Raw genomic sequence first — 72,089 nt, 5'->3', positions numbered from 1 at the left:
GTTTATCTTAAACGTTTTTATACCGTAAAATACGTATGGTTATAATGGTTATTATACGTATCTTATACTGGTCTGTGGTTATTGGGAAAGATACAAAAGATAAGAAAAAGAATAACATGAGAATGAGAAAAAGTGGCGGTACATTATTCTTTCTTTATAGATTTTTCATATTTGCCTTATAACCAGATTGTGATTATAGGATCCCTATCCAGACAGCACACAATATTTATGATAAATATTTATAAATATTTATTACTACTTACTTTCTATATATTATATAAATATTTTATAGATATTTTATACATATACACAAAAAAAATTACAAAATTTTTATTCAAAATGTTATTAAAATATTTTATACAATACAGAGAAGAGGGGGGTAAGATGACGATCTTAATGTTTGTCGATTTTTGTTAATTTTTATGAAGTAATGTAAAAATAACAATCTATTTTTTTTAGATTCACTAAAACCTTGTTTATCATCAGTAAAAATTAGAAATTGTTAAATAAACTAAAATTCTTTTTAATTTAATTTATTTTAGAACAGATGTCAATTTTGCCATCATGCTTCCATATGCGGGTAAAATGACTTTTAATACGGAATAAGATGAAAAACAGTCAAATAAAGTTAAAATGTACTTTGATGAGTAACAAAGATTTATTACAACATAATAATTTTACACTATTTTGATTACAACATAGTTAAAGAAAAACGTAAATGAAACAAAAACTATTTATATAATCTGTAAAAATAAAATTATTAAAAAGCGGGATTACATGCGGCGGAGCCAGTTTTTTGGTGAACTCGTTTGGAACACCGCTGTTACATAAACGCATGGCCAGTCGGCCAAACGCGGCGTACGCGCGATCACGTATATCCTCGTCAGTAGTAGCTGCGGCAAGCTGCACTTGCATCGATAACGCCACCTCTCTCGTATGCGTGTCTTCGAGGTGAAACGTTATTTATCGCCGGTTCTACACTGCCTCCTCGTCGTCATGAGGAGAATTTCATAAATCTTCCTGCACGCAGATACCGTCGTGCCTCCGTGGCCCTTTTCATCGTGCTGTACCTACACGCTTCTTCCTGTTGTGTCACGAAACGAAATATAGACGAGATGGCGGTACACCATCATGCGGCACTATAATTCAGGAATTTCAATTCCCCGCATTTTTGACATACCGAATTCAAAGGTAACTTCCTATGTTCGCGATTAATAATCGGTAGAAATCATATTTATGATTATCCAGCAAATTTTATCGAGTAATGTAACGAAAACTGAATGGTATCGCACGTGTGATTATCAATATAATTTTTACGTAAGCAATAAAACTGAAATATTTTATATCGCTGTTTAAAAACACTAATGTTCATTAATCGTCTCACAAAAAAAAATGTCAAAAAAGTATCAAATCAACAACTTGTTTCATACAAGCAAAAATGTAAAATTTTCTTTAAAGAATTTATTAATCCTAAACAGATGCAGCTTGTTTATATGAAGAAATGTTGTATAATGAAGGAAAATATTCATTTTTATTCAACAATAAGATGAAAAGAAAGATATCGAGTAGGAAATAAAATAACTTCAAACATTTTTCAAACTTCAACAATTGGAATTTTTTATTAATACTATTATTATAAAAACAATCGTATCGTATTTTTCAGACAACAGTTATAACATTAAAGTTAAAATATAATATACAATAATAATTTGGATTACATAAAACTATAGAATTATATAAACCTAGACCTAACTAATATTTAGTGCCTAATATTATTTTATATGTATGTTTTAAGTACATTTTCAGTTTTTATAAATTGCGCGCCGAACACAGTCGATGTTAAAACGCGATCATAAACTGAAGCTAAAAATAATATCACAAATTAAATTAATGGTCAATTTAATAATGCTGTAAGCACCTTAAAATATTAAATAATTTATGACAAAAAATATTCTGGCTGAGATAATATTTTTTGCAGTAAATTATTTAGTGTTTCTAGGTGCTTATAGCATTATTAAATTGATCATTAATTTAAATTGCGATATTATTTCTAGCTTCAGTTTACGATTGCTTTTCAAAATCGGTGTGTAGTTTATAAAAAACTGAAAATATAGTTAAGTTATAAAATGTAAAATAATATTAGGCGCCAAGATCCGGTCTCGATTGTTAGTTCGTTGCTTCTTTAAAAATATAATATTTTACTGAAATTTAAGCAAATCCTATTTTATCAAACTCTTTAAAAATGATTTTAAATTCTTGCTTGTACGGGGTGAGTCCTAAATAAATATAAAAAATTGGAGGAGATATCCCTTGGCTTATTTTAACAAGAACAGATCTATATAAATATATGGCTTAAACTGTGTGCTCTACGTTTGTAAAATATAGAGATTAAAATTAGAACAAAATGCAAATTTGAAAAATCTGAAAAATGTTCAAAAATATTATATTTTATTCAATTTTGATATGCATACATATGTCTTCAGAATCATGTAGTATCGATGATAGTGTTATTATTTAAGCTCGAATTGACTGTGCAAAATGAAAAAAATATAAGCGCAATATTAATATATTAAATAGTGCATTTTTTTTATAGAATGGATAATGTTCTTAACTTTTTAATCTTTCTATCTCACTGAACTGTTTGTTATACATATAGTCCGCACATACGTTAAGTCGTGCACGATACATACACAGACACACATATTCATGTGGATACACACATATATTCATTCACACAAAAAAATAGAATGCAATCGGACGGCACCATACGGTTAAAGCGCGACACAAAGAAAGGGAAAACTTAAACAATGAAAGGGATGTGGGCACTCATTTCCTGTTGACACAGGACTTATTCAAAATACGTTATTCCGACATTGCGGCGTCGATGCTGCAATTGTTCAAATACCAAAATCATAAAAGATTATCATTAAAGAAACATCGGCGCCTCTAATCCTGAGCTCGTGGCAGCCGTCGGTCCCAACTGTCCGGCATTTATCTGCCGCGCTTGGAATCCGAAGATCCATATTGTCCAATAGAGACAAAGATCTTGAAAATCCAAACCAATCGGAACACAAGCTCAGAAAACTGAAAATTATAAATGAAGCTAAAAGCCTTCTCGCGTTTAGTTCGCTAAAACTCACAGCAGTGTCCAAACCTTATTGCATTGTCATTATATAAATCGTGACTCAGTTCGCAATCGTTCTATACATTCCCGTAGACGGTTTCTCCTAAGCAAAGTCGCGATCACATACAAAGTATAACGAGCTCGACTCAGGGTGATCACACCCCTAAGCAAAGTCGAAGCCAACGCGTCCGTGTCGACTCAAGGTAGTGCACCCCAAGGCAATGTCGAACGCCGTACCGAATGCCAGTGCCGCTTGAGACGAAAATCATATAATCACAATCAAGTTCTCATGCATATACATATCTGTAGCAATAATCACGTCTCATATACCAGGACAATTATTTTTGTACAATTATTTTTTGTGAGTGAATAATAAACAATACTATACAACGCGAAACCACCAGTGTGGATATTAACCCATCCCCATTGGACACAGCACTGTTTATAGAACATCAATATAAAATCATTGTAATTTGCTTTAACAGGTTTAACTTCAATATTGTCTATGTTTTGCAGCTAATTATATATACGTTTGTTGTAAAAATTATTGATTATTCTCACGTTTATTGAGTTTTTTTCAGTTTTGTATCGTTCTTAACCATTTCTTGCTTTTTCCATTTCCATTTCAGTATACGTTAAATCAGAATATGCATCTCCTGCAGCCGTAACAGAAGTAATTTTATACATGTATAAATCAATATAATTATTTTTTCAATGAATTATTTTTTATTGAAGATAAACGAATATAAATAAATATATATTTATTAAAGTAGTTGAGAGAGATATTTTGGCCGTTGCTGTATCAATATGCGAAAAAATTATAATTAAATAAAGAAATTTTTTAATATTTGTAATTATATGCTTTTTATGACAATATGATGTACATAAATATACATATAATAAAATTAATTTTAACAAGTGAAGAGAGTAAAATTTTTAAAATCAAAAATTTGTAAGAAGGTAATTCCACGTCTAAAGCTTTTATTTTAACTTATTAGAAAAAAAAGAAACATAATTATAAAGTATTTACTGACTGATTGACGGATTTATGACAAATTGCTTCATGAAGAATCGTTTTGCTGATATAACACAGAACATAAATAAAATATAGCTCGCGGTTCTATAAAAACAAAACGAAAGTCTTAAACTTCTACATACAAATATGACTATATTTTGTATGCTACATGTCCGTAAATTGTTATATAGAAAGCTCCATAGGTATTCTAAAAAATTTTTTAAAGTGATTTCTCACGTTAATTTAAAACTTATATTTCTCATTCTAATCAAATATTTGAAACAACTTGGTTTCAAAAATACAAGTGTCAAAGTTGAAAGAATTTTATTTCGACAAAAAATTTTGAAAATGAATTGTGTATGTGCATACTTTGTGTTCAATTATGTGTATTCAACATGACATTCTGTACCTTTAAAATTAAGTCATTTTGGACACATAAATTTATGTATAACAGAAAACATAAAGAATAATTAAAACTTATGAATGTATCTCAAAATAGACAGAATGGATAATGGTTAAAAAGATAAAATTAAATAAAAAGTTAAAATTAACGAAGGTCTTTATTCTTGACAATTTAAGTATCAGCATCGTCATTATAATGTCATCGTTATAAAGAGTTAAAAATAAACCTTTTTAATTGAAATTTAAGATTAACTTATTTTTTAAATAAATTAAATTTTGAGTTCAACTAGAATTAATTGATCTTCCTTCAAATTATTAATTTGTTTTAAGCATGTACGAACCGTTATCTTACGTAACGGCTCGTATATGCTGAAGCAAATTGATAATTTGATGGAAGATCAGTTACACGACCAAAATAACATAGAATGCATGTATTAAATCTTACGTAAACATTGTTTTACATATAGTAAATAAAACGTTTTGGCTTTATTCATCCTTTTTCAATCGTGTCAGATAATATTAATTTTAATTTCTTGTTATTGAAATATCAAATGTGACGGAAAGATATGGAGCTTGGGCTGCCGTATATACAGCTGTCATTTGTTATCGCGGATGAAATTAAATTTTTATCTGTATTTATGTAACCCGCGTATAAAGCGTTGTAATATTTCGACGTAACAATCCTTTGATAATAGTTCTATATTTTCACCTTATTTTTATTTGCTTTGTGGCCAATTTGAAGAGTGCGAATAAATTTATAGAAGCGCCATAAAATTTAACTTTAATTTAGAAATACATTTATGGATATAGATATAAAAAAATATAATAAAACAATTAATAAAATAAAATATAAATAGTAAATAAATATATATATATATATAAAATAAGTGAAAAGAACAAACTATAAAATAATATAAATAAATAGTAAATAAAATAAAACAATTAGTAATCGGGAATTAGGCTAATGAGAATCAGCGCGGGTAAAAGTGCGCAATCGTATTAATATTACACAAATTATTTATTTATCTTTGAATTACGAAAATAAACGAACGTTTTGACTCGCTTTGGAGTCATCTTCACCGTATCAAAAATATTTGAAAAATTCTAGCCGTCATGTGTCACCAAAAACGGGAAGCAGTCGAGTCACCAACGGTTTGCCAAATCCGTAGTGGCATCTTTTCCCGATAACAGTGTCGCAGGCAATGACACTTCTCTGTATCACTACCGTATGTTTTGTTTTAGATAACGAGTAACTATCTTAAATAAGTATTTTCGTGACTCACCCATTCGAACTAATGAAGCCTTGGATAAATTTAGGAAATAAATTTCGCTTGTCAAAGTACACTCAATCGTTTATTGTTTAACAACAACCGGTGCTGACTGTCTCAAGTAAGAATGCATACTGATTGTAAATCGAGTCGCTCCGGTTATAACATCTTACTTCACGCTCACAAAAAGTCAAGCGGTCTAGAATATACAAATAATAAATAAATACCTACATGTAAGCGAATGGAGAAATAGTAAGTCGTTAACTATAATTATAAAATAAATAAATAGAGTAAAATTAGCGGAGAGTCAGATATTACAATTCAAATGTCACAAATTTAATAAAATTATAAATAAATAGGTAGAAATAAAAATAATTAGGCGCGAGTCAATTGTAACAATTAAAGTAAGTCACAAATCGTCATGATAGATAAAAATATAAATAAATAAATAAATAAAATAAAAATAATTCTCGACGAGTAAACTATTACATTTAAACTGTTACAACTTATATCGCTCAAGAGCATATTGATTCTATTATAATTTATCCAATAACGAGAAATACACATGATGCAGGCATTCAGTATCTGTTTATAAATTGAGATTGTTATCTTGTAATTGAATATGTAACATTTCGGATATCAACCGCCTGCCTAAGAAACATTGGTTGTCTAAGATTTTTATATTCTTCCAATCAAAATCATGATTACAATTAAGTCTATGTTCTGTGATAACCGAGAGATTATTTGTATTTTAATTAATATGAATGCAATGTTCATTAATTCTTGTTTTTAATTTTCTACTAGTTTGCCTTATATATGACGTATTGACGTCTTTACATATAATTTTATAAACAACATATTTCTTTAAGTTGCTAGGAAGAACATTTTTCTGTACTTTAATAACCTTGTGATTCAAAAATAAACAAATAATTTGTATAATATTAATACGACTGCACAACCTTCACCCGCGCTGACTCTCATTAGCCTAATTCCCGATTACTAATTGTTTTAAACTTTGAGGGTCCTAAACTAATTTAATCAAATAAAATAAATAACAAAATAAATAAAATAGAATAAAATTAAGAAAAATTATTACAAACGTATATCATATTTCTGTGGGCAACAAGAACTTCACAGAACAATAACGATTACAACAATTTTTCTAAATTATTGTATATAATTTCGCATTTTTATGTGACTGATAACATATGTCTACAGAATTAAGGGAGGTCTTGCGTTTTGAACTTTGAATGACGTATCTATGGGATTTTGATGTGCTGAAAATGACTGTTGTCCATTTTTTCCATCACCCTCCATTTTTTAAATAATTGCAAAAACTTTCTTCAAACATGACTTCTTTATGAATTTTTTTTATTTAAAAAAAATGATAGCGAGATCAGCTTTACGGTTTTCTACGCATAAATGTTCCCACAATACATAAAATATTTTTGCGCAACTTATGAAAATGTTTTATGAGAATCGTAAACAAGAAACTTTGAAAAAATAGTAAAAATTAAAAAAAAAATTATAAATTTTGAAATATAAAATCAAATAATTAAAAAACAAAAAGTCTTAAAATATATTTGACAATTTGGGAAAATTAACTGTTTGTTTCTGTTTAAATCTTTTTTTGAAAAATTTATTTCCGACCATTTGTTAAAAGTTATTGAATTTAAACTATAAATGCATTCCGCACGCGCCGTAAACTACGGTGTTTGTTTTGCGATTATTTAAAAAAATGGAGAGTGATAGAAAAAAAACGGACAACGTTGTCGTTTTCAGCTCATCGAAATCTTATAAAACCATATCTCAACGTTCAAAACACAAAACCTCCCCTAAATGTTGTAGACCGTAGGTGACGCCGCGCGAGGAATGAATTGTGCTTTAAATTCAATAACTTTTTAACAAATGGTTGGAAATTAATTTTCCAAAAAAGATTTAAACTGCAAACATACAGTAATAAGCCTAAATAATTAAATATTTTTATAAAATTTTTTCTTTCGAATTATTTGGTTTTATATTTCAAAATTTATCATTTTTGTACGATTTTTTCAAAGTTTTGTGTTTACGGTTTAAATAAAACACTTTTACAAATAGCAAAAAAATATTTTCTGTATTGTGGGAACATTTCTACGCAAAATGCCGTAAAGCTGACCTCGCTATAATTTTTTCTTTAGCCAGAAAAAATTCATAAATAAGTTAAATTCCAAAAAGTTGTTTGCAATTATTTAAAAAATGGAGGGTGATGGAAAAAACGGACAACGTAGTCATTTTCAGCGCATCAAAATCCTATTAGATACGTCGTTCAAAGTTCAAAACACAAGACCTCTCCCTAATTTTTTAAACCTGTATAACCTGTGTTCTAACCGTAGGCGTAGGTCTAAACGTTGTAATAGTGACCAGGATAGAAATTAGGATAGGCTTTTGTGATATAAAGTATAAAAACGCCGTAGTAAGAAGAGGGACGCAAACAAAGTTTTCACAAAAACGCGGAGTACGCATTTTTTAATCAATGAGATAATTGGCAAAGAAAGGTAATGTCTTGAAATTTACGAGTACATCACCATGTTTATGTAGTTGTTGACCTTTATCATGAAGTTTAAACAAGTTTCACGAAAGATGAACATGTTTTATAAATTAATAGTAGAGAAGAGGGTAATATGGCACCCATTTTTATTTTATTGAATAACTTTGTTCATAATTAATATTTTCTGTTAAAACTTGAACGATTACATTCGTCAGAGTTGTTTGACAGATTCCAGACTCAATGTAATGAAATATTTATTATTTAAGACGTGATTTATAAAAATCTAATGCACTGCATAATTGGTGGAAGAAAAAATGTGGTTGTAATATGGCTATACACATAAAAATAATTTTTAAAAATCAGTTTAGTTTAAGAAAAACACAGTATCTTGTTACATAATTATATATTTTTAATTTTCCATTGTTTAGAATTTTCCTGATTTAGAATTTTCGTGCGTTTAGAAGCTGTTGAGTAAGAGCTTTGAACGAGCGATACGCTCCCACTCCTAGAGATGGCAGCTGCGGTGGCTCGTGTGAGTCGAGCGCCTCTCACGTCTGTGCACAAGCTACGTGTATGTGTGCGATCGGCATTCGGACGAACGTCTTGAGCGAGTCAAGAGCTTTTATATTAAAACCACGAATAAAGAGTTATATCTGTACAGAACATTTGTGTCTTTAGTGTCTCTGCGTACCAAACAGTGTCCCCGGCATCCCTACTATTTCATCAGGCCCAGTGCACGTGGTCACTGCGCGAGAAGCGAGACACACAAAAATCCGAACGGAAGGTTCATGAGACGCTGACGAAGAGATAGAGTAGAGATAAGAGAAACTTTGAAGACTAGAGGGTGAGTAAATATCTCTCGATGCTGATGAGCGAAACGAGAGAAATTCCCAGCTAATAAGAACGTTCGATATATATTGCTAGACGAGGATAGAAGAAGGTTTTACCTGTAAGAGATAGAGATAGAGCACAGTATAGAAGTAGAAATTCCCAGCTAATAAGAACGTTCGAGAAATGCTGTTAGAAGTTAGAAGGAGACAATTTTTTTTGTCCTTTTGATAGAAGTAGAGAAAGATGAAATTGAAAGAGAATATGTACAATAGAAAGAAGCCACTTGGAAACGAGTCGGCGACGTGCGCGTGCAAGTCCGAGCGTGTATGGCGAGAGCCTTTTGTTTACGCGCGAATCTTGTTGCTGGGTGCGCACTAAAACATAACCGAGTTCGATCAACAATATGACACCGGTGTTAGATGGTTAGATGGTTAAATGGCTAGATGGTTAGAAAACGATATATGTGTAAACATGATATGCGTATGTATAAAACTCGGTATGTGTAAATCGGGTCAGTGATCGAGCAGGACTTGCTGTGCGGTGTAGCTTGATTACTGTTCAGGGAGGCCGCGTAAATTCGTATGGGCCTCGTGCGCGTGCGTGATCAACCCGAGCTCCCATAGATTTTTTTCAGCAGTGCTGGGAATCGCAACGGACAGTGGTGTGCGTGTGCGGATAGCCCTGCGGAGGCGCACGGTTTTCCCGCTTTGAGATTGTTGTGAATTGCAGTGCGTTCTATATGACCTCACAAGCACAATTTTTTTGTAACATTAGAGAGTTGATGATAATACTGAAAATCAATATCTAACTGTAAATTGGCTTGTCTTACTAAAAGAAAAATGCTAATGTTTAATTGACAGTTAAATCCCGATTAGAGAAAGAGAATGGACAAAGAGCAAGAGAACATTCTTTTAGAGGAGGAAGAGAATCTAAATGCGCTGGTGGACTACGACAGCGACAGCAGCGTGGTCACAGTCATAGAGAAAGAGAGTGACAACGCAGATAGAGAAGAGAAAGAGACAGAGAAGAAGACGGAGAGAAAAGGAACAATCCCGAAGAAGAAGTTGCCCGTAGTCACAGAAAACATCGAAGTGACCAAAGCGTGGATAGAGAATCGTCCGATACTACCAATCGGAAGCAGAATCATCTACGAAAAGCAAGAGAAATTGGTCGCAAAAATGGAGAGTTCAATGCAGATGTTGGACAAAATTATGTTAAAGGCCACCGAGATGATGGAGAATATGGTAGAAGTCTCCCGAATAAATTTAGAGAAAGAGAGAGTCAAACTTAGATGCTTAGAGGTAAATAATAAGAGTATACAAAGTTCAGTAAAGAATGACAAAACAACGGGTAAAGAATTAGAAGTAGAATCCGAAAGGAGAAAATTAGATGAAATAAAAGTCTGTTCCGCCGGTAAAGATAGAAGTTTAGAGAAAATTAAAAATACAATAGAGATAGAGTTAAACAATCAAAGATTGCATATTAAAAGAGAATACAAGCTGACGCAAAAATACAACTTTGATCATTGGATGGATTATTTAAAATCTGAGTTAACAAATAATGACTTATTAGATGTGATAGATTCGAGTATTAAAAGTCCTGAAAATCTTTCCGAGTCAAAAATTGCTAAAAGAAAAAGTTTAGTTAGAGACATCATAATTAATCACTTAGATGAAAGCTATCATAAGAGAATTTTGTATGAAAAAGAGCCGATAGAAATTCTAAAGAAATTAAGAGGATATAAAAAGAGCGAAATAAACGTTACTCATACATCAGTTAGAGCTAAACTTTATCAAATTAAGATGAGAAGAGATGAAAAAGTAAGTGATTTTTGCGAACGCTTTGACTCAATAATTAGAGAATATGAGTCATGTGAGGATGCGGTGCCCCTCACAGAACAAGAGATTAGATCCGCATTTTATCAGGCCGTGTCAATTAATGTACCGGAGCTGAGAAATGTACGAGGTGTGTTCAAAAAGTATCGCGAATTTTGTGTTTTTTCAAAAATTATTTATTTATTCATGAATATCTATTTTGTCCCCTTCAAAGTAATCCCCATGAGATATTATACACTTGTGCCAACGGTTTTTCCAATCTTCGAAGCACTTCAAAAAATCATTTTTTTTTATCTTGTTCAGCTCCTCCTTCGATGCCGTCTTTATCTCGTCAAGCGTAGCGTAACGTCGTCCTTTCATGGACCTCTTCAGTTTAGGGAACAAGAAAAAGTCACAGGGGGCCAGATCTGGGGAATACGGTGGCTGCGGCATCATTAGTGTGTTGTTTTTGGCCAAAAAGTCGCGCACAAGCAACGATGTGTGAGCAGGGGCGTTATCGTGGTGCAAAAGCCAATTTTTGTTCTTCCACAAATCCGGGCGTTTCTGGCGGATTGCTTCGCGCAAATTGCGCATAACTTGCAGGTAATATTCCTTATTGACCGTTCTACCCTGTGGCAAGAACTCATGATGCACCACGCCCCTGCAATCGAAGAAAACTGTCAGCAAAACTTTCACATTCGACCGAACTTGGCGCGCTTTTTTCGGTCTTGGTTCGTGCGGCAGCTTCCATTGAGATGATTGAGCTTTGGTTTCCACGTCATAACCATAAACCCACAATTCGTCACCAGTTATGACCCTCTGGAGCAAATTTGGGTCGTCGCGGACAGAGTCCAACATCTCATTAGCAATGTTCATGCGATGCTGTTTTTGGTCGCAATTGAGCAATTTTGGTACGAATTTCGCGGCGACCCGTCTCATGCCCAAATCATTGATAAAAATCGAATGGCACGAGCCAATCGATATGTTTAGGTCCTCAGCAACTTCTCTAACGGTGGCCAATACCATTTTCTCCACTTTATTAATTTTTTCGTCTGTTGTTGAAGTGCTCGGGCGTCCGGCACGCTCTTCGTCGTTCACATCTTCTCGGCCTTCTGAGAACATTTTGTACCACCGATAAACGTTGCTTCGGTCCAAGGTAGCTTCTCCGTATGCCACAGTCAACATTCGGAATGCATCCGCGCACTTAATTTCGTTTTTCACACAAAATTTGATACAGGTTCTTTAATCCATTTTTTTGAATAGGTAAAAATCGAAGACGATCCAAAACACGTGCAAGCAAAGCAGCTGTCAACAATTAAGTGAACATTCAAAATGGCCGAGCTTGTCGGCATAAGTGAGAGACATGAGTACCAACATAACGCCACAAAAAGATCGAAATTCGAATATACGTAACCCGCGAAAATTCAAAATTCGCGATACTTTTTGAACACACCTCGTATACTTGTAACGTAACTGGTTTACTATCTTAGCACCTCTCTAGCACCGTTGTATCACTACATGATACAACGTTACATGTCGAATTCATATACGCATTACGGCATACAGTAGCCAAAATAGTAAATTTGTTTTTTTTTCGTTTTTTTAACCTTTAAACACACCGATCCGTTAACACATTTGCCGGTTTGGGAAACTTTTTCAACTTTGAGATGCTATAACTTTGGTTCCAATGAATATTTTTCAATAATCTTTTTTCAAATAATAGTTTAGAATCTCGAAAATGTGACTGCACAATCGGTATTTCTAAAAAATAATTTATTGTAGAGGAAAAACCATTAAGAGAAAATGGAAAATTGTTCAAAAATCCAATTTGTAGGTGTTCGAGATTGCACGAAAGTTTATGCATTCGAATCTGCCTGCTGGCTCCGTTTAGAGAGAGTGCGATTGAAATATTTTATATTTTATTTTTTAAGTAACTCAAACACTTTCCAATCATTTTATGTATAAAATTATAAACATTGTATACAATTCTTTCTTTAACCGACATAAATTGCAATACCTCCAATATGACTTTAATTTTTACTCTAATATTGCATCGTTATATAATTTTCATATCCTTATTTTGCAACTTTTATAAGCATTGTATATTAGTATCATTTAAACATAATTAGATAGAAAAGTAATACTCAAATAATGGAGCAACTATGTCCTACGCACTTCATATATGATGTCAAATTCGCGCTAATTAGAGAGAGAGAAAAAAATAACATAAAAAGAGATAATGTTGTCCTTGCCGATTTAATACGTTTAAAAGATAATAATACATTACGCGCAATCAAAGCGCAACGAAACAACGCAATTTTTAAAAAACATAGAATTTAATATAATTGAATTGAAAATAACGCTAAATAAAAGTTTAATAATAACGATTTCCAAATTTATAATAACTTTGGGTATTGACTCGCACGTATCGGCCAGATGAGGGATGTAAAGCGGGTATTTTAATATTTATAAGTTCTAAAGTTGTAAAAGTTCCGATTTTTAATTATTTATAAAACGCTAAAGGTGGTTCAAAAAAAAGCCGAAACGTATTCATATACAAATAGATGCATTATGGATCCACAAGATACATAATATTAAGTTGAAGGATATAATACGTGAGAAATATAATTTGCACACGTTTACCTGCGTTTGCCTTTTATTGGATGTATATTTGTACTTTATAACGCATTTAATTTATGTTTTCATCGGAGCTTTAAAATTTTAATCTTACATACATAATTTCATATAAATTACAGAAATATTACTTTATTAACTCCTCAATACACATAGTCAAAATACGCAATGGTAACTAATAAATAGTTTCTTCGACCTGTTGGAGCGCGGAAAGGAGAGATACGCGCGGGAGGTACCGCCGTGACGATTGACGTAAGTATGAGGATGTGCGATCGAGGGGGCAAAGGGAGCATTTTCCTGTTCCTGCCCCGCTCGCGGGGAACACTTTCTAAACTACCGCCGGTATCCCGAAGTAGAGAGCGGGAGATATTGAGAGTGTAGAGTAGAGATAATAGTGAGAATATGGTGCGCACTTCCTCTATGTCAAATTCTTACAGGGGACCGGGGGCTACGAGCGGAAGCAGGAGAAAATAAATAGTTTGTTGACCGCGCGTGAAAGACGAGTCCTTCGGTTTCTCCTGCGCGTATCACCCCCCTCAATGCTCTAACGAGTCGTAGAAACTGTTAACTATTCGCTACTCGCAATCTTCCCGTGACATCCGCTTACGAAGTTAACACAGGGAAAGAATCGTGTACGTTTTACGTAATAGTAAAATGACCTTCAACCTACACAGACGAAGTTTTTCGATCATACTCTAATTGCTTCCCCCCCACTCAATTGAATCATTTTCAACATACAGCTATCTATAAAAGATACCAAACGTCGAAGGAGAGGTCAGAAATCTCTTCGTCTCGTTGGAGATAAGTTCTTCTTTTGGCAGCAATTCACAGCAACGTGCAACGGTGAGTTTAATTTAAAAAATTTTTTTATAATATTGTATAATAATAGCATCACAAATTGAGGAAAATTTTAAATAATTGCGCTAAGATGATACGTTAATATAAAACAGTTTGGTCGAAATAAAATCTCTAAATAATATTTGTTAAACTTAAATAAATCTAAATTTGAGATATATTTCAAGAAATTGTTTGATCCTTTATTTAAAATGTTACCATGCTAAATGTGTAATATTTTATACAGCAATGTTTTTACATTATAATTTAGAAATAATTGTTTTCCCTACTCAATTGAATTATTTTTGACATACAGATACCTATAAAAGTAATTTCGAGGCAAGGTACTAAACGTCGAAGGAGAGGTCAGCAAAAAATTCTTTGTCTCTTCAAAGATAGGCCTTTCTTTTGACAGTGATTCACAGCAACGTGCAACGGTGAGTTCAATTTAAAGAAATTTTGTAAACATTTATTTTGATTAATTTTATTTCTAAGTGTTTTACACATAATGCAGATAAAAATATTTTTCTTAATAATAATATAAGAATTTTTTTCCAAATTTAATTTTGCAAATATATCACTAAGATGATTCTCCATATCGTTATAGATTTATAACAAAATAGTATTTTGAAATTAATTAAACAAACAATTATCAATATTTTTATGAAAAGTCAATACTTTTACATCTATTTTTGTAAATGTACCTACATATTTCCTGATTATAATTTTTATGCAAGATTTCGTCATATAATTTAATAAGTGTTGTTCTATCGAGATATTAGTCATAACAATTGGTTTCAATCTTAATATAGATGTAATGCGAATAATGTGTCTAAAAATATGTTACATCGTTAATACAGAAACAAACGATTAATTCCAATATTTCATCAACGCAACGATAAACATGGGATATATGGTGTAATTTCTTCGATGTAACATCAAAAATTAGAAATAGACCTAACAGATGTTGTTACGCCAATATAATTTCAAAATTAATTGTCTCTTCGTTAATGATATATGTTGACACGTATTTTTGAACATAATGTTCATATGACGGTTATATCGAAATTGAAATATCTAGATGAGACAATGTTCATATGTCCATATTCTCATTACGTTGTGAATTCTTGTTTTCACGCAAAACCATTTAATACATTTATCACCGGTAATATTTAATGAGTTTACCAAAAATTAGTGAACATTCTAATTTACGTAATAAAAACAATATGTTATTAAAATTTATAAATTTTGATAAAAATTACATCAAAATAATAATTTTGTTGGCAAATACAGATTTTGAAATTTATAAATTTTGATATCACATTGCTTATGTTATGTAAATTATAATATTTGTGTTACATCACTTACAAAATTGTTTTAGAACTTAAAGATGTTACCAAGAGAATTTTAAAACCAATCTCCGAGTCATTTAAACATGCTAAAGATTTGACAGACAGCTCAAAGATAATCATCATATTTATATAGTGTAATGATGTAAAAATTGTAAAAAGATCATTATTTTGATTTTTTATTCCGAAAAGTAGACCAATTTGACACAATTTTGTCAAATTATATTATAAAAATAAAAATCTCGATGTGAAATATTTTCACATATAATTTGTTTTTGAAATCAATAGCCAATTCGCCATATCTTATCACTCTCGTAAGGCTAGCATTTCCTATTGAGAAAAAAACGCGTTCTCGAAGAGTTTTAGATGCCGATTTATGAATTCGGCCTGTAATTTTCCTTGGTTTTATTAATATAGATTTAGATTTGCAAAATTTTTTTACTGCATCTTTTCTAGTGATGCTGAATAGCTGATTTGAAATAATTACCTTTGTATTACGGACGTATAGCAAAATCACTTGATTTTTTATTATATTTAGCATTAGGACGTCGCATAACTTTTAATTCGCCTGATTAATAGTTGAATTGGTAATAAAAAGATGTTGCCCATTTATACAAATTTTTTAAATTAAGATTTTGCGCTCTGGCTGTTCTTTGGAAATATAAAACAATGTCCTATTTTTCTTTTACATTTGTGTTTCCTGTTGATATGACGACTTAATTTTGTTTGTTCCGTTTGATAATAAATAAAGTCCTTCTTATCTCTATATTTCACAGTTTTTACAAACATGTTTGCGTTATCAGATGTGCTATGTTTCATAGAAGTTTTCTGGTATAACGTGATGTTTTTAATATTATAAATCCTAATTTTTTTTATATTGTATAGAAGTTTTTAAATTTTCTATCTCATCATTTGTAGAAGTATCTGAATAAGGTACGTAAGAAGAATCACTTGCTTTGAACTAGACTTCTTTTTTCTAAAATTAAAAAATAATATATTGTACTTTTAGTACTTATTATTCTTTTTTTATTTAATACAATAGTATCATTATTTATCTTCATAAAATGTTTTGTTATTACAAATTAAAGTTTACCCAATTATTGCAAGAAGTGCTTCTAATTAATTTAAAACCTTTTAATTAACATAAGATTTTAATATCCACCTTTTGCACACATTGGTTAGATTATATAGCCCTAAAAATGATACATTTTCAAGACTGTAAAAATAAAATAAATATTTATAAATCATTTGTAAATTGAATCAAGCTGGATGTTTCTTTTTCTGTTTGAAATTCTTTCTCTGTTACATCAAATGGCAGTAAAAGAATGTCCTTGCATCATATCCTGAACTTAATGAAAGAAGCTACTTTTAATTTAACAACAAAATAATTGCTCCGTATCATAATTGTCAGCAAACGCTAAAGACATTATAGATACATTATTATTTAACATTGTTAATTAAAAAATACCTTTGATTATAAAATATTATTAAATGCTATAATTTAAAGTGTGATTCAGTGACAATTACTTTCAATAAAAATAAACACTAAAAAGTTAGAGCATTTTAGAAAACATTATTTAATAGAATAATAGTAGTGTAAAAATATTGAGTTGTCCGGAAAATCCGTGCGGATTTTTCAATAAATGATGTTTGAAGGCAAATTCGAGGAAGTTATTTCACTGCAATGTGTCAGATGCGTACGTATTTTGACAAGTGACATTTCGACGCATATTTAGTGATATTAGTTAACAAATTCAAGTAAAGACATTGCTCTTGGCATCAGTTTAAAAATGGAAGGAAATAACGTGTTTTTTCGGTGCATTATGCTTTCTTATTTTTGTAAAGGCAAAATGCGACACAAACTCGAGAAAAAAAATGTGTCGTGTACGGAAATGCTGTAAACGAACGCATGCGCCAGAAGTGATTTGCTAAATTTCATTCACGAGAAATAAATTAAAGATGACCCTCGTTCTGTTCGGCCAATTACCACAAATAGCAGCTATAATTCAATCGACAATTTACAGTTCGAGAGACCGCAGCGAGGTTAAAAATTGACAAGTCAACTGTTTCCGAACTGTTTCCAAAACTTTTTATTCGAATTTTGCTTGAAAATCCGCATAAATTTTTCGAACAACCCAATAGATGTAAAAATAAATTAAGATTGTCATATACAAGTATAACAAATGTAAAAATAAAATGTAAAAATTCTTACATACATCATGTGTTATATTACACGTGTTTATATTGCTGAGTATAAAATTATAACATTGATATTATGTTATTGTTGTAATTTGTATTTACTGGATTTTAAACATACCTATATCTTCAAAATCATTACTTTTCATGTCATTAGAAAAACTTTTACTTTTATCAGGATCATTTGTTATAATTTTTTGTCATTATATTTTGATGAAAGAAACATACTTTATACCAGTCAAAATGCAAATAAAAATGATAATATAGTAATATAAATATACTTTTATGATTATGTATTATCTTTTTTATGATCTGTTTGCTTTTATTTCTCTTTTTTTCTTAGTGATATTCTTAGTATCACTTAATAGCAATATTCTTAATAATCATCGAATCTCTCATTCAACCTCGCCAGTTTTTTCTTCCGTTCTTGCTGCATTAAAATTCTTTATTATTGTTATTTTTACCTCTTTTCCTTGCTTTGTCAACCTAGTTTCAGTTTTTTAATTTTTGAATTTTTACCTGAACCTTGAATCATAATCTAATATCATTTATTTTTTACTCGAATATAACTACCTTTATATTTATTAATGCTTTCCCTTCCGGTTCTAACGTAATCTCATTTTTTAAGAAAACTTATAAAAACACACCCAAAAATTTAGAGGATTATTTTTCAAGACGCTGTTGTTTTAAAATCCTGATAACAAAGTTGTCGTCGCTCATTTTAGATCGTTTCTTTTTTTAAAAAAATAAACTAAAAGCTGCATTCGCTTTGAATGTATACTGGAAATTATTTTATCTTCTTTTAATTTGTAATAAATGAAAAGAGAATAACATCAGTATAAAAGGATCCAAAACAAAAGTAACAGAAATGTTCACGAAACACCATGGAAAACAATGAATATTATACGACATTCCATTGTCCATGCGAAAGTTTTCAAACGAGGTACGTTGTGTGAAAAATCCGTGAAAGTCGCGATATACACAAATCCGAAAGCTAAACAAATTTTATATTTTTTTCAACCAGAAATAATAGTAGAATTAATTTGATGCCGATTTGATGATTTCGACGATCGAATTAATGTTGATTTTGTTATCATTTCTGGCTGGGTTTAAAGCGAGAGCTTTAATTATTATCTGCTGCAATCAAACGTTTATAGATTCATACTTATAAGGAATATTATAACTACCGATGAAATTGTTCGGTATTCAAACGGCATATGATAAGTTTCGCCGGGTACTGCGATCGCAGTGATCTCATTACCAATTACTTCGACCTATTTCGTGGAACCTCGGTGCGTTCCGAGAATCGCAGTGGGGAGATTAGGAGGTGATCGTCGTCGAGAGCTCATTCTTGCTCCAGCCTTCAGACTAATCATTCGTTTTGAGCAATACATAGAATCGGCGAGCGAACGTAAAGCACATTAGTTTGAACTTGTAACATAACATTCGTCTACTCGGACTACAGTACATCGCAATTCTTGACTTAAAAACAGAAATTTTTCATTTGTTTTGTGAAATACCCGCAACGACATTATCCCTAGTAAAACAATTAATTAAGGAACATTCCTGTCGCAATACACATCCTCGCAATACACACATTATGATACAGAAATAACTTCACACCATATCACGAAACTATCTTATGTGAAATAATCGTCTTTATACATAGATTAGATCACGAACCTCGGGTCACATCGTCACACCAAAATACAAATAATAATATGGTTGATTGTCTTTCAATTGTTTAGAGTACTGTTGCCATATACTCGTACTTGACACTGAGGTATAGACGGCGTTGTTATGCGTAAAATTTTACCAAATTATTTGATTGACGGAAAAAATAATTTTGTGTGAATTATTATTCTTTTTTTCTGTTACATAAAATCTATGTTTCTTCAAAAAAAAATAAAGTTGCATTTATTAAGCATTATTTAAATTAATGTGAAACAAATTTTTATTATTACATAAATGTTATAAATAATTTAATTATAAAATACTTCAGTTTTGTACGTAAAGTTTAACGACAAAATTATTTGATTCACGGAACAAAACAGAAGAATATCTTCTGTGGATGCAATTAAACTTTTTATATAAAACAATATACCCGAATAGCACACAGACGTCCATAGGACGTCCAGTGCTCATTCGATTTCAGACATTGGGATATTCAGAGGATATCTAAATAAAATCCGACGGACATTTATGGGACGTCCTATGGGCGTTCGTTTTTTACAAGTTCGGACGTCCATAAAATATCCAAAAGAACTTATAATGGACATAATTTTCAGTGTCCTATTCTTCATAATGATTGTTGAAATGTTGACAAAATATATAAAAGGAAAACTTTGTAAGCAATAGTAAATCTGAAATACAAAACTGACTCAGATGTTTATTATAAAACTAAACATAAATTTTTAATGTAATAATGTACATTATCTCTAATAATAAGTAAGATAATATGTTATTATACATTGAATTATAATATATGTTATTACATTAATTAAACAAATTTTAAATTTTATTTATAGATATCTATAATCTGTTATATATTTAAAAAAACAAATAAATTTTTAAATATATAACGTTTGGATAAAGAATGTTTTAACTTTCTAATTGATTTAAGCTCGAATTGACTGTGCAAAATGAAAAAAATGTAAGCGCAATATTAATATATTAAATAGTGCATTTTTTTTATAGAATGGATAATGTTCTTAACTTTTTAATCTTTCTATCTCACTGAACTGTTTGTTATACATATAGTCCGCACATACGTTAAGTCGTGCACGACATATACACATACACACATATTCATGTGGATACACACATATATTCATTCACACAAAAAAATAGAATGCAATCGGACGGCACCATACGGTTAAAGCGCGACACAAAGAAAGGGAAAACTTAAACAATGAAAGGGATGTGGGCACTCATTTCCTGTTGACACAGGACTTATTCAAAATACGTTATTCCGACATTGCGGCGTCGATGCTGCAATTGTTCAAATACCAAAATCATAAACATTATCATTAAAGAAACATCGGCGCCTCTAATCCTGAGCTCGTGGCAGCCGTCGGTTCCAACTGTCCGGCATTTATCTGCCGCGCTTGGAATCCGAAGATCCATATTGTCCAATAGAGACAAAGATCTTGGAAATCCAAACCAATCGGAACACAAGCTCAGAAAACTGAAAATTATAAATAAAGCAAAAAGCCTTCTCGCGTTCAGTTCGCTAAAACTCACAGCAGTGTCCGAACCTTATTGCATTGACATTTTATAAATCGTGACTCAGGGCAATCGTTTTATACATTCCCGTAGACGGTTGCTCCTAGGCAAAGTCGCGATCACATGCAAAGTATAACGAGCTCGACTCAGGATGATCACACCCCTAAGTAAAGTCGAAGCCAACGCGTCCGTATCGACTCAGGGTGGTGCACTGTCGGACGCCAGTATTGCCGAAGGCAATGTCGAACGCCGTACCGAATGCCAGTGCCGCTTGAGACGAAAATCATATAATCACAATCAAGTTCTCATGCATATACATATCTGTAGCAATAATCACGTCTCATATACCAGGACAATTATTTTTGTACAATTATTTTTTGTGAGTGAATAATAAACAATACTATACAACGCGAAACCACCAGTGTGGATATTAACCCATCCCCATTGGACACAACACTGTTTATAGAACATCAATATAAAATTATTGTAATTTGCTTTAACAGGTTTAACTTCAATATTGTCTATGTTTTGCAGCTAATTATATATACGTATGTTGTAAAATTATTGATTATTTTCACGTTCATTGAGTTTTCTTCAGTTTTGTATCGTTCTTAACCATTTCTTGCTTTTTCCATTTCCATTTCAGTATACGTTAAATCAGAATATGCATCTCCTGCAGCCGTAACAGAAGTAATTTTATTCATGTATAAATCAATATAATTATTTTTTCAATGAATTATTTTTTATTGAAGATTAACGAATATGAATAAATATATATTTATTAAAGTAGTTGAGAGAGATATTTTGGCCGTTGCTGTATCAATATGCGAAAAAATTATAATTTAATAAAGAACTTTTTTAATATTTGTAATTATATGCTTTTTATGACAATAAGATGTACATAAATATACATATAATAAAATTAATTTTAACAAGTGAAGAGAGTAAAATTTTTAAAATCAAAAATTTGTAAGAAGGTAATTCCACGTCTAAAGCTTTTATTTTAACTTATTAGAAAAAAAAGAAACATAATTATACGCTGTGAAGTATTCACTGACTGATTGACGGATTTATGACAAATTATGACGAATCGTTTTGCTGATATAACATAGAACATAAATAAAATATCGCTCGCAAGACGAGTGCTACAAAAACAAAAAAAAAGTTTTAAACTTCTACCTACAAATATGACTATTTTGTATGCTACATGTCCGTAAATTGTTATATAGAAAGCTCCATAGGTATCCTAAAAAATTTTTTAAAGTGATTTCTCACGTTAATTTAAAACTTATATTTTTCATTCTAATCAAATAGTTGAAACAACTTAGTTTCAAAAATACAAGTGTCAAAGTTGAAAGAATTTTCGACAAAAAATTTTGAAAATGAATTGTGTATGTGCATACTTTGTGTTCAATTATGTGTATTCAACATGACATTCTGTACCTTTAAAATTAAGTCATTTCAGACACATAAATTTATGTATAACAGAAAACATAAAGAATAATTAAAACTTATGAGTGTATTTCAAAATGGACAGAATGGATAATGGTTAAAAAGATAAAATTAAATAAAAAATTAAAATTAACGAAGGTCCTTATTCTTGACAAGTATCGGTATCGTCGTTATAATGTCATCGATATTGTTATAAAGAGTTAAAAATAAACCTTTTTAAATTAAATTTAAGATTAACTTATTTTTTAAATAAATTAAATTTTGAGTTCAACTAGAATTAACTGACCTTCCTTCAAATTATTAATTTATTTTTAGCATGTACGAACCGTTATCTATACCATATCTTACGTAACGGCTCATATATGCTGAAGCAAATTGATAATTTTATGGAAGATCAGTTACACGACCAAAATAACATAGAATGCATTGAATCTTACGTAAACATTGTTTTACATATAGTAAATCAAACGTTTTTGCTTTATTCATCATTTTTCAATCGTGTCAGATAATATTAATTTTAATTTCTTGTTATTGAAATGTTAAATGTGACGGAAAGATATGGAGCTTGGGCTGCCGTATATGCAGCTGTCATTTGTTATCGCGGATAAAATTAAATTTTTATCTGTATTTATGTAACCCGCGTATAAAACGTCGTAATATTTCAACGTAACAATCTTTTGATAATAATTTTATATTTTCACCTTATTTTTATTTGCTTTGTGGCCAATTTGAAGAGTGCGAATAAATTTATAGAAGCGCCATAAAATTTTACCTTAATTTAGAAATACATTTATGGATATAGATATAAAAAAATGTAATAAAATAATTAATAAAATAAAATATAAATGGTAAATAAATATATACATGGTGTCCCAGACCAATGTATAAAAATTATCACGATGAGGTAGAAGGGATCGAGATAAATGAAAAAGTCTAATACCATTTTACGATATTTGCAATAATTTTTGAGTAATAAAATATTAAGGTCAGCCGAATAAGAGCGCGCGGAGAGACAAGAGGTCGCTCGTCTGAGCCGTAGGACTTTTAGACTTTTTGATTTATATTGATCCCTTCTACCTTACTGTAATAATATTTATACATTGGTCTGGAACACCCTGTATATATATATATATATATATATATATATATATATATATATATAAAATAAGTGAAGAGAACAAATTATAAAATAATATAAATAAATAGTAAATAAAATAAAACAATTAGTAACGGGAATTAGGCTAATGAGAATCAGCGCGGGTAAAAGTGCGTAATCGTATTAATATTACACAAATTATTTATTCATCTTTGAATTACGAAAATAAACGAACGTTTTGACTCGCTTTGGAGTCATCTTCAGAGTATCAAAAATATATGAAAAATTCTAGCCGTCATCTGTCACCAAAAACGGGAAGCAGTCGAGTCACCAACGGTTTACCAAATCCGTAGTGGCATCTTTTCCCGGTAACAATGTCGCAGGCAATGACACTTCTCTGTATCACTATCGTATGTTTTGTTTTAGATAGCGAATAATTATCTTAAATAAATATTTTCGTGACTTACCCATTCGAACTAACGAAGCCATGGATAAATTTTGGTCCATAGGAAATAAATTTCGCTTGTCAAAGTATACACTCAATCGTTTATTGTTTAACAACAACCGGTGCTGACTGTCTCAAGTAAGAATGTATACTGATTGTAAATCGAGTCGCTCCGATTATAACATCTTACTTCAACGCTCACAAAAGGTCAAGCGGTCAAGGATATACAAATATTAAATAAATACATGTAAACGAATGGAGAAATAGTAAGTCGTTAACTATAAATATAAAATAAATAAATAGAATAAAATTAGCGGATAGTCAGATATTACAATTCAAATGTCACAAATTTAATAAAATTATAAATAAATAGGTTGAAATAAAAATAATTAGCGGCGAGTCAACTGTAACAATTAAAGTAAGTCACAAATCGTCCTGATAGATAAAAATATAAATAAATAAATAAATAAATAAAATAAAAATAATTTAGCGACGAGTCAACTATTACAATTAAAATCAGTTACAACCTATATCGCTCAAGAGCATATTGATTCTATTATAATTTATCCAATAACGAGAAATACGCATGATGCAGGCATTCAGTATCTGTTTATAAATTGAGACTGTTATCTTGTAATTGAACATGTAACATTTCGGATATCAACCGCCTGGCTAAGAAACATTGGTTGTCTAAGATATTTTCCCAATCAAAATCATGATTAAGTCTATGTTCTGTGATAACCGAGAGATTATTTGTATTTTAATTAATATGAATGCAATGTTCATTAATTCCTGTTTTTAATTTTCTACTAGTTTGCCTTACATATGACGTATTGCCGTCTTTACATATAATTTTATAAACAACATATTTCTTTAAGTTGCTAGGAAGAACATTTTTCGGTACATTAATAATCTTGTAATTCAAAGATAAATAAATAATTTGTATAATATTAATGTACGGGCTTGCAATAGATAATAGAATCGTTTTCCTAACACATTTGCTTTAATATCAAATTACTTTCTTTACATTTGGTATGTAGCGTTACAAATATAATATAATATACGTGTGGTTTGACGGCTGTCTCGAGAGAAACTGACGAATTCTCTAAACGCGCCGAATTCGTCATATTATTAGTAAGACGTCCTCTCGCTTGGTCGTGTGCTTGTTGTGATCAACGGTTTCATGATACATTTGAAATAGGCACCGACAATTAATACGTTGCACAACCTTTACCCGGGCTGACTCTCATTAGCCTAATTCCCGATTATTAATTGTTTTAAATTTCGAGAATCCTAAATTAATTTTAATCAAATTAAATAAATAATAAAATGAATAGAATTGAAAAAAATTAAGAAAAATGATTGTACACGTACATCATATTTCTGTGGGCAACAGGAACTTCACAGAACAATAACAATTACAACAATTTTTCTAAATTATTGTATATGTGTAAACATCGCACTTTTATGTGACTGGTAACACATGTCTACAAAATTAGGGAAGGTCTTGCGCTTTAAACTTTTAATGACGTTTCTATAGGATTGTGATGCGCTGAAAACGACTACATTATCCATTTCTTCCATCACCCTCCATTTTTTAAATAATCGCAAAAACAACTTTCTTTGAACATGACTTCTTTATGAATTTTTTCTGGTTAAAGAAAAAATTATAGCAAGATCAGCTTTACGGTATTCTACGCAGAAATGTTTCCACAATACAGAAAATATTTCTGCGCAACTTATAAAAATGTTTTATGAAATCGTAAACAAAAAACTTTGACAAACAAAACAAAACAAAAGTTAAGGCTCTTATAAATAAATTAAATTCGAAAATAGTGAGCTCAAGAGCCACGCAAGATGTCGGGTGCAAATAAATAACCAATAACTCCAAATGTCAGGCAAAGGTTTCGACCTTTAATGACGGTCTTCCTTAGTGATATTACAAGTCTATAACACAACAATTGCACTAATTAAGATATGAATTTATTGCAATAAACAAATAAAGAATAAAAATAAGAAATGAAAACAAGTTACCGAATAGATAGGGATTGTGCAAAATCGCGGTGTACATCTTACTACAACGTCTTAGCATAATAGTATGAACGACCTCACAGAGCGTGTACCGAGACAAGAGTTTTGTGAAACCACATAGATTGGTTGCTAACAAATAAATAAATAAATAAGAGAATGAAATTAAAATGATGTAACTATAAAAATTAAATAGTTAAAAAAAGAGAATAAACGGAAAATCAATAAAAATTAAATAATTAAATAAAAAAGAATAAAAATGGAAGCTGTACAAGTCATTAGATATAAAATTGTAAAAAAAACGCATTATAAAATAATGTAAATTCAAAAAAAGGGGGAAAAAAGGAAATAAGTCAAAACGAAAATTATGTACAAAATATCTCTAACTACCAAAACTCGTGTCACAGCCTTGAGATGGGATGTTACATCTCGGTGAAAATAGATACAAATAATGAGGACCGAAACGAGATAGCCTCGGTGGCCCGAACAAAAGGAATAGAAGGAGAAGGGATGATGAACCTAAGAAGGGGGAATACGCTCGAGGATAGGAAGATACGCATCCGAGAGAAGTTCGGCATCGCTTTGTTTATTGAGTCCGTGCATTTGATTTTTGATGTGTAGCATCTCGGATATAGATCTTTCAACATAAGATGGCTCCTTGTCTAAAATTTTCACGTTCTCCCAATCAAATTCGTGATTTTCTCCATTGCGATGTACCGAAATAACAGAAGACCTGGCCTTTCTAATGTATGCTTTATATTCGCTAACTCTTGTTTTTAATTGGCGTTTCGTCTGTCCCACGTAAGAAGAATCGCAGTCCTTACAATTAATTTTATAGATCACGTCATTACAAGAAAAAAGCTCTGTATGGTCTTTGCCAGTAGTTATGAATTTATTCAATTTAGAAGAGATTGTGAACGCAACACTGCAATCAAACTTACATGAGAAAGACGAAAATTTCTCTAATACCGACTCAATGTAAGGGATCGTAAAAAATCTTCTTACACGTTTATCCTCAACGCAGGTGTCATCTTTATAAAAAAGGTGTTTGAGTCTGAAATTTATCATGGAAAAGATAAAATTTAAAGGATAGTTATTTTCCAATAAAATGTTAACTTTTTAACTAAAATTTTGAAGTTCTTATATGCATGACCGTTTACAATTTACTATGGAGAGAGAGATCGAGGGGAAAATCAGTTTTCTCGATGTTATGCTTATAAATGTGAATAATAGGATTATTTTCGATCAATACCGCAAACCAACTTTCTCAGGAAGATACTTAAATTTTTTCTCACACCATCCCCTGTGTCATAAAAAGAGTGTTATTTTTGATATGATTGACAAGTTACTGTTATTATCACATCCTCAATTTCATTATAAGAACTTCAAAATTTTAGTTATATAGGATTTTTGATCACAAATCTGTAAACGAAATTGCTGTACCATGTCATATTATTGAGATATTTTACCTTTAAATTACTCCAAAATGTGAAATAGTTTTTGATATTATAACATTAATTTTAATTATTATTTAATAAATAATTCAATAAGTACATATGTATTTATATTTGTTCAGTTTGCAAATCAGCAAACTTTAAATGCCGGTGCCACTTCGAGAGAGTGCAAATAAATTGTGTAAAGATTAGAGTCTGGCTTTACCCTGTTCTATCCAGATACAACATTGAACGCGCGAAAAATGAGTGCGAGCGACGGTACAGAGCGAGGATGACGAAGACTGATTCATTAGCGGAACGGTGATAAAGATGGGAAGTGGGAGCAGACAAAAGGAAAAACTGATCACTCAAAGCGTGTTAACAGTTAAAAAAAAAGTCTTTAGTAATTGTCAAAAGTAACACCACCTGGTTGCGCCATGCGTATCGATACGGTGGATGGCGCTGCTGTATAGTGTGAGAGCACGCTCGCGTCGAAGGTGGTACTACTATAGTTACAGTTATAGTCTTTTGTAAGATGGACGACGGATGCGATCCGTAGAGAACGAACGAGAAAATAGAGGTGTAGAAAGAGGGACATCTTACACGTAGACAAAAATTCTTTTCTGCACCACCAAATGGTCCTTCGAGCCGGATAGCAACAAGCCAGTAAAAATCGAGAAAGCAATATTCAAGACGGAAATCTCAAGCACGTGCAGTTCGTCGACTACGGACAAAGAATCGAGGCCGCCGTGTGAGACAAAGGGCGTGACCACAACAACGAGGCAGACGGAGACATCGTCAATTCGGAAAGGTTGCATCGACAACAAAGATCTCGCAATCTCCTACAAGGAGGTTAGGAGAACAAACCAGAATCACCAAGCAAACTCGATGAGCTGGCAGTGATCTAGAGTTTTCCAGCTTCAACACACATTCAAAGCTGAGTACCTTCAAGCGTTTTAGCCATTCGCCTTTCAGGTAGACTCGCGTCATAACGTATAGCATCATGGCGGAGATAAAAAGAACTCGTGAAAAGGCGCGGAACGATCAAAGCGCAATTGACACGCGCGCGTAATTGGATTAGAGTATTCGATGCATAAGCCCATCAAATTGAAGAAATTGAGGTTAGATTAGTTACAATAGAGCGTGCGTGGGATGATTTTCGCCAAACGCAAGACTCACTCGAAGAGTTGAATGCCGAATGTGAAGACGACGGTGAAAGAGAAACTTTCGAGTCGGAATATTATGCAGCAGCTGCAGCTGCAAAGGCTCTCATCGCGCGACACAGCAGAACGCGAAGTGCGGTACTAGAAAATTGCGGTGCAGATAATCACGACAACGGTAACGCGAGTAATTCGGTAGATTGGATAAAGTTACCACCAATTAATTTGCCCACATTCGATGGATCCTATGATCAATGGCCTAATTTCCGCGATACATTCAAAGCGATCATTGATGAAAATACAAATTTGTCAGATATTAAAAAACTTTATTATTTGCGATTAGCCTTCAAGGGCGTGGCCGCGGAAATCCTAGGATCCATGGAATTGTCCGCGGGCAATTACGACGTCGCATGGAATATTCTAGAAAACCGTTTCGAAAACAAACGTGTTTTGGTCCACCACCACGTGCAGGCATTGGTCGAATTTTCATTATTGCAGAAAGAATCTCGTACGGGATTACGTCAATTATTAGATCACACCGAAAAGCATGTTCGCGCTTTAAGGAAACTTAGTCAGCCTACAGACCAATGGGGCACAATTCTTGTTCATTTAATGACGGTGAAGTTTGACAATGCTATCAAGCGTGAGTGGGAAACCAAAACGTTCGCAAGAGAAGTTGCAACATATGCGCAGTTTATTGATTTAACAACCAATCGGTGTATTATGTTAAAGACATTGCAACTTGATAAATCAAAACAGGCCAAATTTTCACTGTCAACCGGAGACACTTAATCAACTAATACAAATAAAAAATCGGTAGCCGCAGTCACGTCTGAGGTAAAACCGGAAAAGTGTCTAACATGTAAGGAGGGAAAGCATCGGGTATATCATTGTCCGACCTTTCTAAATTTGGCGCCGCAAGATAGAATTAAAGAAATAAAACGCTTAAAAGTGTGTCTGAACTGTTTCAAGGTGGGCCATTCCATCAAAGCGTGTAAATTCGGTACTTGCCGAATTTGTCATAAGAAGCACAATACATTGTTGCACATCCCTAGAAGCGAGGATACAGATTTTGAGAGTAACAATCAAAGAGCGACAACCGTCGAGCAAAAACCACCGACAGAGCAAACGACGAGTGTAGCTCATCTTGCGGTTCCTATCGCCGATAGAGGACTGCTAGCAACGGCAATCATCAAAATTCAAGATAACGACGGAGAATTTCAAGAATGTCGAGCGTTTCTTGATCTCGGATCTCAGTCAAACTTTATGACGAGAGATCTTTGCGAGCGATTAGGTCTTCCTCAGCGGAGGAAGTATTTAGCAATACGCGGCGTCGACAACACGCAAACCGCGGCATTCACAGATACACGCGCAACGATTCAATTTAAATTTAACGCGTTTAAAGTTAAACTCAAGTTTTCAGTATTGCCAAGAATTACCACAAATCTTCCTCTATCTGAAATTGACAAAGGCCATTTACAGATACCAGACAGTATTACATTCGCTGATCCATTATTCTACAAGCCCGGAAGTATCGACGTATTGTTGGGAAGTTCCGTATTCTGGGACTTGTTGTGCGTTGGACAAATCAAACTCGGAAAAAATTAACCAGTCGCACAAAAAACCAAGCTAGGTTGGATCATCGCGGGACCACTCAGCCTTCAAAATCCGAGGGAACCGTCAACAGCGTCAGTCTGTTTCTTTTCCAACAGCGATAATATCGAAACACAGTTAGAACGATTCTGGCAAGTCGAAGAAGGCAGTCTCCACGCCAACTTATCAGAAACAGAGCAAATTTGCGAAGATGAATTCATGAAGGGGCATCGACGCAATGCAGGAGGACGCTTCGAGGTCCGGCTGCCATTACGTGACAAGGTGGAACGTCTCGGACAGTCACGAGAAATCGCCATTAAACGTCTAAAGGAATTAGAGCGGAAATTCGTCTCATCTTCTGAATTGAAAGTGCAATACACTAACTTCATGCAAGAATATCAAGAGTTAGGTCACATGTCCGAAGTCATAAATCAAGGGGCAAACGGAACTATTAATTATTTACCGCATCACGGAATTTGGAAAGATGACAGCCTGGCCACGAAAATCCGAATCGTGTTCGACGCCTTGTGTCCTACAACATCAGGGGTGTCTCTTAACAACATACTTCATGTTGGACCAACTATTCAACAGGACCTATTCTCCATTATACTTAGATTTTGTCAACATCAATTCGTGATTACGGCAAATATCAAGCAGATGTACAGACAAATCCTACTACAGGACGACCAACGAGATTTGCAACGAATTGTATGGCGACCAAACACAAACGAACAAATTCAGAAATATCGCCTTAACATTGTGACTTACGGATTGGCCAGTGCATCATTCCTAGCTATTCGTTGTCTCCACCAACTGGCAAACGAAAATCAAGAAAATTATCCCAGGACTAGCGACGTTATTCGCAATGATTTTTACGTCGACGACCTGATATCTGGTGGAAACCATCCGGACTCCTTAATACGGCTGAAAACTGAGTTGACAAAAATTTTTCAATCAGCGGGTTTCGCTCTACACAAATGAAACTCTAACAAACCTACAATACTCAGTGGATCCTCAGAAACTAAAACATTGCCAAGTCATGAAACTAAAACTCTGGGAATTTACTGGAATACGAAAGACGATTGTTTACAATACCGAATACACATCACTAACAGAAATCAACGTGCAACAAAGCGGTCAGTACTATCAATTATCGCTCAGATGTATGATTTTCTAGGACTGATGGGTCCTAAACTCATTAGCGCAAAAATCAAAATGCAGCAACTTTGGCAGTTAAAGGTAGGATGGGATGAATTTCTTCCCGTTCAGTTGCATACAAAATGGATGCAATACCTAAGTCAACTAAAAGAAATCGAGTCCATATCGATTCCAAGACGCATAATTTGCGACAAACCTCATATCATAGAACTTCATGTATTCTGTGACGTGTCAGAGACAGCCTACGTCAGAGGCATGCATCTACATACGGAGCTCCAACAAGTCAGGAGAAACAATTACAAGATTGTTGTGTGCAAAATCAAGGGTTGCACCTCTCAAAAGTATCACCCTACCACGACTCGAATTATGCAGGGCGGTATTATTAGTCAACGGAAAGACTGTACAACAAGCCCTTTCTATCAAATTTGATTGCATTCAGTACTGGAGCGACTCCACGATCACGTTATCCTGGATCAAACATTCTCCCGGAGAACTGCAAACTTTCGTCGCTAATCGAGTGGCAACCATACAGCGTACAGCACCTGGAGTTCAGTGGTCGCATGTACGATCCAAAGACAACCCCGCCGATGTTATTTCAAGAGGTTCAACTTTGCGAAATCTCAAAGATATGCCCCTATGGTGGACGGGACCACATTGGCTGGCGAAAGGACGACATGATTAGCCGACCGAATCTATCTGAAACATTAATGAGATAGCAGAACTTAGGAAACAAACAGTGGTATCTCATAGCATACAGCTAGATTTTGAGTTATTTGAAAAATTCTCATCTTTGTCTCGTCTAAAGCGAATCGTTGCCTGGTGTCTGCGATTTAAAACAAATGCCCTAATAAAGTCAACACGAGTAATCGGTCCGTTAACAATCAAAGAAGAAGAACAAACTATGTTAATTCTAATACGCGTAGTATAGTCAAATAAATTTACCGTGGAAATGTCAGATCTTCAAGTAAATCGCAGAATATCAAACAAAAGCAAACTCGTTGCATTAAATCCGTTTCTAGACGAATCAGGAATTATACGCGTGGGAAGCAGACTGCGTCATGCAAACATCGACCGTTCCAAGCAACACCCAATAATACTACCTTCTAAACATATACTCACCAATCTAATTATCCGAGATGCTCACCTTAAAGAAATGCATGTCGAGGCCCAAGAGTTCCTTGCTCACTTGCGTTGTAAATATTGGCCGATATCCGGACGCCAAGCGATTTGGCGAGTACTACAAAACTGTATCGCGTGTTTTCGGATTCATCCGCGCTGTTAAACACAGATCATGGGAGATTTACCAAAATCTCGAGTCACCGTAAGCAGAGCGTTCATAAATTCAAGAGTAGATTACGCCGGTCCATTTCCCATAAAACTGTCGCGAAGCAAAACCGGCAAGGTATATTTGTGCATTTTTGTATGCTTCGCAACTAAGGCTACCCATCTGGAGATAGTCAGCGATTTAACCACTACAGCATTTCTCAATGCGCTCAAACGGTTCATCGCGCGACGTGGTCGTTGCATGCAACTATTCTCGGATAACGGCACTAACTTTATAGGCGCGAACAATGAGCTCAGGGCGCTTGCGAATATGATAGATCAGGAACGCGAGACTATTGAACGATTTTTAGCAGATCAAGCGATTCAGTGGCGTTTCATACCTGCGCATTCACCTCATGTGGGCGGGCTATGGGAAACCACCGTAAAATCCGCAAAAACACATTTAAAACGAGTTATTGGTAACAATCTTTTAACATTTGAAGAACTCACCACGATATTCAGTCAGATTAAGGCGGTGCTAAATTCCCGCCCGTTATGTCCAATATCAAGCAATCCTCAGGATTTTGAGGTACTCACTTCAGGGCATTTCATTATCGGTGAGCCGTTAAATTCGTTCCCAGAGACATACCTACAAATCGGGTGACCCGCTTCCAATTGTTGTCACAAATGAGATACAACTTTTGGAAACGATGGTCAAGAGAATATCTCACGCAAATCCAAAATAGATATAAGTGGCAAAAACTCAATTACAATGATATTAAGGTTGAAGCGTTAGTTTTATTAAGAGATAAAGATCTTCCACCGTTGAAATGGCGGATGGCTCGTATTACAGAAACCTATATCGGAGGCGATGGTTATGTCCGCGTTGTCAGCGTAAAAACATCCAGCGGGATAACTAAGCGCGCGATCCACCAGATTTGCGTACACCCTATTGAAACAGAATTGAAAGGACAAGCCTTCCAAGGCCGGCGGGATGGTCGCGCCATGCGTATCGATACGGTGGATGGCACTGCTGTATAGTATGAGGGCACGCTCGCGTCGAAGGCGGTACTACTATAGTTATAGTTACAGTCTTTTGTAAGATGGATGACGGATGCTATCCGTAGAGAACAAACAAGAAAATAAAGGTGTAGAAAGAGGGACATCTTACACGTAGATAAAAATTCTTTTCTGCACCACCACCACCTCTGTCTCGTTAATTTGATTTAAATGCTCGCGACTAAATGCACTGATTGCACTGATAGATGCTGACGCGTGCACTATTCCTCTCAATACTTTCGAAATCTTCGCTCGACGAAGTTTAGTCTTATAAAATATAATTCACTCGCGTCGCTCACTGAATCTGAGGCTGCAATTCTCTCGTCGAGAGCGCGAACCCCAGAGCAATTGTTTAGCAAAGGAAATTCGGAGAAAGCAAATTTTCGCAGGAGATAGCCACATTGACCCGTGTTTGCTTATTGTATTTTGGTAACGTCGATTTGAACAAACAACGGATAGTACCGGTTAAATCACTGTTTAGAAAATCCCGACTTTTCTTTACTTATACATACTAAGAGCACGAAAAAACTTATTTGCTTCGAATACAATGATGTTATGATGGATCGTTACAGTCGAAGCTTCTCGACTTATTATTCTCATGCAAATTAACAAGACAGAATACTCAAGAAGATATACAATAATTAGAACAGATATAATTAGTTGAAAAAATATATAATAGTTGTAAAAGATATGTTAATTTAAAAATAAATAATAATTCAAGTAAAAATACAGTAAAAACCTATAACTATTACAATCTCAAACAATGATGTATATGTTAATTTAGGAAACATCGTCATATAAGCATAAATATGTATTCAATTATTTAAATAATAATGATTCACAATTAGAGCTATTATACTGTTTATTGATTTAAAAAATATCTTAGAAATGACTTACTTCAATTTTATTATTACTAATTTTAATGTTATTTATTCTCACTAAAACTGAATTATTTGTTGTTTTAAAAAAAGAGCTGCAATTATTCAACAAATACATTAACCCATTAAATAACCTCATAGCCAGACCAGCAAAGTTAGACAAAAAATGACAATTGTAAATAGGACAGGATCATGAGAAAACATTGCATAAGAAACACTATTTAAAAATCAATTTTTTGGCTAATTGTTATAAACAAATTATTAAAAAGTGACTATATTATTTTTTTGCATATTTTCAAAATATGAATGATTTAAGAAAGAGTCATATATGTTTTTTTAATAATTTTTTTGTTAAATTCGATTGGCGCAATAAATTTTTCTCTATAATTAATTTTAAATAATATGTTTATAAAAATTAGTTGCAAATTTACTTTTGAACACGCTCTTTATGTCAATGTTTTTTTACGGTTCTATTTCTAATTATTATTTTTTGTCTGTTTTTGATAATCTGGTTATAGACTGGAACAAGTTTTAATTATTTATATAGTTTATTATTTTTTTGTGTGTGTATAAAACAGAAATGATTTAAAAAAGAATTATATTAATCTCCGGACAGCCTAAAATGTTTCTAAATCCCAATATCAGGACACAACTTGTCCCAATGTCCGAACACAATGTAACAATCACTTTGATGATATTAAAAATATATGTATATAAAAAAATGAAAACAATAATAAATCTAATAAATTAATCTTTATTTAAGTGTAAATACAATATATTGTTAGTAAAATTATATAATACTGCATAATTTTTTAAATTTCATTTCTTTGTATTAAGAAAGTTTATTTTTGCTAAGTACTTTTTGAGCTTTGAGGCTTGAAAACTACAGTCTACTGTAACTTTTAAATGTCACATAACTAGGAAAGTACTTAATAAAAAATAATTTATTTATAGTGTTTTAAAAAATTCTCAAAATTGACTACAAAAAATAAAAGATATAGAATATTAAAGTATTGGTAGTTCTCTAATTAAGAGGTATCGATAATTCTCTAACATTTTATATCTTTGCATTTTCTTGTAGTCGACTTTGAGAATTTTCAAAACAATATAAAAAAATTATTTTTTATTAAGTATTTTTTGGGTTGTGACGCTTGAAAGTTATAGTACATTGTAGCTTTCATGCCTCACAACTTGGAAAGTACTTAACGAAAATAAACTTATAGACCAGTGCCATTAATATTGTTTGACGAAAAAATTAATAACAGGACGGCTTTTGGTGGCAATGGTAGATAATTTTGCACTGATTACGGGAAAAAAAATGCAATTTGATCAGATGTATTTTATGGTGTTCTGGGATGACTTTTAGGGGTGGCAAGCGGTTTTATGTGATTTCCGCCAAAAGTTGACCTCGGATCAAAAAGTGTTCTAAGAAAAAGTTGTAGCTATTAAAAAGATCTAAAACTTTTATATACATCATTTTTCACATAACCTCAAAATTTTCGAGAAAAATTTGAAAAACTGTATTTTTCGTTTTTATTTTTTTTTCTTGTACAAAAAAAAATTTCTTTCACCAAATTTGGTGGAAACTTACCTTTTCATGTCCCAAATAAGTTGTAATTTGTTGGAATAAAAATATTTAATTTTCAAAGTTTTGTTGACGTAAAACCGAAAAATTACTCCTTACTTTAATCGAAAAATCTCGTGTTAAAATTTTAGATTTTAGATTTTTTCAGGGGGGGATTTTATTCGTTGAAATGTCTATTTTCAGATGGTTAAAAAAAATTAAACCTCACTTTGCACAAAATTGCCAGAAATTGCGAAAAACTGAAAAAACGTGTTTTCAAAAAGTAATATTTTCAGTTATTGCTTGAAATGTGATATTATTTATTAAAATTTTTAGTTGAAATGTATAAAAATAGTATCATTTAATGTTGCATTGATAAATAAAGTAATTGCAAATTGTTGAAGAAAGAGATGTGAAAAAAATAAGGTTTTGACTGGTTTCAGTCAGAAAAAAATGATTACTGCAATATCTTCATTATAAAAATCTAAATTTATTGACATTGTTGGATGTAGAGATATTATTAACATTGATTTTAAAATATTATTTCAACACAGAAAAGAAATTTCAGGAAATGCCCATGGAAATTATAAATAAATTTTTTTCATTAACCGACGCTAATAATAATTATAATTAAATTTATCAGGTGTCACACAAATTTTCTCTTTTTCGCTGGAAGTTCTTCGTCGTCAGATTGTATAAAACTTGCGGATTCGGTTGGACCTTCATTGATGTTATCGTTTTCTTCAATTTCGATGTTCCGTCTAAAAACTGGTTCTTCGTCGATAGCTTCTTCTGAGTCGCTTATTTCCTGAATATTTTATTGTTCCATATTGCAGCATTTCTCGGAAGCGTGGCAGTTTAAACACAAATTTGTGCATTTCAATCCCTGTTTGCGACATCCACATTTTTTGCTATTACATCTGATTTTACAGTTGCAGCAAATAGTTTTCTGTAATATTTCCGGAATCAATTCTTGTTCTGTGAATATAGGCATAATTCCATCTTGAAATTTTTGCCAGCCCCAATCCGTTGTGGTTAGTGTGTTACCGAGCCAAGTCTGAAGTTGATAATATGCCCGGTAACAATATTGTTTCACAGCGTCTTCACTTGGTGGAAGTTTTTCTAATTTAAATGATGACTTCACTGTTGCTGCTTGATAGTTACAGAATCTCATTTGTTTAAAATGGCATTTTCTTGTTTGCATTTATAAATTGCCTTGATTAGTTGTAAACCGTTTTTGGAGATGTCTTTTTTGTCTGCGTCTCTGTTATAAAAAATGCTGGCCAATGATGATAAATTTTGATCGGACAATAGTGATTTCACTGTTGTTTTTTTTCCTTTTTCAGCAAATGCAGAAGTTGTATCGCAACCAGAAAAACAATGTAAAAATGCAACAAAATTTGTTAATGATTTGTGTTTGAAACTGTTTGAGGTGTAAAAAGAATCTTTGACATTACCGGAACCTGGCTTGTGAAAATAAATGGTACTATTCTTTGAACTTAATTGAACTTTAGAAGAACAAGAAGATCAATATCTTGTCCCACAACTATGACGGTCTTCGCATTGTCCTTAGAAACTTGTATCGAGGTTTTAATTATGTCAGCATCTTCTTTAGCTTGTTGGCAGAAAAATCCTTCCGATGTTAATTTTTTCAGTACAGTTTTTATCATTTTATCCTTGTTTTTTTCATTAGATAGAAACTTTTGTTGTGAAAACGGTATTTTTGTATGATGTTGGTAATGGAATTTTGAAATTTTTTTCACAGACTTTCTTCGAATACGCTCCGCTTGTTTTGTTAAATTAGTAGCTGTTGTCCCAGTAGTGGTATTTTCAACTTCAGAATAAGCATCGAAAATGATGAAATTGTTGGCTGCATAATTGTATCGTACGTAGTGCACATATTTGCTGACAATCTTTTCCACGATATCATTTTTCTGCCAAATAACTTTGTGCAGTAAGAAGCCACCATCCACGACATGCACGACATTGTTGGAAAGTGGTGAGGTATTGATGCTGTGAAATTCATCGTAAAGTTGAGCTTTTACATTTTTTCTAAGGCCATGCTCTGTGAAAAGTGATAGTGGTAATGGGGCAAGCTCGTATTGCAAATAACATTCCATATCTTCCTTACTGTTGATGTTTAATGATATTCGTTGAAAGAGCAACAATGGATCGATTGCTATAGTTTCTCCATGCAACAGAAGACTGGACTGTTTTTAGGGATAAAACTTTATTTTTTTTTTTTTTAATTTAACACTGCCAAAACTATTTCCGACGATGGACTTCAAAGATTTTACCCCTGCTTGATACGCTTTGTGACAATTAACTGCATTATTGCCAACAATTCCAGAAAAATTGATGTTATCTTATCAGTCTCCGGAAATGGGTCATATCTGTTAAAAAATGACTAATTTCTCAAGATCAGCCACATCACTTTTTATACGATATTCCTTGGAATCTACGTGTTGCTCGGTAGTTGCAAAGAAAACACTACAAAAATCCTCCATTTTATTACAAACCTCAACAAGAATAACCATCGTTAAAATAAATTTTACTAAAACGCTTTCGGATAAGCCACGACCGTGAGTAAGTCCTCTCTGGGTTTTCATAGATCTCATCAGAAATTGTTTGATCGTCATATCTGACCAAACCCCACACCAGAACTTGTGAGTACCTCTAATAGTAAAAAATCCGTCAAACGTGAATCGCGTGAATTCATAATCATCGTTGATTGTTTCTTTGAGTTTGCGCACATCTTGAAGATACAGATGAGCAGATTTCGCATACAAAAAGTGTCCATTTGCATGGAAATAAGGAATCATTCTCTGTACGCATGTTAAATGTAATTCCCAGTTGCCGGAACACTCAGCACGTATAAAATCACGAACTATTGAGATCATTTCCCAATACTGAATCCACAGTTGTGAGGTAGGGCCTCTCTTTCTCAAGGATTGAAGTTGTTTTATAAATTTTTGTTTTATCCGTTTAAAATCTCTCATCTAATAACTTTTGTGCGCACTCTTCAGTTCCTAAGTCCATTAGAAGCGCATCCAATACAACTTTTTCTGTGTCTGTGAAATCCATCGATAAAAAAATTATTTTTGTCAATGCAAGTTGTACAAGAAAATGCCCTCTGATAGCTCTTGAATATGCATGACCAGAAAGAGCTTTATCCACCGAATTTTCCGCGTATATCTCACAAAAAGCCTCTTTCAGTCCACTGCCATCCAGATGAATCCCACTCCTCCGAGGAACGACATTACTAAATGAAATCCACCAAGTCTTACTTTGATTTTTGACAGATTATATGGATCATTTTGTGGATCAACTGGCCAGTATTTCGCGAGCTTTTTGATATAGTGGTTGGTCAAAAGTGACGAATCCAATCTTTTGTTCTTGTTTTTGGCAATATTTATATGCTTCCACCAATGAAGTGAAAATTGTGTCATAATCGTTCGGTGGATTATTTATAATTGGAAGAGGAATAATTTTGGAAGCATGACAAGTCAAAGTTGAATGTGCTTTTTCCATAAATCCGTTCCATCCAAGTGATTGTTTATTACAAACTTTGGAATATAGTCACGTAAAATCCAACGACAAAGTTTCATAGTCGACGGTGTCACCATCCAAAATATCTTCTATTAACACTGCTTTCAAACCTTCAGAGTTTTTTTTTCAAAATGTTTTAGTTCAATGAATCCAGTTTTGCCAATATCTTCAGAAGATGGAATCCGCTTCAGTCTTGAAATACTTCTTTTGGAAGAAACCGTAGATGAAGGAGTTGCAGCCACAATTCCACCTATTGCGTGAAAAGTATTCTTGCCATCGATTGTACAAGTATTATGGTCTGCGTTGTCAAAACTGAATTGAATGTATGAGTCTGGTGAACAAGTGTGATTTGCAAGATCTTGAATACTCGAAGCTTCGAAACGCTATGTTTCTTTGTATGAAGCACACAATCCTACATTGGATAATAAGTTAATCAACTCCTTTGAAGCGTATTTTTTGTGGATTATCGATGATAAACCGAGTAAAATTGAAGATATATGAGAGCGGGGCCTTACAATGGATATGATGCAATGAGATATAGTCGCAATTTTTTTATTCATTTTAGAAATAGCACTTTTACTCTTCTGTTTATAACTTGCGCATATAATAGTTAGTAAACTCTTCAATGTACAAAGAATGTCCTTGAAAATATTATCTTCGTGGAAATCTGGAATTTCGTAGCTGCTGAGATCATACAGTTGAGAACGTATATCTTCTAATATGATTTTACCTGCCATTTCAACAATTCTGGCTTGTTCGTCATCTTTATTTTCCATTTTTCTTTCGTATCATTCTTTACAAAGTTTCTTACTGTACTATTTTTACACAAAATAAACATGTCTTTTTTAAAAATATGACAATCGATATCGTTCATAAAATTCTCTTTCAGTTTCTTCTTAATAGTTGTGTAGTCCGGAAGATTTCCTGAAAATCCTTCTTTAATTTTATTGAGTAAAAATTGACATTCACTTTCGTTGTTACGAATAATTAATAAGATACTCAATAAAATTTTTTGTGTTTTCACTTGCAGGACAACCAACGGATGTTGAAGTACTTTCTCTATAAAACTGAGACATACAAGCAGAATAATAACGCGCTTTAACTTCGATTAAATCAGGCACATATTTTAAACGAGCTACAATACTTTTACTGACGTCATCTAATTTCTTTTCGTCTTCAATTCTTTGTAGAATTTTCTGTCTTGTGTCGTGACTTTCGATAGATCGGATATCTTGTTTTGAACAATTATTGAAAGATCCACCGCAGAAGAAGCAATAAGTATGAAAATCAAATTTAAGCACTTCTTTTTGAATTGTTTTTTGATGGACAGATTTTCTCTGTTTCGAAGAGACATATGTAGATATTGCTCTATCGTTGATGTGCATAGTTTGACAACTTCGATGAACAAAAGCAGATGCTAATTTCTCGAATGTTTTGTATTTATTGTCAACTTTTTTCTTGCTACACTCCACTAAACGACCCAAAGCTTTTTCTTTTATTTCACGCATGTCCTTTTGCGTTGCATTGCCGCAAAGTATACAAACAGATGTCTCCATATTGATAATCTAAAAAGTCGTTATTAAAACAATGAATTCTTCTGTGTTTTATATACTGCGAAATCAAATTTGTACGTGTCAAACAAATGAATTTATTATTTTATGAAATTACTTTTAATATATTCACATATTCGAATATATATTAAAAAATATTTTTTACTCAAACGTTTTTCCAATTTATTGAACAAAAATGAAAACATTAAAAAATGTGTATATGATATTGAAAATCGTTACATTTATATATTCTAAGATTAATTTGATTTAATTCAAGTCAATTAAAAAAAAATTCATGACAGAATACTGTACAGGTATACATTTAACTATACTTTAAGAAAAACACTATACTTAAGAAAAACTTAAGAATTAACTATACTTAAGAATTAACTATACTTAAGAAAAACAAAAACAGAAAATTAAAAAAAACGTAATTATAAATTGTAATTGCAATGGACACTTCAAGAACATAATGTACAAATATTTTATATTTTAATCTAAAATAGCACTTTACCTTAAATATTTAGTTGATCTTAAATATATACAGTGCTAAGTCTCATTGCCAGTCCATAATAGTAATCATAACTGTCTGTGTAAATCCTGAAATTTTCACCACAAATATTTTATTAAAATATATCTCTCTCTGCAATTATAGTTGAAATGATATTTATTTTTAATTATTCGTTTGTAACAAATAGTTTGAATTTGAAATAATTGCGATAATTATAGTAACAATAAAATTTAAACAAATATCGTTTACCTAAAGATTTAACAACAACTATAAACATTTCATGGTTTGCAACGAACTTAAGCTATTAAATAAACCTTTCATTTTATTATATTTTTCATTCCAGTATATTAATAAATATAATAGAAAACATTCACCTGAAATACAAAAAACATTACTGTCAATCTGTATCATTGTATACATTTTAGGTTATAACGACAATTGTAACACGTATAGGAAAAATCATAATATATCTATTTTGGAGCAGATCAAAGATAACATTTTCGAATTTACCTTGCAATTTAGATTTCAAAAGTTTGTTGCAAAGCAACGAATTTTTTACGTTCCATTTGTTATTGAAGAAGTTTTTGTCTTAAAACACTCAGCCACATGTAAAAGATGCTGTTCACTGCTTTGCTCCTGGAATACTATAACTATGTAACGGTTCATAAGCTGCTCTGCGAGGTTGCCCCATTATAATCCAACGATCTGGCAACCACGCTATTATGATTCCGACGGATTTAACTTACTATAAATTACATATATACATTTTAATATCTTTGAATAAAAATTAAATTTGTTTAAAACAGTGAAATTTACTTGAATTCAATGGATTTAAAAATTATTTTGACATTTTGCATCCCATTCTTCAACAATTTGCAATTACTTTATTTATTAATGCAACATTAAATGATTCCATTTTTATACATTTCAACTAAAAATTTTAATAAATAATATCACATTTCAAGCAATAACTGAAAATATTACTTTTTGAAAACACGTTTTTTCAGTTTTTCGCAATTTCTGGCAATTTTGTGCAAAGTGAGATCTAATTTTTTTTAACCATCTGAAAATAGACATTTCAACGAACAAAATCCCCCCCTGAAAAAATCTAAAATTTTAACACGAGATTTTTCAATTGAAGTTAGGAGTAATTTCTCGGTTATACGTCAACAAAACTTTGAAAAATAAATATTTTTATTCCAACAAATTACAGCTTATTCGGGACATAAAAAGGTAAGTTTCCACCAAATTTGGTGAAAGAAATTTTTTTTGTCCGAGAAAAAAAATAAATATGAAAAACACAGTTTTTTAAATTTTTCTTGAAAATTTAGAGGTTATGTAAAAAATGATGTATACAAAAGTTTTAGATCGTTTTAATATCTACAACTTTTTCTTAGAACATTTTTTGATCCGAGGTCAACTTTTGGCGGAAATCACAAAAAACCGCTTGCCATCCCTAAAAGTCACCCCAGAACACCATAAAATACATCTGAACAAATTGCATTTTTTTTCCCGTAATCAGTGCAAAATTATTTATCAATTCCATCAAGAGCCGTCCTGTTATTAATTTTTTCCGTTTTTGGTCTCTTTAACAACTAATTGCACTGGTCTATTATTTGTAGTGTTTTGGAAAACTTTTGACACCAGCTACTAGATTTTGGAATCAATAGAATGTTCCATTTAAAAAAATTAATATGATTTTGATATGACCTTGCCGACGCTATCCAAGGTCAAACTGATAAGATTAGTAAATAGATTTCTTGAAACTCTACAATTTTTATCTGAAACACTTTTTTCTAAAATAGAATTAATTTTTTTAATTTCACATGACCTTTTTTAATGTCTTTGCATTATCAGAGATTTTGAAGTGTACAGAAATATGTAGATTATGTACTTTTACATATAAAACAACATGTACAGTATATTTAGTTTATAAAATCGAAAAAGAAAGTTTAATGATTTTTTTCTTTACAAAAGTATAAACTTTAAATTTTATTTTAATTTATAAATTTGTTAGCAATAGCATTTAGCAGTTTAAAAATTTAACTTGACATTCTTCTTGTAGAATTTTATTTTTGTAAGACAAAAGTCAATTAATTTATTTTTCTCCAGAAACAACACCAAATAAATTAATTGATTTTTGTCTCAAAAAAATGAAAAAAATATTCCAATTTCTACAAAAGAATGGTTTTCTTAATAACCCAACAACTGGAAAAACATTTTTACTTGAGTACATGATCAAGTACATGATCAACATGAACGATCCGCAAATCACTTACAAGAAGTTATTGAAGAATACTGCACCTTTATGTTGACCATTACATATACATAAGAAAGAAACAATGAAATTAGGTTTAAATGCTATTGCTAACAAATTTATAAATCAAAATATTTAGTATTTTTCAGAGTTTGTCAGGTTTGTAAAATTAATTTTTCAACAATTTTTATAACTATGTGTAGCAGGGACGGAGATTTCCTTATGGAGGATATGGAGTTTTACACACCCAAAGCTTCTGTGGGTGTGAAATTTCACATTTAGAATTCGGGATATTTAAAAAAAATATTTTAATTTTTGATAAATTTTAAGAATTTTTGGTTTGACAAAAAACATTTGATTATGGTACCCACGCTGCATGCTACCGCTTTGCTTACCCAAAGTTATAATACAAGATTAGATAGTATAAGAGCTAGCTTCTGCATGATATTAGGATAAAAAAAATAAAAGAAGAAGATTTATATTTGTAAAGAAAAAATATATGAAAAAAATTACATGTAGAAAAAAAAATATATAAAAAAGATATTTTGCATATACATGGTGTCAGATGAAGTTTGTCTGTGGTCTCGGTAGTTAATAGAGCGTCCCTGACGTGAAGGATTGCTTCGGTTTCTTTTAATCATTTGCTTTTATTCTGACCCAAAGTCCGCCATGTGCTCTAATCGTTATGCGATATTTAGGTAAAAAATTTTCTTTGCCGAGGACCGGTTCTAATTGAATCTTCCTCAGAATAGCGCTAATGATTGATTTCATTTGGAGCATGGCAAAATTGGATCCTAAAAAAGATACAAAAAAGGAACAATACATTTTTCATATGTATTTTATATTCTATTGAATATGAATTTGTTTTTCTTACCAATACAGTTGCGACGCCCACTGCTGAATGGTATGTAGGCAAATGGATGCCTTGTTTCGGAGTTTTCAGGGCTAAACCGCTCTGGTTTGAAATCGTGAGGATCAGGAAAATGATGAGGTAATCGATGCGTACAATATGGCATTAAAATTACGTTGCAACCGGCCGGTATTACATGTTCTCCTGTATAATATAAATAATAAAATGATAATAATTAGAAATTTAAAAAATGCAAATAAAATAAAATAATTATTGTGCAAAATTTTCTCCTTTGAATCTTACCTACTGTTATATCCTCCCCGAGTGTTCTCGCAAACAAAGGTACTGTAGGATATAATCTTAAAGATTCTTTAATGCACATTTCCAAGTTTTTCATCTTGGTGAGATCTTCCATAATTGGTGATCTTCTATCCTCACCAAAAATTTCATTTATTTCCTCAATACATTTTTTTTGCCATTTTAGATTTCTTGCCAAATAAAAGAGAGTAATTGCAGTAGACGTGGCGACTGATTCCTGGCCGGCCAACATAAAAGTACAGCATTCTTCAATAATTTCTTTTTTAGTTATTTGCGGATCGTTCTCTTTGATCATGTACTCGATCATGAACTCAAGTAAAGATGTTTTCCTTGAGTTATTGAAGAAATCGTTCTTTTGCAAATTTTCGTGCATTTCCTCCACTTTTTTAGAACAAAAGTCCATCAATTCATTTTGGTGTTGTTGCTCTGATTTGCTAGCTGCTGTCAATCGGTAAATCCAATTGATTAGCAACCATGGATGCGCAAATCTATACATGATCCTTAACTGTTTCTGTTTTTAAGACACTTGTTAGTAAGCGTTTACTGTAGTAATATCCAGTAAACACCAAGTTACATGTAATATAAATGTTGGTTGTAATTTTCCACTCAACAATGTACTGTTATATAACTCGTTATATAATAATTACATTGTTAAGTGGAAAATTACAACTAACATTTGTATTACATGTAACTTTGTATTTGCTGAGCAGTTTTCTAAAAGAAAAACACACTATCACAGAAAACTTACTTTCTAAATTTATCCTCTTCGTCATTGTACGTTTGGCTTGCCGGGATGCCCAAAATCGTTTCTGAAATATTATTGTGTTAGATGATTCTACGAGCAAACGCTATGGCGCGACGTACTATTAATATAGTACGTTTCACACTTTTATTACGTGATATATTTATCTTCATTTTTGCGTACCTCTCACTATATCGTAGACCGAGTTGTTAACAAATGTAGTGATGTTTATATTTTCCCCATCTTTTTCGAGCAACTTGTCGACTAGGCGAATGGCGCACTCGCCAAACGTTTCGATAAAATTTTCCAACATAGCTGGACGGAATGCCGGTTGTAAGATTTTCCGATGTGCGTCCCATTTGTCGACATCTTGAGTAATAAGACCCTTACCCAGAAAATCGTCGAGCAGTTTGTAAAAAGATGCCTTTGCTCGGTGTTTCCGGTTTTTAAATATTATTTTGATATCCTCCGGCTCGATGAGCACAACGTGTGGCACAAACGTCAGCCAAATGCGAATAATGCGACCATAATTCTGATGCTCGTCTGTTATTCTTTCCAATACTAGGAAATCAAAGTTTTTTTTATATATGTTACATTACGTTACGAATAATTTATTACTTTCAATAAGATGGAAACCATTTTATTTACAGACCAATAGAATGTTTATAATCTCTTGCAAAAATAATATGTTTATAAGATGTTTGTTTAAGTGTGGATGTTTAATTAGAGTTTTGAAATTTTATTGATGTATTTAGGAGGTGGAAATTTAAACATAAAATTGTTTATGAGATTATCACGTGCGGCGTAGGAGGTGTGTCTTTTGTTGTTTTGTTTTTCAATGAAATTCAACAGGAGGCCGAGCGGATGTCTCCTTGTTGAGTTTCCTGGCGCGAGAGTTTGATAGCGAAAAGGGTGGGCGCAATTACTGCAGCCCAATTCAAAAATTTTCAATTGCTAATATCAAATTGCCAACTAACGTGGCAGCTCGCAGACAAATATCTCCGTTTTTTTTTTAATACTTTTCTTTCTCTTTCTCTCTCTTGTCCATACTCCACCAGTACGTTTATGAATATATATTTTTTCTCATTTTTTTCTTCTTATTACTACATACGTTGGAGCCCACTGTGATGGGTTTAAAGGAGGAAAAAGTTAGGGGAAAGGAGAATCCTCAGACAACAATTATAAAATCGTAAGAAACATTCAATACGATTTTACGCGTGGGATTTATCGACCCATCATTATTGGATTTGTTGAGAGGGAAATAGGGGAATTAATTAAGATTGTGGAAGGCAGTGAAGTAAATTATTGATTAATGTTATTAGTTAACAGAAGAAACAAATATATCTGTCGAACAAGATTTACTGGTGGGTATTTATATGCAATATAATATATTGTTACGGTTTAAAGACTTTACTTTGTGAATGTTTATTAAATACTTGTCTATTGAACATTGTATAAACAATTCTATGTTTAAATGATTGTCTCATAAACACTTCAATAAATATTTTTGCCATGGGTATGATAATTAATTAACAATATTTATGACAATTGCAATTATTATATAACTTACGATTTCCTTCAATAAACAGGTTTGCATTGCCAAGAATGGGCACCATTTTTGGCCCATTAAGAGTGAAAATAAACCTGATGATTCTGAAGTAATTCTTTTGATATAATGCGTGAAATATAGCCAAAATGATGGCTAAAAGGATAAGGTAGACCCACATTTCTGCTGATGTGTGTGATGCAATTCAACTAATAAGAAATAAACAAGAAATGTAATTTCTATATCAGTCAGTTTCTTATATGAAACAATTCTATGTTTAAATGATTATCTCATAAACACTTCAATAAATATTTAATAAATATACTATTTTTGCCATGAGTATGACAATTAATTAACAATATTTATAACAATTGCAATTATTATATAACTTACGATTTCCTTCAGTAAAGAGGTTTGCATTGCCAAGAATGGGCACCATTTTTGGCCCATTAAGAGTCTAAATAAACCTGATGATTCTGAAGTAATTCTTTTCATATAATGCGTGAAATATAGCCAAAATGATGGCTAAAAGGATAAGGTAGACCCACATTTCTGCTGATGTCTGTGATGCAATTCAACTAATAAGAAATAAATAAGAAATATAATTTCTATATCAGTCACTTTCATATATGAAACATTTCTATGTTTAAATGATTATCTCATAAACACTTCAATAAATATTTAATAAATATACTATTTTTGCCATGAATATGATAAATTAATAACAATATTTATAACAATTGCAATTATTATATAACTTACGATTTCTTTTAATAAAGAGGTTTGCATTGCCAAGAATGAGCACCATTTTTGGCCCAATAAGAGTGAAAATAAACCTGATGATTCTGTAGTAATTCTTTTGATATAATGCGTGAAATATAGCCAAAATGATAGCTAAAAGGATAAGGTAGACCCACATTTCTGCTGATGTGTGTGATGCAATTCAACTAATAAGAAATAAACATGAAATGTAATTTCTATATCAGTCAGTTTCTTATATGAAACAATTCTATGTTTAAATGATTATCTCATAAACACTTCAATAAATATTTAATAAATATACTATTTTTGCCATGAGTATGACAATTAATTAACAATATTTATAACAATTGCAATTATTATATAACTTACGATTTCCTTCAGTAAAGAGGTTTGCATTGCCAAGAATAGGCACCATTTTTGGCCCATTAAGAGTCTAAATAAACCTGATGATTCTGAAGTAATTCTTTTCATATAATGCGTGAAATATAGCCAAAATGATGGCTAAAAGGATAAGATAGACCCACATTTCTGCTGATGTGTGTGATGCAATTCTACTAATAAGAAATAAATAAGAAATATAATTTCTATATCTGTCAGTTTCATATATGAGATAATCATTTAAACATAGAATTGTTTCTTACCCTTTTAGAAATTTCTGTAGGAATTTTCAGGTACGTGTGACTGAAGCTTTATCCAGTTACCGTTTCTCAAATTTATTATACGAAACTGAAAATTTTAGAAACAGCAACTGCATAAAGCTTTAGTCACAGTACCTGAAATTTTTGTTACACTTTAGTAATTTTCAGTATTTGTAACTGAAAATTTTAATGGGTGTTACGTCCGCGGATTCGCGAGGGTTGCGATCCCGGGACGTAGATCTGCTTCGTTGGTTAGTTTTGGTGTTAAGGCAGCTGTCACCAGTCGCGGCTCCGAATCGTGTGATAACACGGCCGGATACGCGACAAATTCCTTGTATGGGAAATAGGAGGTATTGTAGGGAGATATATTATTAACTGATTTATGAGTAGGTTTAGAAAATGTAGTAGCGTTTTATTAACGCTACTGGAGGAGTAGCGTGCGTGCTCGAGCTTGGCGTGGGATTAAATGAATGACAGAGCGTGTAATAATTAAACTGAATATGTATATGTATTTTCGTGATTACGGAATAGTAGATGGTTACATATAGGGGCTGCTGGTAAAACGTCATCTTGCGAAAGAAGCGCTTTCTGCCGCCGGCGTACGCGCGGTGTGCCCTTCGTTTGCCCATAGGTGCTTCGAGCGAGGCATGGTAGATTTAAAATGGGTGAAGGATTGCCACGTTAATGCGTATTTGAACAGGTAACTTACCGATCTTAACGCGAGAGAGAGAGAGAACTCGGTATAGAAGATCTACGAAATTTAGTGAAATAGATTAGTGATCGAGTATATGTAACGAGTGACGAATCCGCTGGGTCGGAGTGGTCACCCGTTAGAACGCCTCCCTTAAAGGTGGGAATTATACGAGAAAAGAGGGGACGGTGAAAGCGTCGAGGAGTCGCGCTAGCGAATCTTCCTCGACGGGTTGGGAAGGGAAGAAGGACGGTGTCGAAGAGTCGCGTTAGCGAGTCTTCTTTGACGCCGCAGGAAAAAGAGAGAGAAAGGAGACGTCGAAGAGTCGCGTTAGCGAGTCTTCTTCGACGCCGTAGGAGAGTGAGGGAGGCAGAGAAACGAGTGAGGCCACACTCTAGCTAGTGCTAGCTGAGGTTCAACCCTCAGGATCTCTGGTGGAAAGGAGGGAGAGGAAAAGAGGCGATCCGACCGGGGCCACCCCAAAGACCAACGTCTTCGTCAGGAGTAAAACCCTCCCGTCGCTGAGATCGTACCTGGAGGTCTGAACGTTGGTGGTCGCCGATGGCAGCGAATCTCACTCGACCAACAAGACTGATCTGAATTTCGAGCTCCGATTTCGCTCCTTATATAGGCAAGGATATGGGCAAGAGGTGTCGCGAAACGATTCCTCAGGTTCGCGGAAAATTCGGAGCGATAGTTTTTCGTAACGTGTGGCCCTTAGAAGCCCGCCCCGTTCCGCGACCGCGCGGCTTGCGCCTATATCGCGCGAGCGCTTGTTGACTTCTCCGGGGACCGCGACTCGCGGGGGCACCGCATACCAAGCCCCGACGCGAAATCCAGTGCTCAGAAAATTAATAGAATTTAATAGAATGTATATTAGAATTGAGAGTGTGCGAGGCGATAGCGCCAAGCACATGCAATAGTTTTACGTATAAAAAGTTAAGGTTTAATTATCGTTCGTAGGAGATTAACTGATTCAAAATTATTTGGCATTTTTATTGGTCGTGATTTTAGAGTTGTTTCGATCGGAGTTGCATGGCGCAGCAGTGGGAAGCGTCCATGAGTGGATCACGTTTAAATAATTATAAATTTGCCATTCTTAATATTTCGTATTAAATTGGAAAGATGAATAGAATTCCAACGCGCGGAGCTTGACGGTATCAGAGGGGGCCGCGAGCCGAGGGGTCGGCGCGCACGATGTTTGTCTCGCGCCGATGGACGCTCGCGGGTGTTGCGCGTCGAGGGGGCGGCACGAGGTAGCCAAGCCGTATGAAATTTGAAATCGAGCGATATCGACTGATGCGGGATTTATCTAATTGATCGGAGGATGTTTCCGATTCTGATTAGGTTATTATTAGTACGGATGGCGCGGAAAAATAAAAATTTTCTCGCCAGACGTAACACTGGGTAAAAAAATTTATATCGGTTTATTAATTTTAATATATATGTAGTTTATAATGATATATCTTATATTCTATATATCTATATATAGAATATAAGATATATAATTATAAACTATAATATATATTAAAATTAATAAACCGATAAAAATGTTTTCTTATATATTTCTTATATTTCTTTATATATAATAAATCTTATATATCTAATATTATGTATATTATATATCTTGGCACCTAAATAGTAAGATAATATGAACTAAATATGTTATATGCCATGCAAGCCACTGAGTATACATATACGTATCAAACGTATATCAAAAACTGTTAGTTATGAAAAGTTGTTTTTGAATGTTCATTTAATGCAATGAGAATACTGTGTATAACATATGCACACTTAGTTGTTTGTTTAAACATACTTTATTCGTATTATATGTTTATTTATATGTCAAGATAAATATTATAAGCAATAATATATCAAAATTAATAAACCGAATAATAATATCATTATAATACTTAATCAAATCTTAAAATAATACTTAATCAAATCTTTAAAATAGAAAACTATATCACATACATCACATTTTATATAACATAATATCACATTTTCAGTAAAATTCTGAATAATGACACTTGTTTTTGCACACTGTATCATTCACTGCCACTTCTGGCCACTTCTCACCAATGAGAGATTGCAATGGATGTCTTCCTGCCGATCACTGAGTTGTACGCGGGAAAAAAACTGCGCAGAGTACGAGGTGTCATCAAAAAGTAAGGTGACTTTTTGAATTTTGCGCGCTCTGTACACTCTAATTTCAAAATTTTTTTTTGTGTGTTGGTACACTCGTCACGATCATATGTTCACAGTTTTGACTATATTGCATGTGTTGTTTTTATGTGAGAGGCATAAAGGTTAGACTCGTATTTGCGTGCTCGGCGATTTTTTGCTGTTGAAAATAATGGAGCAGAGAGTTTGTATTAATTTTTGTGTAAAAAATGGTATTAAGTGTTCAAAAACTCTTGAAATGTTGACAGTGGCGTACGGTGAGTCAACTTTGCGCAAAAAAAATGTTTATAAATGGTATAAGTTATTCCAAGAGGGCCGAGAAAATGTTAACGATAAACCTCGCTCTGGACGCCCCAGCACGTCAAAAACGGACAAAAATGTTCAGGAAGTGAAAGAAATTGTGTTGAAAAATCGTTGAATCACGATTAGAGAAATAGCTGATGATCTTAACATATCGTTTGGCTCATGCCAATCAATTTTAACGGATGTTTTGGGTATGACACGTGTGTCAGCGAAATTCGTCGTTACTAGTGAGTAGCTTTTTGGCCAAAAACAATACTATCATCATGCCTCAACCGCCGTATTCACCAGACTTGGCCCCTTGCAACTTTTACCTCTTCCCAAAATTAAAAAGGCCTATGAAAGAACTAAGATTTGCGACGATTGAGGAGATTAAGGCTGCGTCGCTGGAGGAGCTCAAGGCAATAGTACATTTCAGAAATGTTTGACGACTGAAAAAAGCGCTGGCACAAATGCATTGTATCAGAGGGGGATTATTTTGAAGGGGATAACATAATTTTGGGTAAATAAATGAATATTTTTTTATAAAAATGAAAAGTCACCTTAGCAGCAGTCACCCATCAGCAGAAATGTGGGTCTACCTTATCCTTTTAGCCATCATTTTGGCTATATTTCACGCATTATATGAAAAGAATTACTTCAGAATCATCAGGTTTATTTAGACTCTTAATGGGCCAAAAATGGTGCCCATTCTTGGCAATGCAAACCTCTTTACTGAAGGAAATCGTAAGTTATATAATAATTGCAATTGTTATAAATATTGTTAATTAATTGTCATACTCATGGCAAAAATAGTATATTTATTAAATATTTATTGAAGTGTTTATGAGATAATCATTTAAACATAGAATTGTTTCATATAAGAAACTGACTGATATAGAAATTACATTTCTTGTTTATTTCTTATTAGTTGAATTGCATCACACACATCAGCAGAAATATGGGTCTACCTTATCCTTTTAGCCATCATTTTGGCTATATTTCACGCATTATATCAAAAGAATTACTTCAGAATCATCAGGTTTATTTTCACTCTTAATGGACCAAAAATGGTGCCCATTCTTGGCAATGCAAACCTGTTTATTGAAGGAAATCGTAAGTTATATAATAATTGCAATTGTCATAAATATTGTTAATTAATTATCATACCCATGGCAAAAATATTTATTGAAGTGTTTATGAGACAATCATTTAAACATAGAATTGTTTATACAATGTTCAATAGACAAGTATTTAATAAACATTCACAAAGTAAAGTCTTTAAACCGTAACAATATATTATATTGCATATAAATACCCACCAGTAAATCTTGTTCGACAGATATATTTGTTTCTTCTGTTAACTAATAACATTAATCAATAATTTACTTCACTGCCTTCCACAATCTTAATTAATTCCCCTATTTCCCTCTCAACAAATCCAATAATGATGGGTCGATAAATCCCACGCGTAAAATCGTATTGAATGTTTCTTACGATTTTATAATTGTTGTCTGAGGATTCTCCTTTCCCCTAACTTTTTCCTCCTTTAAACACATCACAGTGGGCTCCAACGTATGTAGTAATAAGAAGAAAAAAATGAGAAAAAATATATATTCATAAACGTACTGGTGGAGTATGGACAAGAGAGAGAAAGAGAAAGAAAAGTATTAAAAAAAAAAACGGAGATATTTGTCTGCGAGCTGCCACGTTAGTTGGCAATTTGATATTAGCAATTGAAAATTTTTGAATTGGGCTGCAGTAATTGCGCCCACCCTTTTCGCTATCAAACTCTCGCGCCAGGAAACTCAACAAGGAGACATCCGCTCGGCCTCCTGTTGAATTTCATTGAAAAACAAAACAACAAACGACACACCTCCTACGCCGCACGTGATAATCTCATAAACAATTTTATGTTTAAATTTCCACCTCCTAAATACATCAATAAAATTTCAAAACTCTAATTAAACATCCACACTTAAACAAACATCTTATAAACATATTATTTTTGCAAGAGATTATAAACATTCTATTGGTCTGTAAATAAAATGGTTTCCATCTTATTGAAAGTAATAAATTATTCGTAACGTAATGTAACATATATAAAAAAAACTTTGATTTCCTAGTATTGGAAAGAATAACAGACGAGCATCAGAATTATGGTCGCATTATTCGCATTTGGCTGACGTTTGTGCCACACGTTGTGCTCATCGAGCCGGAGGATATCAAAATAATATTTAAAAACCGGAAACACCGAGCAAAGGCATCTTTTTACAAACTGCTCGACGATTTTCTGGGTAAGGGTCTTATTACTCAAGATGTCGACAAATGGGACGCACATCGGAAAATCTTACAACCGGCATTCCGTCCAGCTATGTTGGAAAATTTTATCGAAACGTTTGGCGAGTGCGCCATTCGCCTAGTCGACAAGTTGCTCGAAAAAGATGGGGAAAATATAAACATCACTACATTTGTTAACAACTCGGTCTACGATATAGTGAGAGGTACGCAAAAATGAAGATAAATATATCACGTAATAAAAGTGTGAAACGTACTATATTAATAGTACGTCGCGCCATAGCGTTTGCTCGTAGAATCATCTAATACAATAATATTTCAGAAACGATTTTGGGCATCCCGGCAAGCCAAACGTACAATGACGAAGAGGATAAATTTAGAAAGTAAGTTTTCTGTGATAGTGTGTTTTTCTTTTAGAAAACTGCTCAGCAAATACAAAGTTACATGTAATACAAATGTTAGTTGTAATTTTCCACTTAACAATGTAATTATTATATAACGAGTTATATAACAGTACATTGTTGAGTGGAAAATTACAACCAACATTTATATTACATGTAACTTGGTGTTTACTGGATATTACTACAGTAAACGCTTACTAACAAGTGTCTTAAAAACAGAAACAGTTAAGGATCATGTATAGATTTGCGCATCCATGGTTGCTAATCAATTGGATTTACCGATTGACAGCAGCTAGCAAATCAGAGCAACAACACCAAAATGAATTGATGGACTTTTGTTCTAAAAAAGTGGAGGAAATGCACGAAAATTTGCAAAAGAACGATTTCTTCAATAACTCAAGGAAAACATCTTTACTTGAGTTCATGATCGAGTACATGATCAAAGAGAACGATCCGCAAATAACTAAAAAAGAAATTATTGAAGAATGCTGTACTTTTATGTTGGCCGGCCAGGAATCAGTCGCCACGTCTACTGCAATTACTCTCTTTTATTTGGCAAGAAATCTAAAATGGCAAAAAAAATGTATTGAGGAAATAAATGAAATTTTTGGTGAGGATAGAAGATCACCAATTATGGAAGATCTCACCAAGATGAAAAACTTGGAAATGTGCATTAAAGAATCTTTAAGATTATATCCTACAGTACCTTTGTTTGCGAGAACTCGGGGAGGATATAACAGTAGGTAAGATTCAAAGGAGAAAATTTTGCACAATAATTATTTTATTTTATTTGCATTTTTTAAATTTCTAATTATTATCATTTTATTATTTATATTATACAGGAGAACATGTAATACCGGCCGGTTGCAACGTAATTTTAATGCCATATTGTACGCATCGATTACCTCATCATTTTCCTGATCCTCACGATATCAAACCAGAGCGGTTTAGCCCAAGCTCCGCACATCCATTTGCCTACATACCATTCAGCAGTGGGCGTCGCAACTGTATTGGTAAGAAAAACAAATTCATATTCAATAGAATATAAAATACATATGAAAAATGTATTGTTCCTTTTTTGTATCTTTTTTAGGATCCAATTTTGCCATGCTCCAAATGAAATCAATCATTAGCGCTATTCTGAGGAAGATTCAATTAGAACCGGTCCTCGGCAAAGAAAATTTTTTACCTAAATATCGCATAACGATTAGAGCACATGGCGGACTTTGGGTCAGAATAAAAGCAAATGATTAAAAGAAACCGAAGCAATCCTTCACGTCAGGGACGCTCTATTAACTACCGAGACCACAGGCAAACTTCATCTGACACCATGTATATGCAAAATATCTTTTTTATATATATTTTTTTCTACATGTAATTTTTTTCATATATTTTTTCTTTACAAATATAAATCTTCTTCTTTTATTTTTTTTATCCTAATATCATGCAGAAGCTAGCTCTTATACTATCTAATCTTGTATTATAACTTTGGGTAAGCAAAGCGGTAGCATGCAGCGTGGGTACCATAATCAAATGTTTTTTGTCAAACCAAAAATTCTTAAAATTTATCAAAAATTAAAATATTTTTTTTAAATATCCCGAATTCTGAATGTGAAATTTCACACCCACAGAAGCTTTGGGTGTGTAAAACTCCATATCCTCCATAAGGAAATCTCCGTCCCTGCTACACATAGTTATAAAAATTGTTAAAATTAATTTTACAAACCTGACAAACTCTGAAAAATACTAAATATTTTGATTTATAAATTTGTTAGCAATAGCATTTAAACCTAATTTCATTGTTTCTTTCTTATGTTATGTAATGGTCAACATAAAGGTGCAGTATTCTTCAATAACTTCTTGTAAGTGATTTGCGGATCGTTCATGTTGATCATGTACTTGATCATGTACTCAAGTAAAAATGTTTTTCCAGTTGTTGGGTTATTAAGAAAACCATTCTTTTGTAGAAATTGGAATATTTTTTTCATTTTTTTGAGACAAAAATCAATTAATTTATTTGGTGTTGTTTCTGGAGAAAAATAAATTAATTGACTTTTGTCTTACAAAAATAAAATTCTACAAGAAGAATGTCAAGTTAAATTTTTAAACTGCTAAATGCTATTGCTAACAAATTTATAAATCAAAATAAAATTTAAAGTTTATACTTTTGTAAAGAAAAAAATCATTAAACTTTCTTTTTCGATTTTATAAACTAAATATACTGTACATGTTGTTTTATATGTAAAAGTACATAATCTACATATTTCTGTACACTTCAAAATCTCTGATAATGCAAAGACATTAAAAAAGGTCATGTGAAATTAAAAAAATTAATTCTATTCAATACTTTTTATGTATAAATATTACTTTTAAATAAATTTTAATATTAATAATAAATTTAATTTAATTATATTAAGTTTGTATGTATTATTTGTACTATAATAAATAATTTTTAAATAAAATATAAATTCTTGATTGTTAGCTTGAAACATATGACGGACTAATAATAAATTATTTATTGCCGTTTTATTATTTATAAAATTTTGTAAAATTTTCGTGATTATCTTTCTCAAGCGAGATTTGTTTCTGACAGAAATCTTGCAACTAAATTCTGGCCATAAGATCATTTTTATTAATTTGCCCACCTCCAAGAGAGATAAAAAGAGAGAGAAAGAGAGAAAGAGAGAGAGAGAGAAAAGATAAGAAAAAGAATAAAATAAGGATGAGAAAGAGTGGAGGTATATTATTCTTTCTTTCTGGATTTTTTATATTCGCCTTATAACCAGATTGTGATTAAAGGATTCCTATCCAGACAGCACACAATATTTATGATAAATATTTATAAATATTTATTACTATTTACTTTTTATATATTATATAATTATTTTATAGATATTTTATACATTTACACAAAAGAAAAAAATCACAAAATTTTTATTCAAAATGTTATTAAAATATTGTATTTTATACAATATAGAGGAGAGGAAGGTAAGATGACGACCTTAGGGTTTGTGAATTTTTGCTAATTTCTGTGATAATGTAAAAATAACAATCTATTTTTTTTAGATTCGCTAAAATCTTGTTTATCATCAATAAAAATTAGAAATTGTTAAATAAACTAAAATTTTTTTTAATTTAAATTATTGTAGAACATGTCAATTTTGTCATCTTGCTTCCATATGCGGGTAAGATAACTTTTAATACCAAATAAGATAAAAAAACAGTCAAATAAAGTTAAAAATGTACTTTTATAAGTAACAAAGATTTATTACAACATAATAATCTTACACTATTTTGATATTACAATGTAGTTAAAGAAAAACGTAAATGAAACAAAAAATATTTATGTAATCTGCAAAAATAAAATTATTAAAAAGGAGATATACATTACAATATATATTGCGATTAAAATTACGTTATATATCGTCAGAATGTTATTAAGATCGAAGAAACCAATGCATTATCTTGCCTATGCACAACTTTTGTCATCTTATCCTCAGTTGCCGTGTTTACTTATTTATGAAGTATAAAATATTACAATATAAAAGTTAAAAAATATAAATATTTTATTGTATACGTTTTTAGCTATACAATATTGTGATTTTATAGAGAGAATAAAAATATTTATTATAATTATTTTATTCCTTATAAACAAACACTAAAAAGTTACGAATAGGTGTTTCTAAAACACATTTCTTATTATATTATCTCATGGACAGATTGAAATCAAACTATCACAGGTTATTCGTTACCATTTAAAATTTCTAATAAATTAAGCATCAAAATATTTCTGAAAAATATTCCAATTCGCATAAAATTGGTGAGAAAAAGTTTTTAGATTTTTGTAGGAGCAAATGTCACAGATCCATCACGGTGGACGCACATCACGGCTGCATCTTGTCTTCCTGAGAGAAGCCTGAAAGAGCGACCATCTACGCCTTTTTTGTGTGATCTTTTTGTTATATTTTTTGTTATTAAATAATGCATTTTTACAAATACATATACATATACTATACATTCTTACAAATACATATACAATGGACTATTAACTTTACATTAAAGTAATTGCAAATTTTTGCTTCTTTTTCTTTATAGGTGAATGTCGATTTAAAAGCAGACAGGATGCAAACTTGACAAAGCGTGTATAAGCATATGTCATCGCCTATTGGAACTAATTGTGAGAGTAATATCACTATTAGTTGCCTTTGTCAGATGACCAGCAGTATCTCAACAAACCATCAGAGATTTAACTTTCCCAGCGCGACCACTTTAGCGTTAAAAATTTGAAATAGACAAGTAAGTGTTTATACACAAGTAGTGTTTATACACTAATATTTTTTACTCAGTTCCTCTTTTGATAAATTTTGACAGCTTGTTTTTGATAAGTTTCTACTAGTTAACTACCCTATCTTCTTGTATTTAGTCGTATTAAATTTTCTAAATTAACAAAATAAAATGTTACTTATCAATTAATCACATGATTAATGATCTTAATGCTTATTTTAAAATAACATAATAAATATCCTCATTTTAAATAGAAAAGAAATTATAACAAAGATGTACTATTTGCATAAAAGATATATTTTTTTCTTTTTTTTTATACTTTTTATGAAGTATAAAAGAATTGGATCTGCGTCGCTATAAATACATTAATAAAATAAACAAAAGAAGCATTATTAACTACCTAAACGACATACTTTTGTCTATGTTGGCTGAATTAATCACGTAACTCCTTATTATTTACAGTTCACAATTAAATTTGGAAGACGTAGTATCTTCGTATATAGAAAGAATAAGAGAGATCTAGTCAATACTTAATTATGTAGTTGCGGAACGTTTTGATGAAGCTTTCAAAAAAGCGAGAAATCGCGACGAACTATCAAAATTTCAAAACGTTTTGTCCGTGGAGCTTTTAGCCAAGAAGAAACCATTGTTTTGCAACCTTTTACTACTAAGGTAACAATTGATTCTTATTTTATTTATATCTTAATTTCATTAGAGGTGATAACTCAAACGAACTAAGTTTTCACATTTTTTGTTATCTATTAACATAATTATGTGATTGTAATTCAAAGATACTATTTGTATTATTAATTTGCAGGATTGTGACGCAGTCAAAAGCGTTTAGCTGACGGCTGGTCTAGTTGTGCGTAAGAACACTGTCATTGACTCTTGTTACACGGAACTATTAATCGGCTTTAGTAACATACGTAGTTATGAAATTGGTTAATCTTCTTCATTAGTATTCTTCTGAAGAACGGAATAACTGTAATTGGTCAGTTTCCTAACTACGGATGTTATTAAACCCGATTAAAAGTGCTGTGCATCAGGGGTTGATTGACTAAAGGAATTGAATTGATAAAGACGCAGAAGTTATAAAACTAATATGATCTAGTGGAGCCATACCTCTGGCATTCAAAATTATTTCTGAAGTGGCAATGTGGTTGGAAAGCAGTAATTGTCTATTCAGTATTACGAAGGATCCTTATAAGGTACGTCATCATCGGCATCACAATATTCATTGAAAACTTTATTATCCAAACAGACATCTTTAAGATAATTATTAATTTTTCTTTATAATGAGCAGTTAAGTTATAAAACATGATATTTATGATAATGATAGATAAAATTATTGAATTTAATTTTATATATATTAACATATATTATAAATTATACATATAGTCGGATGTCTGCAATATTATAATTTAAATTGAAACGTATAACAGAAATCATAACAATTATGATTGAATCCTACAGAAACTTTATTTCATCATTATTATCCTCTTTTAGACATATAGTAAACGGTTCTTCTGGTGGTGAAGGTTGTATACAAGCAGCAGCTGGAGCACCATTCGGAATTGGCTGAGATATTGGTGGCTCTATTCGTATGCTGGCATTCTGCAACAGGATTTTTGACCATAAGCCAACTAAAGATGAGGAAGATTAAAGATTTAGATAACGCATTATTAATATGTTATGAAACACTTGTTATCACATTTTTATTATAAGAATTGTTTCGAATGATGGCCTAGGATTCCAGTGAACATAGTCACGACAAAGATCAATTACTCGCTATTAGACTAACGTGTAAATATGCGCAAGATTTATCGTTAATTCTTAAAATTATTGCGGATAAAAATATTTACTTATTAAAGTTAAATCAAAAGTGGACATTTCACAAATAAGGGCAAGTTAGTTTAATATTGAAATAAAAATATTTAATTATATATTTTTTCTTAAATTTAATCTTACTTCATGTATGCATCCTTTTGCGAGAAAATATCTAAAATAAATAGAGTTAATAATTTGTAATACAATAATCAAGAAACAATATTTCTATGTGACTCTAGATTTATTATATAGAAGACGACGGTGGTCAGCATCTAATTTCGCCAGTGGATCTAGAAATACAAGCCATTATGATATAACTCGTTCATGGCCTTCAATTATTCACTGATTTGATAACAAGCGTAAAACTATTATTGTTAATACATATTTTATCTATTAAAAGAAATAAATTGTTACTATATTATTTTATCACACTTATATTTTCTTCACATTCATTGTTTTTTTTTCTCAGCACCACTGATATGTTGAATAACATGAATTGCTTTGATAATATAAATATTTTTATAAAATAAGATAATTTTGTAATTTAATTAAATGTTTTTAATGAATGAGGCCCGATTGTGCGCAAATTAACAATCGGACACGGTCTCGATCGGACACGGTTTCGATCGGACACGGTCTCGATCGAACACGCCGAACCCAATTGCACACAATGTTTGCGCACGATTCATTTACATTTTTATATTTGTTTTAACTTTGCATATTACTTTTTTTAAAATAAAAATATATATTTTTGAAGCAGAAACACATTATTTATCTATCTAAAGTAAAATTTAAGATAATCTAAATAAAAATTTTATATTGTGTTGAAAAATAATACCTTGTGCGCAAGTTTAGATCTATACATATAGTAGATCTGTTTCTGCCAATGTTCTTATCTAAGTTAATATAAAAGAGGAAAGTAATACATTAAGCATTGATGTTATTATATACATATATACATACATACATACATACATACATACATACATACATATATATATATACATACATACATACATACATACATACATACATACATATATATATAATATAATAAGAAATAATAAGACAAATACTATATATTAATTTGTTTGAATGTTATCATGTAACGCTTAATTAAATCGAAATGTATCGTCAAATATTTTGGCTTGACTACGCGTAATCCTTTGGCTTTATACGGTGGAAATAGAAAATTACGACAAGAAGAAATAGTAAGAAAACATCGCTGAAGCCCCCAGTGAAATCACAACCGAGCGTGAAAAACCTTGCTGCTAAATCGTTTACTGTGTTTCTGGTGAAAAATCCACGGGTGGTTAAAAGATCGAGGCCAAACAATCTTGTTGGTACTTAATAGGTGAAATTACATTTTCTTGTACGATCTACAAGGTCTAGCAACGGTTTCTCTCTCTGTCGCTTCCTTTCTTTTTGGAACCCTTGAGACGGCTGTTCGTGCACGGGCACAATCTTGATCAAGAAGATTAAGCTTCTTAAGCTTAAGAATTCCAAAGAATAGCAAAGCTTCTGATTTCTATGATGAATCGTCAGCAGAAAGAAAATTTCGTTCTTTAATCTTAACGAACCTGGTGTCATTTTTATACACAAACGAGACAATAAACATTTATATAAATTATTGTCATTTTGTTTAGTTTCTTATGCGCTTTTTTAATTATATTTAATTATATTATAAAAGTAATAATTTTAATAGATTTAAATCAATATTATGGTTAGGAATGAATTAACGTAAAGCAGGAAACTTTAAATAATTTATAGCATTAAGTATTTGGCATTAAGTTAATATTAATTGGTTAAGAATCAATTAATATAAAGCAGGAAACTTTAAATAATTTTTAGCATTAAGTATTGCAATTACAATTATTTTAAGAATCTACGGATAATTAATTAAGCGTTAGATTAACATATGAGTTTGAATTTATAAGTATAACATTCAATTAGATGATATACGTGTAAATGTATACCAAATACAGCTAATAATTAATTACCATTTATTCTTAAAGCTATGCTATTTGTAAAGTTCAGTATTTTCTTAGTAAGATTTGAAATCTTTGCTAAGACTCAACTGGAACCTTCGTGTTACAGAAAAGAATCTTGTAAAACAAATTCATTAAATTTACAATAATTTACAACATATTTGTCTTAAATATTTCAGGATGAGTCTTTAGTAGCTTTAAACTCGATTCCTTGATAGTTTTCGGAAACGTGCACCGATTAAACCGTAACTGTATGCCATGCGCGCACAAGTCGTTGCAACATTAATACATCACGTGCACTATAATCCATTATCCCGCTTTCCATTACAATCTCTTTGATCTCACTCTCATCCGTTATTTGGATCCTTAAGAGTATCTCGGAAATCTTCCCCTGTCGATGGATCTTCGACATGGGTCATTTTCCGTGTAGTTAACATTAAAGTAATTATCCATTATACAGTAAACAACAAGAAAGATTTCAACTGTTTATAATAAATTCTTTTGTAAAATAAATTTCAATGTTTTAAGTATCGACATTTTAAATACCTTAATAAAAAGTATAAATTATGAAGATTAATTTATATTATTTAAAATTTTGTAACGGTACGCAGTTTCGGTCGGTTCGATGCGGTGCAGGAACTTCGGGAGCGGACCGGATAAGGCTCGTCGGTTGGTCAGGTGTCCGTAATGATTATACCCAGTGTTTTAAGTGGAAAACGATATAGAATGATTTATTGCTGAACAAAAGAAAAAGAAAAAGCGTTGACAAGATGCATGAGAGAACAAAAATAAGGAGGTCGCAAAGAGATAAGAATATAGAGATCGCAAAGAGATAACAATATAGCTGGTATTCGGATTACCAGTTACGCGGCGGAGTGCCTGTAAAGGTCTTTTTACGCGGTTTACATCTAAATGCAAGAACTATCTATTTACAAGTTTCGGCTAGACTAGTGAGTTATGCGGGCTGCTTGCCCGTACCACATAAGTAGAACTGTGCCCGTAGGGTCGGGGAGTCGCGGGGCGCGGCGGGATTGGCTAACGCGGTGGTGTGAGCGCATGCGTGGTCAACTCCTATGGCTGTGTTCCGATATTAACTGCCAGTACTGAAAATGTATAGTATATGTGACGTGAACTATAAATTTTCAGTACTGCCAGTAAAAACGGAACACAGCCTATATGAAGTTTCAGACCGCGTTAGTTCATTCTCGTATATTCGCCCAGGTGGCGGTAGATCTTTAACGGCCATCTTAGATAATCTATAGCCGTGTGACAATCACAGATCATATAAGTAAAGTGACAATTAACGTATCTGTTATAGGTTATATTATCTATTTAATATAAAAATAAAATTATCACTCGATTAAGTGGATTAAGTTCAATATGTTCGTCAGCGAGTGAACGTAGCTGCATTAAAGACATCGACTGTGAAATTACCGGTAAATTAGATAGATTTAAACATATAATTAATAATAACTAATCCGTACAGAACAAAAACTTTACACACTGTGATTTACATAACGTTATGTGAATATTTGTTCAACATTAAAACAACATTACAACGTTGTATAACATGTAAATGTCTAGATTAAGTATATAAAATGTTGATTTTCTAACATCACTCTGTGAACATTTATACGTTGTTCCAACGATGTGTAAAGTTTTTGTTGGAATAAATTACTATTAATGTTAATTAGTTAACAATTAATAAGTTAATAAATAACTTATTAATTTATGTAAATGAAATTATACAGGATAATACTCTGTATGCACTACATTAATTGTTAGAAACAATAAAAATACACATACACACACTCTATTTTATGCATAATGCATTATACTAACAACAAAATGCATTTAGATTTTTAATTTTTTTTTACTTTTGCTTTGCAGTTCTTAATTTTAATGATGGTAAAAGTTGAATGGATCTGCATTGTACCAGGCTGTAAATCAAATTCAAGGACTCCTGGTCATTTTTTCCCAAAGAGTCCAATATTATCAGAAAAGTGGAAAGAAGCTGTAAATAATAGTATAATTTTAAATATCTCATCAGAAGAATTAAGAAAATATAGAATATGTCACTTGCATTTTTTACCTGAAGATTATATTTATACTCAAAATCGTCGAAGACTGAAACATAATGCAGTACCTAGTGTAAATACATATAATACGCAGACAGTTACAGATAGTACAGAAATAAATGATGCAAATAGAGAGACAAATGATGCAAATACAGAAATAAATGATACAACTGACATACAGTTGCATTCACAATCTGAAACAAATACTGAATTACATTTACAATCTCAAACCAGTAATACAGAAATAAATGATACAATTGACATACAGTTGCATTCACAATGTAAAACAAATACTGAATTACATTTACAATCTCAAACCAGTAATGAACCTGGACCTTCCACAAGTAATTTTATATGTGCAGAAACAAATATGCAAAACGATCAAAATAATATCACAAATAAGGTTAATAGTCCATCACGAATATCAAGAAATATACTTGGATCTGTTACAAGACAACGTCATTTACCACCAAAAGCACAAAAAATATATAAGAAAGCTGTAACATTAGCGAAGGAAAGAAACCGAATGAAAAGACAAATAATAAATTATAAAACATTAAAGATGCAAAAAAGTTATCAAATACTCAATTTTGTAAAAAGTTTAACAGTTTAACTCCAACGCAAAGATTATTTTTCAATATGCAATTACGAAATACAAAATATGCTCCAAAGGTACATTTCAAAACATTATTTAATGAATTAAAATCTTCATTAGAATCAATATGTCCTGAACGTAGTTCACAATATTTCAGTAATATATATTTTGATTCAGAAACATGCAATAATGTAAATTTGCATTTGTAAATAGTGTGATTTGTAAATATTTCTTTTATATTATATTATATATTATTATTATATTATTATATATTATTATTATTATTTCTGTGTGCTATTTTGTTATATATAGGGAAGATTTACACTTGACGAAAAAATTTTAGCATTGTCGCTGTATAAACAATCTGGATCTTGTTATAAATTATTATCAAAATTATTTGTTTTACCAAGTGCTACAACTCTAAAATGTTTGCTACGAACAATTTCTTTGCAACCAGGAATTAATAAATTTATTTTTGAGCATCTTCGGCAACATATAGCACAAATGAAAAATGAAACAGACAAATTATGTATATTAATGTGGGACGAGATGTCATTAGAAGCCAATTTGCAGTATGACCAATTGAATGACAGAATAATTGGTTTTGAAGATTGGGGACATAGACGTACATCACTGATAGCCGATCATGTTTTGGTTTTTATGGTAAGAGGAATTTTGAAAGGATAGAAATTTCCATTATCTTACAACTTCTGCAAAAGTCAAACAAAATCTGCACAGTTAATTAGATGCATAAAAGAAATTATAAAAGAATTATCTGAAGCTGGTTTGACAATAATTGCAACTGTATGCGACCAAGGGGGACCAAATATGACATCCATTAAGAAACTTCTCGAGGATTCAAGAAGTAAATGTATACAAAAAGGTCAAGAATATCGTAAGTATTCTGTTTTAATTAATATATATTAGACATATAATAGAAATATAAAGTAATTTTTAATTTTTTTGAAGGAGGTTTTATTGAACTTTTTGGGCAAAATATTGTACCTATCTATGATCCACCGCATCTTTTAAAAGGAATCTGTAATAATTTATTACTTAAAAATTTGGAAATTAATGCCACTAATTCAGGAAAAAAGGAACGACAGTTTGCATCATGGGACATCATTGATCAGGCATATAAAATGGATATTTACACAAATACATTAAATCGTCAATTGCCAAAATTAACCGATGAACATGTTATTAGGTCAAAAATAAAAAAGATGAAAGTTAAATGTGCTGCTCAAATTTTTAGTGCAAGATTATCAGCATATATTGAATACAACAGCAAAATCAAAGGTAATTTGATAAGTAATAGTTATAACTTTCTTTAATTTTGCATTGTGTGTGTGTGTGTGTGTGTTTATTTATTTATTTATTTACTTTGCAGGAGGATTTATCGAGACACAGATTGGTCCACTACAAATACCAAAGGCAGGATATGACACAGCAATAGTGTTAGATTTTTTCAACAAAGTTTTTGATTCCGTGAACGCTCATACTTTGCATCCAGAGACTCCTTTACGTGTTGCGGTAACAAAAAATAGCAAACACCATGATTTTTGGCCACATGCTACTAAATTATTGTCCGACATGCGATATGTAGATCCGAATACTAAGCAACCAGTTAAGTGCATACCGTCATTAAAAAATTGGATTTTTACTCTACGTGGATTTCAGAACATATGGAAAATAGTTGATAACGCAGGTATAAAATTTTTAAAAATATTAATCAAGATCCACTAGAAAACTGTTTTGATATGATTCGTAGTCACGGACGTAGAAATATTAATCCTTCGTGTAGCCAATTTTGTGGATCATACAAAACATTATTAATTAATAATTTAACATCAAAACGGTCTATGGGCTCTAACTGCGAAGATAAAAATGACGGTAATTTATTATTTAATTTAAAACAATTTGTGAAAAACGTTTCTCATGTAAATAATGCATCAGAACAAATAGTTGAAGAAGACTCTGTAGCATTCCAAAATAACACAATAATACATAACATCTCATCACATAAAAATAATAGTCAAATGTATGTTTCTGGTTGGATTGCAAAAAAGATTTTATCTTTGAAACAGTTTAAAAATTGTTTAGAGTGTAAACAGAGTCTTCTAACAACAGATATAACATCTGAAGAATATGTGCAACTAGTTCATAGAGAATATGTACGAGAGAAACCTTCTTTAACTTATCCATCAATGACTTTTTTCAAACACGCATTTATTAAAGCCGATTCTATTTTAAATAAAAATATTTCTTTATTATTTCGCAGAAATATTTCTACTTTGTTATATACACTTTTAAACGATAAATTAAGTTTAGATTTTATACGTTGTAATAAACATAAAGAAGAATTAAAACATGTTGTAATACAAAAAATTACAAAACTATTTTTATATACATTTTGTAAAATAGTCAATAGAATTTTATCTGGTCGTGACACTCGATATGTTTCTACAAATATTATATTTCAGCAAGCTATTGAACATTATAAAAAGAAGCAAAAGTGATTTATAAAAAAAATGTAAATATTTTGACAATATATCAAATACAATATATTAAATATTTATAGTAATGTTTCTCAAAATTTATTTTATTCATATACTCTTATTAAAGTTGCAATTATTAAGTTTATAATTTAATAATAGCTATAATGCTTTTATCATACTTTAATTAAACTAATTATATGACCAATGTAATAATTTATTTTTCAGTTTATAACTTTATAGTTGCAACTTTTGTTATTTTTTTAAATTTTACTAGTACTAATAAATATATTGTATTAGAGGTCGTCCATATTGAATATTAGTAATCGTTTACGTATATTCGCCTAGGTGGCGATGAAAACACTATTCCACAGCAAACTATGGGAGTTGTTTATCTATTTACTTATATGATCTGTGTGAGAGTGTGCGCAAATGCAGGCCTATAGTTTCTAAACCAGTGGAGTGCACGCCAACCGAATACAACACACTAGAAGCGGGCGCACTCAGTGCGCACCAGTTAAAGTCACTAGATTTATAAAGTACCGCAATCATTCCGCCATTTTGGCTCCAACATGCGGCACATTTAAAACGTGCATATGAGTATAAATGTATTTAAATAAGAAAGAAAATCATAAACTATATAAATTAATTTTATTTACAATGGTTCTTATTCACATATGACTTTAATGCAACACTTTTACTACTATATGTGTTCAATATGCGTTAATATTATATATGCGTATTCTATATGTGTTAAGGTATCTTTTTTAAGGTAAAATGGATGCGTCCTATAATAAATGTTTTGATAAGTTTAACAACAATATTGTGGCATGATGGCACAAAGTCTGTACAACAATTATTTAAAAACACTTCAATAAAGTCTAAAGGTTTTAATTTATTTAAAATTAGGCATGTTTTTAAACGTTTAATTTCTCAGAGTACAACAATAACACAACAGATCTAACGCATCTCACGGTGAATGATTGCACTTAATGTGTAGATACGTACATTATGAAAGTGTGCACTCTTTACACTTTCCGACGCCATTTTGGCTCCAAATCCTTATACATTGAGTCTTATGAATTGCGGTACTTTATTAATCTAGTGACTTTACGCCCCGTGCAAGTGGGGCGCTCGATCGACAGGTTGCTTATGCCCTGCCGATGAATAGATTACGAAATTCGTCGGTGCGGCAGTGAAGGTATTCGAGGACGACGGTGATTGGTCGAGAATGCTCGGCCGGTGATGATGACGAGAATGCTCGTCGAAGATCTCGGACGTGATTGGTCGAGAATACTCGTCGAGGATAGCTGAGTCGGCTGGTCGAGGATACTCGGCCGAGGATAGCGACGGGAATACCCGTCGAGGATGTCGGAGTGCGACGAGAATGCTCGTCTTTAAGGAGTGATCGAGAATGCTCGGTCTTGTGGACGGGTCGGATAGTCGGACGGATCTGCCTTGTGCGTTCCCACTGCCGGCTTATATATCCGAATGCGCGGCTGAGCAGGCCAATCCGCGCGCTCGGTCGGCTGAGCCGGAGTGGAAGCGTTAGGGTGCAGTCCCATGGAGCGTATCAGGCGTATCGCGGATTGCGCGTATCGAAAATCTGACCAATCGCGAACGTTCCGCTGCTTTCGGTACGTGAACGTTTTGTTCCTACGGTCCCATGAAGGGGAATTTGCGTAAGCGTATTAAGCGGATGCTCAATCACGAAACGAATTTTGTTATTTCTCTCATCCAAACAGTCTTGTGATTGGTGAACCGCTGATCCGCTTACGCGAATTCCGCTTCATGGGACCGTAGGAACAAAAGCAGACGGAAGAATAGTAGAATATTCACAGTATATATAAAGTGAATTTTATTTAATTTATTAATTTATTTAGTATAAGTAAATAAAACATTTGACTTTTAACAGGTGCAGAATGAAATCGAAAACAATATTGCTTTCAATTGCTTTATTAATAAAACGTTTAAAACGAATAAATTACGATGTTTTTACCAGGCATGAAATACATCGTAAAATTATTAATCTTTATGCGCTTTATTATTTAGCATTAAAAAACGAGAGAAAAATTGCGAATAAAGGAAAACGGAAATATTGGGTCAGACCAATATTTGTAATTTGCAATTTGTAATTTGCAATTCATAATACAATATTTATATCCGTATTTATATTAAACTGAAATAATCAGTGTAGACTAATCAAAAATATGCTTCGTCAAATTCTAAACTAACCTTAAAATATTATAATTAATAAGTATTACAAAAATAATATTTTAAAATGCTATATGCTACTCACAGGACTTATATTTCCTTTGTTCATAATTGTTTTAATTGTATCAATTACAAGAAACTGTTATTTTTCTTTATGTTAACCTCAATCCGCTCTGATCCGCTCGATTGAATACGCTAAAGAATAACTTCGGCGGAACGGCAGCGAACCAAGAACAGCGGAAGCAGCGGAACGTTCGCGATTGGTCAGATTTTCGATACGCGCAATCCGCGATACGCCCGTACGCTCCATGGGACTGCACCCTCACGGAACGCCACGGTCGGCGCGCGTGTCGCCGCGTGGTCGCACGTTGAAGTTCGGTCGTGCTCGCACGTGGTTCCCGGATACGCTCGGTGTTTGTCGTTCGGTGGACGGAACGGAGGCGCACGGACGTTGGAGGGGCGTATCGTTACAATTTTAAAACGAGGTAAAAAGTTTCAAGTGATAGAAGAATATAGATCAATATTTAAAAACCAAACTAATTAAAGATGAATTTTATGTAATGATGAGAGAGATCTTCTGTTGACATTTTTCATGTTGATACTTTTCATATAATGTTATATTTTCAAATTTATCAAACTGCGCGTTAAATTTTCAGTCTTGAAACACAATTATAAGTTAAACAAGAATATTAACACCATTATGTTAAATTGATAATAAAATTAGTAATAATAATGGTAACAAATATCTTGCTTCAAATATTGTAAAGATTTGTTGCGTAAAATAATATCTTATCCAGAGATCAAATATCAAAAATTACCTCATTTTTCGAAGACTATTTAACAATTAGCATTCAACTTTGATTAAAAAGTTTTAGCAACATTTTATTAGAAAACGTCTTTTATTATAAAAAGTTTTTTATTAAAAGACTATAAAATATTAATAATTATTTGGTGTGTGCATAAATTTGTAAGGTTTTTTCACACATTCTAAAGAATAAGTTACAAAAGAAGTTGTGTTGTCACAGCTCAATTTTCATTAAACAGTTTTTAACTCTTTATCGCCGATTTTCTTAATGGCCTGACCTTAGGCGATAAAATCATTGATGAAAATCTACTAACAATAAGTGCCTGAATCATATTTTACACATAATTACTAATACAATTTCCTTTTATTACATGTGTCGTGCTAAATTCTTTTGACTTCAGAAAATCGATCATGTAATTTTACAAGGTACATGATCGATATCTTGCTATTGTCTTATTTTTTAAAAATAAGAAACGTGCAACAACAAAAGTAAATTTTTTATTTAAAAATAAGGCCAAGAAACTAAATAAACAAAACTCATAAAATTTTTTTGCGCATTCTAAACAGATAATAGATGAAACACACATACACATACGTGGAAGGAAGAACGTACATGTACTTCTCCTAGTTATTGATGCGTTTGAATTAAAGTTTGTACACTTAATATGTGTAAATTAAGAAATAAAATTAACACATAAAATTTTAGTATATTTTTAAAAATTTAGTTAAATAATATTGTTAAATGATTTTATAAGTAGATAAAAAATATCAATATGTATAAGATTTAAAAAAAGTATTTCCCTAATATATATCTTTTTGAAAGTATTATTTTTAGAGTTGGAATGTGTATATTATATGATCACCAATAAATGGAGTATT

General features: G+C 32.0%; 2 protein-coding genes, 1 long non-coding RNA gene and 2 pseudogenes across 5 annotated transcripts; 4 read left to right on the top strand and 1 right to left on the bottom strand.

The window, feature by feature from the left end:
• Positions 1 to 28,129: 28,129 nt before the first annotated feature.
• On the top strand, positions 28,130 to 31,407 carry LOC105206576. Its single transcript, XM_039448773.1, has 5 exons — positions 28,130 to 28,147; positions 28,283 to 28,572; positions 28,800 to 29,476; positions 29,654 to 30,364; positions 30,446 to 31,407. Exons 1-5 carry the CDS (start codon positions 28,130 to 28,132, stop codon positions 31,405 to 31,407), a joined length of 2,658 nt encoding a protein of 885 aa, XP_039304707.1.
• Positions 31,408 to 44,842: 13,435 nt separating this feature from the next.
• LOC113003026 lies at positions 44,843 to 47,892 on the bottom strand (annotated as a pseudogene).
• Positions 47,893 to 53,295: 5,403 nt separating this feature from the next.
• On the top strand, positions 53,296 to 56,184 carry LOC120356806 (annotated as a pseudogene).
• A 1,155-nt stretch (positions 56,185 to 57,339) lies between these two features.
• LOC105203495 lies at positions 57,340 to 61,461 on the top strand. Its single transcript, XR_003269690.2, has 4 exons — positions 57,340 to 59,220; positions 59,671 to 59,880; positions 60,026 to 60,416; positions 60,715 to 61,461. It is a non-coding gene; the product is annotated as an uncharacterized LOC105203495 (long non-coding RNA).
• Positions 61,462 to 64,239: 2,778 nt separating this feature from the next.
• LOC105207257 lies at positions 64,240 to 68,276 on the top strand. Of its 3 annotated transcripts, none has more exons than XR_005574317.1 (7): positions 64,240 to 64,459; positions 64,914 to 65,773; positions 66,009 to 66,359; positions 66,435 to 66,591; positions 66,666 to 66,829; positions 66,904 to 66,995; positions 67,087 to 67,172. XR_005574317.1 is itself a non-coding variant. In XM_039446793.1 (7 exons), the coding sequence occupies exons 2-7, from the start codon at positions 65,741 to 65,743 to the stop codon at positions 67,440 to 67,442; spliced, it is 1,137 nt and encodes a 378-aa protein (XP_039302727.1). In that variant the 5' UTR covers positions 64,242 to 64,459; positions 64,914 to 65,740; the 3' UTR covers positions 67,443 to 68,276. The 3 variants fall into 3 exon arrangements, 2 of the variants coding, with proteins under 2 accessions (XP_039302727.1, XP_039302725.1); XM_039446793.1 differs by having other exon boundaries at positions 64,242 to 64,459; positions 66,920 to 66,995; positions 67,087 to 68,276; XM_039446791.1 differs by having other exon boundaries at positions 64,242 to 64,459; positions 66,666 to 66,995; positions 67,087 to 68,272.
• Positions 68,277 to 72,089: the final 3,813 nt, after the last annotated feature.

The sequence above is a fragment of the Solenopsis invicta genome, chromosome 1, assembly GCF_016802725.1.
Source record: "Solenopsis invicta isolate M01_SB chromosome 1, UNIL_Sinv_3.0, whole genome shotgun sequence".
Classification (NCBI taxonomy): domain Eukaryota; kingdom Metazoa; phylum Arthropoda; class Insecta; order Hymenoptera; family Formicidae; genus Solenopsis; species Solenopsis invicta.
The sequence above is the reverse complement of the archived record's forward strand: the minus strand, read 5'-3'. Positions and strand labels throughout refer to the sequence as shown.

Coding starts and splice junctions, on each gene's coding strand:
- LOC105207257 (XM_039446791.1), top strand. CDS start 65,741: ATGCAATTACGAAATACAAAATATGCTCCAAAG. Junction 66,592..66,665: donor ACAAAAAGGTCAAGAATATC/GTAAGTATTCTG, acceptor ATTTTTTTGAAG/GAGGTTTTATTGAACTTTTT. Junction 66,996..67,086: donor ATACAACAGCAAAATCAAAG/GTAATTTGATAA, acceptor TTTACTTTGCAG/GAGGATTTATCGAGACACAG.
- LOC105206576 (XM_039448773.1), top strand. Junction 29,477..29,653: donor GTTTGACAATGCTATCAAGC/GTGAGTGGGAAA, acceptor AAAAATCGGTAG/CCGCAGTCACGTCTGAGGTA. Junction 30,365..30,445: donor ATTATTCTACAAGCCCGGAA/GTATCGACGTAT, acceptor AAAATTAACCAG/TCGCACAAAAAACCAAGCTA.